At 43.8% G+C, this 52,723-nt stretch overlaps 1 protein-coding gene across 1 annotated transcript; it reads right to left on the bottom strand.

Annotated features, from left to right (window-relative positions):
* Positions 1 to 22,157: 22,157 nt before the first annotated feature.
* On the bottom strand, positions 22,158 to 50,935 carry HNRNPLL (heterogeneous nuclear ribonucleoprotein L like; the record flags this gene model as incomplete). The annotated part of the gene is made up of 13 exons (XM_080616007.1): positions 22,158 to 22,293; positions 28,340 to 28,438; positions 28,549 to 28,606; positions 29,465 to 29,666; positions 30,023 to 30,144; positions 30,301 to 30,518; positions 32,212 to 32,283; positions 36,129 to 36,201; positions 36,291 to 36,387; positions 38,602 to 38,687; positions 41,079 to 41,316; positions 42,563 to 42,681; positions 50,744 to 50,935. 13 exons carry the CDS (start codon positions 50,933 to 50,935, stop codon positions 22,238 to 22,240), a joined length of 1,632 nt encoding a protein of 543 aa, XP_080472133.1. The 3' UTR covers positions 22,158 to 22,237.
* Positions 50,936 to 52,723: the final 1,788 nt, after the last annotated feature.

Below are 52,723 nucleotides of genomic sequence, written 5' to 3'. Positions count from 1 at the left end.
AGGTGTGAATGGGAGCCTTCTCCTCCATCCTCCTCTCTGGAGGTCCCACAGGTGTGAATGGGAGCCTTCTCCTCCATCCTCCTCTGTTTTCCCTTATCAGGGAGATTGAAGTCTTCAAAGGATTGAATGGCTAAGTGGCTTTCATCTGCTCCTGGGAATGAAGCTCTGTAGCCAGCTGAAGCTTTCATTTGCAAGCATTTGTTCAAATGGACTCCTATCCTTGGGGTGTGTATAAACAGTACAATTTCCATCTCACTGCTGTGTAAGAGCACAACAAGATGCAGCTGCACTTAAAGCCTGGGCTAAATATCTACTCCAGTGGAGGCTGCAGTTCTGCTTCGAGTGCCAATACACCTGAAAGCTCTGGGGCTGCCCCACTGCAGAGATGGATCTGTTTACAGCCAACATGCTGCCTCCAGCCTCACCTGGAGGACATGTCTGTCTGTCTGCTGCCTGCTCTGTGGTGATTTTTGACCTGCCTCTCTACAAATGAGACCAGCTCTGCTGCTGGGGAGCATGCACACACATTAGATGCCAGGATAGTGAAATGCAGTTCCACACAAGATTTAAACTGCTTTTTCTCACCTGACCTGAGCATCTCTAAGCACCTCTGGGGCTTGGGTCCCATTGGTGGCATTTCCCAATGATTCCTTAGGCCATCAAGGCCACCACAGAGAAAGAACTTTTCCACACCCCCAGATCCTAGCTCCCAAATGTCTTGCCCTAGAAAAAGAGTAACTTCCATCCGTCACTGTGATGCCCATCAAATGTCTTGCAGAGATAATCACACCAACCACTGATCCTTGTATGGCCTCCCTCCAAGGCACAGAGCTGTGTCATCTCTGCTTGTACAGACAGCACTTGGTTCAAAGAAGGAGTCGTCTCCAGTGATGCCTACGTGATCAGTGATACCATGCTTCAGTCCACAGTACTAGTGCTTTCTCTGCATGGTGCAGCATGCAAAGTTCAAGTTACCAGAGACAGTTTGGGATGAGAGAAAGTACTGCACCATCACAGAAGCATCAGTGTTAATTCAGTCTCACTTGGAAAAACGCTATGTAGACAGTTTATTCTTTAACGTAATAAAATAAGACTGATTGCTTAGTGTGCTGCGGGTATTTGCTAGGAAACACTCCTGTCAGCTTTTAGAAGAGGATACTTGTCTTCACAGCTGAAGTGATCTTTTCTATCACAAACCAACCCCTCCTCTCTGGAGCAAAGCATCACTGTGTGATGCTGATTTGAGTGAGGTGGTGCACATTTACAACTGAGGAGGGTATTTTGCACTGAGCCCTTCACAGGCAGACCTGGCTCCTGGTTGCAAGTGGGGTCGAGTATGATTTCCCTGGCATTCAAAAGCTGCTAATTACACAGCAGAGCTTATTTGCATCCTTTGAACCTACCTGACTTTGGCTCTGCTGGGTGAGATTCACAAGTCCTCACAAGGAAGCAGAAGGCTTATTCCCAAGGTTTCACATGGTTTCTTCCCATGCAAGTCCAGACTAGCTGCATAGAGATGAGTTGTACTTAAAAGAAGGATCCTGCTGTGAATTCCCACAGCACCAGAGAAGATGAGCTGCAGCTCTCATTGTCCTTTCCTGGAAGGCAAATCGCCTCCAACACAGGTTCCCATATACACACTTGGATGAGGCTGCGTCAGCCCATTGCTCCATCAGGTTGGGTTTGGATGCAATTGAGCCTACCATGCCAGCTCAGGATTTCTGGTCTAGTGCAGGCTGCCTCACCAGCGACTCAGGTACCTAAAAGACATGGTAGCTATCAGCAGGAGCTGACACCAGTGACAGCCAGTGATGGCAGCATCTACAGGAAACCCCAGGTCAGGTGAGGACCTGAGCTTCTCCCACCAGCTGTGGGGACTTACAAGAGGGCACCTGGGGCAGCAGCACCTCCAGGGCCGGGATGACTGCTGTGCTCTGCTCTGAACCAGTCCTGGATCTGAGCATGATGTTTAACACACTGATGAAATTGTCTGGATCCAGCTTCTGGCATCAAATCAGAGCCTCGTGCTGAGTTTAGACATGAAGGACCGCACCAGTTCCACCATCTGTGTTTCCAGGTTCAGGCTGGAACGCTCAACACTGGAACTCTGGGCCAAGCTAAGGACACTAAGCAGAATATGCCACTTAATTTGGCTGGAATAATGTGTGAATTTAACTAGATTTAATCTACTCTCAGTAAAATCTATAACACACTGTAGGAAGACGTCATTTAATCTTTCTCCAAATCTCTTTGTACGCATCTGAGCACAGGGCCCACAGCATGGCCATGTGCAATTGCAATGAAATGAGAACCAAGTTTTAGCAGCACGCAGAGGATGGGGCTGAGATCAATGTCCTGTCACCTTTGGATTTGTGTCAGTCTGATTCAGAGATTCTCCTGCCCCAAAACCTCTCTGTGTGACGTGGGGAAGGAATCATCACAGGGGCTGGTACTCGCCAGCCCCAGCCCTGTTCCCAGGCAGCAGGGCTGGTGTTGATGGGGTCCCCCCGCTTGTCTTGGTGCCCTCAGGAACTGAAGAGAGCCATACTGCTCCACTGGCTCCAGGGAAGTTTCAGCAATGCAGGTCTCCCCTTGCTGAGCTGAGAAATGCACCCTCATGGGCCAGGCGAGCACATCAAAATAAAGGCAGCCACTCCAGTGCCACTGAAGTGAAGTGCACATGTCCTTTGGGAAAAGCACAGTGCCAGGTTGCTGCTGGCGACTGCTCATTGAGAGCATGGCTGGGTCCTCCAGGAAGACTGACCAATGGATTCAGGTGCTGTCATGTCCATGCCAGCTTGCTCTGTACACCCAGTCCACCACAAAAAGCACAGTATTGCACTGACTTTCATTGCATTTAGGTAGTTTGACAAAAAAAGGCTCCAGTGGCTCATTACAAGAAAAATGTAAAATTATTTGGAAATATTAATCAGGAGGATATAGAATCATAGAATCACAGGAAGGTTTGGGTTGGAAGGGACCTTAAGGCTCATCCAGTTCCAACCCACTGCCACAGACAGGGACACCTTCCACTAGACCAGGTTGTTCCAAGCCCTGTCCAACCTGGCCTTGAACACTGCCAGGGATGGGGCAGCCACAGCTTCTCTGGGCACCCTGTGCCAGGGCCTCACCACCCTCACAGGAAAGAGCTTCTGCCTCAGATCTCATCTCAATCTCCCCTCTGCCAAGTTAAAGCCTTTCCTCCTTGTCCTGTCCCTACAGGCCTTGTCAAAAGTGCCTCTCCAGATTTCTTGTAGGCCCCCTTCATGCACTGGGAGCTGTCCCAAGGTCTCCCCAGAGCCTGGGCTTCTCCAGAACAAGCCCAGCTCTCTCAGCCTGTCTCCATAGCAGAGATGCTCCAGCCCTTGGAGCATCTTCGTGGCCTTCTCTGGACTCACTCCAACATCTCCACATCCTTTTTATGTTGGAGGACCCAGAGCTGAATGCAGGACTGCATGTCTCACAAGTGTGGAGTGGAGGGGGAGAATCCCCTCTTCTCAACCTGCTGGATGCACTCCTTTTGATGCAGCCCAGCATGCAGTTGCCTTTCTGGGCTATCACATATTTTGTGCAACTCCAGTAATGTTAACTTGTGAGAAAGAGACAAATAGCAAGAGGAGAGGGAGAAAGCAATTTATTCCTTTCCTGATTCTGCCTGCCCTAGATAAACACAGCCTGGCTGTAGCAAAGGGCTGGAGGTTTAGCTGCCCAAACCAAAGGCAAATTCATTTGAGATCCAGGGATTAAGATACAATCATTTGATCTCTGATTAAACAGTGGATGAGCACCACAAAGGGTAGCTTAAAACATTTGGAAAGGTGTTAAGGAAAATCAAGCAGGATTAAATAACAAAATAGCTGCATTAAGCTAGAATGCCTCCCTGGATCACAGGAAGCCAGGCACCAAAGAGCCTGCCGGCAGGGACAGACAAGCATGCTCCGTGCCACAGCTCTACAGCATCTGGGGGCTGTGTGACTGACTGTATGGGAAGAGCAGGTCATCTCGCTGCCTGGCACAGGTGAGCTCACTGTGTGTTCAAGTGATGTGGCAGAGCCAGTTCCACCATAGCCCCATCGGTCCCATTCAGGGCTCTCTGGGGAAGGCGCAAGGGCAGCTCAGTATCCTCGCTGTTCCCGAGCTGCCTGAGCGATGGAGCAGAAAGGACCATGGCTTTGCAAGCTGTGTTATGGGAGGAGAGGAGCACCAGAACAGCCACATGACTGTAACTCTGGATGAGGGACATTTGGCAGGTGCCTCAGACGCTTCACATCATCCCAGGCCCCTGGTGCTCCCACACCAGCAGCTGGCCTCTGGCATGGCCCCACTGCCTGGGGTACCCTGACCCCTGTGCAGGGAGACAGAGCAAAACTGAGAAGCCTGGAACTTCTTTCCTCTATCACCACAGGGTCACACTGATGCTCTGCTGCCAGCACAGCATCTGAGGGGACAAAACACAACCGAGGGAGGACTCGAGCTTCCTCAGTGCCATCCAGTTGCCTCCCCTGTGCTTCTCTTTCCCACCCACACTCTGAGGTGAAAACAAGATGAACTCACACTGCCCCGCAGCAGTTTGTTGCTCATATTAAACTGCTCTCTCCGACTCTCTGGGAAGCATGGCCACCTGCCAAAAACCCGTATGGGGAAGAAATTTTCCTGCAAAAAGAGGCTAGTGAGCTGTAAATGTGCACTCGAGGATGGCAACACCAGGGCAGCGAGGCTGGGGCTCTAAAGCGCAGTGTGCCTGCTTCCCAGGCTTGCTTTGGAAGCTTTTGGGAGCCTTCCAAGCCAGAGTGGTTTCTTTTCCTAGATTTGGGATTTCCTGTATTTCCTAGGACAAACCACCCAGCTCCCTTGAATGACTGCTCATTTACAGCTAGCATGGATCATCACTAGCCATTCCCACAGGTTTTCTGATGTCCTCCACATACCTGTTTGGCTACTTCATCCTGCAGCACCTTCAATATGATCAATACAGTGCTGTTAAATGGTTATCAGTCCCAAATGGGCAGCACCACCCAAAATTAGTACCTGGGGACACGCTCAACTGCAGCTTAGGAAATGAGGCTGCCAGGGGACACAGAGCTGTGCTGGATAGATGTCCCCGTGACAGGCACAGGTACCTGCTTGTGCCCATTAAGCCACAGTATCCTGCAGATAAACACCAGCCTTTTCTCCCCTCCCCACTGAGAACGTTGAGCTGATGGCTTTACAAATAGGCTGTGCCCTTGCAAGGCTGGTGCCTCCATCACCAAAAAACACCTTGAAACAAGGAACCCCGATGCTGGAAAGGGTCCAAGTATGGGACTGCCCCAAAACATGTAACTGCTTTTCCTCCTTCTTGTTGTCAGAGGGACAGCAGCCCTGCAAACCACAGCCTGTTTGCCAGGCCCCACTGCCAGCTGCAGCCACCTGACAGGCGCAGTGACCCTGAGTGATTATTTAGCAGCAGATTGTATAACAGAGCAGGGCAGACATTACATTTCTGTCCCTGACCTAAGCCCTGGGGTATCTCCCACCCAGAAAACTTCCAGTCTAATCTTTCAGACCTCAGAGGAGCAGCCTGGGGCATCTGACACCATCCTTCAGAGAGGAGAGATCAGTGGGGACCAGGTAGCTCTGGGCAGGAATGCGCTGTGCAGCACATCCCATCCCATGGAGGGGGGAAGAGGAGGAACCTAATGCCCCCACAAGGGCTCAGGTGTGGAGCCCAGACCCTGCTGAAATGCCCAGATCCTGCAAAGCCCCCCTGCTCCCTGCTGCTCATCTAAATAAAGCTCTACACTCACCTCTCCATGTCAGGATTAGCTGTGCCACAAGGTGAAGATGGATAAGCTGTCCTTGGACACAGCAAACTAGCTCTAACAGCTCCCCTAGGTTCCAGCCACACTGCCTCTGGGAGCAGCTGAGCCCCTTGAACCTTCACCAGGGGTGGGCAGTGCCCAGAAGGCAGTGGGAGAGTTGCCCACATAGTCTAGGGCTCAGAGCACATCAGCCTTGTGCTGGTGATGGTCCCAAACCATGTTGCTCCTTCATGTGACCGAGGAAACAGTTCAGGGCAATGACCTATAGCCCTCAGCGGTCAGAAGGATGCTGCAATGTTGCAAAGAGACAGGCATGGGCACTGATCACTGCTGGGCACTTGCCAGCTGGTTCTGATCCATCTCATTCAGAAATCAAGCCAAACCCAGTTCTCCTGAAGCCTTGTTTATGAGCTTGACTTTAGCCTGCTCCAGGTCTAAGCATCCCCTTTCAGCAGATCTCGGTGGCTGTGAGCAGCGCCTCCAGGATTAACATGGATTTGCTGGGAAGCTGGAAAGGACCCAGCAGGGCCACCAGGCTGGTTGAGATGAGGAGACATTGCCTACAAGGAAAGGCGACAACTGGAATGGTTATTTGGAAGGAGAGCAGGTTGGGGCAGTTTAGAAGTCTACGTTGACTTGGAGGTCAGATACAGGGAGGATGGAGCCAAGGTCTTTCCAGTAGGTCAAGGGCACTAGAACATAAAGCAAGAGGCAGACATTGCATCCAGGCCAGTTCAGGTAGGGCATTAGGAAAAACTCCCTCTGTAGAAGGGTGGTGCAGCCCTGGGACATGCACCCTGAGAGGAGGGGACTCCATCCTTGGAAGCTTTTCAGCTTTTCAGCCTTAGCTCTCAGAGCCCCAGCTGCTCTGACCCAGCAGTCAAGGGCTGGCTGGATCAGAGACCTCCACAGGACCCTTCCCACCAGCACTTTTATGAGTCCATGATAAATTGGGTGGTATGCCTTCAGCCATACATGCCAACTTACATCAAACGCTGCTCTTATACAACCTACAGAGATGTACCTGCTCAGAGACGCAGCAGTCCACAGAGGATTTTGCAGCAAACTGAGCTCAGGAGCACAGACTTTACCCAACAGCCACAGGAAAAAAATAAGTTCAAAGGATAAGATCAGAAAATCCAGTATTTAAAATCTGTGATTGTTTCCATAGCTGGGCTGGAAAGCCAGCTGCTGCATTGTAATAAAGGCCAACTATTAACCAGGGGGCTAAAGAGGTGCGATCATCTCTGAAGAGCAGGGGGTACATTACTGAGCCTGAGGTCTGCATGTGCCAGCACTGAGAGATGATAAGCAGCAAGGTACAGGGATGATCCTGCAGTGCCCTGCAGGCAGGACAGAGGGATGTTGAGTCTGTGAGCTGCACCCTGCAGTAGCACCCAGCTAACAGAGCTCACCTGGAACCATGATTACCCATGTCTTTGACAGGGAAGAAAAGAATAAAAGGGTGAATGAATGTGTTTTTAATAGGTTACATAAACAACTCAAAGCTGCCTTATAAATAGGTGGCGCGAACTATCAGTGCTTTTACTGGGCCTTTAACAGAAAAACATTTTGGCTGTATCAAAATCAAACTGCCCTCCCTTCAGGCAAGTCAGATCCCAGCTGGAGGAAGCAGCTTTGGATTGCTAAGAATATTTGGATTTTGCAAGGCTAGTCTGCTTCATTTACAGGCAATGGGGAATTGCTTTGGAGTGCGTTCTTGGATCTTAAAAGCCTCACATGCGTGTCTGGTGCTTTGCAGTACAAAGTAGGCTTGGGTTGTGTCCTGCTGTGCTGCTGCTGGCAGAGGTGCTGCTCAGCCTATCTGGGGCACGAGAGCTCTGCTCCAGCCGGGCGGCAAGGTCTGGCTCAGATCAGCTCCTGAAAGAGCTGAGCTAAGTGAGGACAGAGCTTGAACGCAGTAATACTACAGGAATGCACTCGCTGTGGCTGAAGCTGCCATAGCTATACCTAGTTCCACTGCAAGGGAGCCAGTGCCACACTAGATCATGCTCCTGGGGCCTGCAGTGCTCCTGCTGGCAGGGACAGCCCCTGCCCAGCCATCATCCCTCCAGCGTGATGCAAGAGATGCCTTTACACTTTGCCTCCTTGCCTCCGTAGGGAACTAGAGCTGGCAGTAACTCACACTGAGGGTTAGGGATCGCAGCACACTCACTGTGCAGCAGGGTATTTAACAGCTCTGGGCAAAGGGTATGCCCAAGAAGTGTGCCTGGGTGCAAGTGCTCCTTTATCATCCTTTATCACTCATGTCAGCTGCTCCTGTGGCTGCCTGTGAGCAGGAGTTTCTACCCTGCTCAAAGGGCAGGAGCTCAGAGCTGATTTTGCCATCTGATCACACTGATCCAGCAGTGCTTTAACCCTCAAGGACAATCTGCCACGTTGCATGGCAGGGTGTGTGCACCGAGTCACAAGTACTGGAGGTGTCCTGGCACAGGCAAGGTTCAGACCCCAGGCCCCGTGTCTCATCCAGGCCAGGACAAATGTCACTGTGTTCGCTGCCTGGCACAACTGCCTGAGGAGTAGGGATGCCAGCAACTACCCTGCACTCCCAATCTACTCCTGTTCCCAGCAAGACAGCAGGGACAGTGCAGCAAGCAGACCCAGAGCACTGGGGCAGCTTGTGCAAGAAACACGGAGCAAGGCGGTCTCATGGCCCAGAAGCAGAGGGAAATGGCAAACTGAGGTTGATTTTTCTTTTCCCTTGCTGACAGTTACAAAATCTATGGCCAAGGTTACACACCCAAGAGACTGTACCCTCTGGTTCTGCCTGTTGAAAAACACGTGCCTGAAAGAAGAGAGCACAGATAAAAGGAAAACAAAAAAAAGAACAAATCCAGAGGGAAAGCAGCAGGAGCCAGCTCTGGCTGAGGCCAAGGAGGGAAGGCAAAGGAACAGCTTTCCAACTGGCTCAATTACTCACCGTGCTGCGCAGCTGCTATACAAGTGATGCACCGTTCCTTTTCTGAAACCCTGTTTCAGAAGACAATTTTTGTTACATACAGTAAGGATGGAAAACAAAAAGAAGGTGGAAATTTCCCCAAAATAAACAACATGCTTTATTTGGTATCAAAACAACTGTTTTCTTTTGGATATAAACGATCTGGCTCAAAGCTTGAAGCTAGCCCCATTCTTTGCCAGAAAGATAACACTGGGGAAGCCAGAGAACAGCCAGAGCTTGACAGCACCCATCTAGTGCGACCAAGCTTTGCCAAGCTCCTACTCTGGCTCAAGGCAATCTCCACCAGTGTAAATGCTTCTCCCTCACCCACATCTTCCTTCTGCAGCCTATCATTACAATACAGGTATCCTACCTCCTTGAAAAAACCTAGGCAGGTTTATTGCTCCCTGCATGGGGGTGAGCTCCAGATGGAGCCCACAGGGATGGCTCAGGAGGGGAATGATCAGCCAGCACAAGAACCAGGGAGGCAGACAAACCTCTGCCTCTGCCATGGCTCCCCATGTGCCCATGGTAAGTGGAACAGGCAGAGCCTAGAAACAGAAGGAAAGGGAATGGGACCCAGTCCCACTCTCTCCAGATAAACCTGCAGGCTCCTCATCCCATTTGTGAGCTCTTTGAGGCAGAAGTCTTGCCCCATAGTAGACCCTGGTATTTCATCAGGCTCTGCTTGTGCCACTATGACAGCCAGTTTTTGCATGCCTCTCACCACTATGACAGCCAGTTTCATCATGCCTCTCAATGGCATGAGAGAAACTCTCGGCCAGTTTTCTCATGCCTCTCTCATGCTTCAAACACTCCTCAGAGGTCCCAGGCTGAGTAGGTACTGCTCACTCCTTTGGTTGTCGGATCCTTCTCCATTCTGTCCCCAGTAGAAGCAATCACACTTACCTTGCAAGATCTGTTTTTCTTAAGCCAGGCTGCCATTTATCCGTTACTATTGACGTATCAAGAGCATTTGCACATGCCTGGAAGCACATCAGCTCCCTCAAGGAAGAGGGATGAAATATCCTCCCTTGCCTGACAGATTAAATTGCTTAAGCAAGTGGAATCAAATCCAGGTTTCTGGATTACCCAGTAGAGCTCTTTTGCAATGCTGTTCTTAGGAGAGGGGTTGCAGAGATGTCTTATCTCGCATCCCAGAGCTGGCAGGACCTCAGGAGAGATGCAAGACATCAAAGTTTTCCAACTTGGACATTTCCAGGTTAATACAGACAGGATTCCCAGAGCAAGGATTTGTTTCTGAAGAAACAACCTTTCACACTGCCCTCTCTGAAGCGCAGCTGTGTTCAGCAGCATATGTGCTTGATGCCCTTGGCATGCTCTACACAGCCTCCCTCCTCACTCACAGATGTCTCAGCAAATCACCCTGCATGAGCTGAAGTGGCCCCATAGTGAAGAGAGCCCAAACTCAGCACCTGGGAGTCCTTCTGCACTTCTAGCTTTGTGCATCCATATTCATGGTACAGTGCAGATGCTGCAGGACAGCATCTCATCATAGGATGGTTTGGGTTGGAAGGGACCTTAAGATCATTTAGTTCCACCCCTCCCTGCCACAGGCAGGGACACCTTCCACTAGACCAGGATGCTCCAAGCCCCATCGAACCTGGCCTTGAACATTGCCAGGGACGGGGCAGCCACAGCTTCCTTGTATCTAACCTGAACTTCCCCTGTTAAAGTTTGAACCCATCATCCCTTGTCCTATCTCTACAGTCCCTGATGAAGAGTCTCTTTCTGGCATTTTTGTAGGCCCTGCCTTCAGATACTGGAAGGCTGCTATGAGGTCTCCATGCAGCTTTTCTCCAGGCTGAAAAGCCCCAACTTGCTCACCCTATCTTCATACGGGAGCCCCTGATCATCCTCATGGCCCTGCTCTGGACTTGCTTCAGCAGCTCCATGACCTCAAACAGCCCATGAGCTCAACCAAAAGCAGTGTAAAAGGCAGTTAGTGCGAGATGTCACTGTCCAAGCCCAGCAGCCAGCCTTGGGCAGCAGGTTCCTGCCTCAAATGAAGTACCAGGCAGCAGCCACACAGCCGGTCCCCGGCGCTGAGCTCGGAGCAAGGGGATTTGTTGCTGCCACCTGCTGTCCCCTGCCAGCAGGGCAGGCTTTGCTCGGCTCTCTCTGCCAGCACTGCCCTGAGGACTGGGCCTGCACCCGGGAGAGCAAACAGCAGGACCCACTGTCCAGCCCGGCCCCTGCCAAGCACTAGAGGGACCCAAAGACTTGTTTGTCCACCCAGAGACACCAACGGAGAAAGGAAAGCAGTGGCTTCTGTGTCCTGATTCTCCAAAAATACTTTGGATAAAGTTGCCCCTGGTTTTCTTTTCAGCCTGCTGCAAGCCAGGGCCATCTCCTACTGGGAATGCTCAGATTGGTTTCTGCATCTTCTATCCGCAGCCCAAGACAGGCTTGGGCACAAGGCAAGAGACATCCCAGGGGAGAATCCAGGCTGCACGTGATACAGTTAAAAGCCCCAGAGGCAAGGCAGAAAGGTTGTACAAGTCCCCACACGCTGCAGCCCAAGCCAGGGTGAGACTGGCACAAAGGTAGCAGGAGCCATAAGAAGCATTTGATTTGCAATTCCTTGAGCAACAGACACTGAGAAGATGCACAGTTGAGAGGAGACAGGAAGTATAATACAGAAGGGTCCACACGGCCACAGCAGGAGCGGCTTGAGCAATGCACTGACAGTAATTTTATTAATAAGCTAAAATTGGTCTTCTGACGTGTTTCCATTGGCATTAAACCAGGAATTGCTCCTATTAGCTCTACAGCTTTTTCTAGAAGAAAATGTTGCTTTTTACAACAACAGTAAGATATTCAGGGACACTCAAGAAAGTGAACTCCATTTGGTGTTCCAAGAGTATTTGCCAATGGGCATCACACTCCACTCACACATGCTTTCTCAGAGCTTGAGTGGCCTATATTTGATTTCACTTCCTTCAGTCTGGAATTGTGCCCACAAAGGGCTTAATGCAGTTTCATCAATCCACTTTGTATCAGTGATGGTATGTAATTCAGATTAACCTAGTGCTGTCCCCTGTGCAGAAGGTCCTCTTTTATGCTGGTGTAAATGGTGTCAAGGTCAGCGTTAGTTGGTGCGGAGCAGTGGAGGATGGTGCTGCAGGCAGCCAGGAAAGGCAACACTTCCAGTTCATGTGCCAGGCCCCAGAGGACATTGGAGATAGAAGTAATTCAGAGACAGCGCCTGTGTCCACATACACACCCAAGGGATGCTTACCAAGGAATGCTCCTTGTAGGCTGAAGTCATTGGCCCATGATTTGCCTCATAATCTCCAGGTCAAATTGTCTTTATTTCTGTGAATTCCACTGTAAAACCAGTCATCACCAAAGCTCAATCCCATGTCAAGCACTTCTGAATGCTCCTTGCTCCCACTGGCCTTCAGTGCCACATGAACTCACCAGCAAGAAAACAGCATCAACCTTTCAGCAAGTGACCCTGAGCCCTGGGAAGCAGTGGCCCACCTTTGCTGCTAGTCAGGACAGGCCCACAAGGGAGCTTCCTCCCTGCTAACTCAGCCCACCAGAAGGAAAAAGCAAAGGTAAGGGATGTAGACATAGAGGAAATAATAATAAAAAAATAAATAAAATCTAAAAAACTTACTTTGAGACAGTAAGTTTCCTTCTTCAATTGACAGGACAAATAAGCTGAGGAGTAGGTGCCAGAAAGCCTTTCAGATAACCAGGGGTCTGGCCCAGAGAGGCAAATCACTTGAAATGCTACAGAAGCCCAACAACAGCAGAGCTTCTGGTGCTTGGTCCTCAATAGGACCCACTCAGGACCCTGCCCATTCTGCCATGGCAGTCATTTGTATTTCAGATAAACAGAGCAACCCGGGATTGTATCAGCTGGGCTGTGCCTGGCACAAAGGGCATTCAGGACTACATGCCACCTAAACCCATGTGTGTATTTTATTAAATATTATATATTTATAGGCAGAACCACAGACCCTGAAAGGAACCAGGAGAGGGAGGAGAGGCAGAAGTCTGTTGTGAAAGGTCCATAGGGAAGTAGTTGAAAATGCCTTTGCGGCAATAGCTGCCCTATCTATCCCTTCACTGTTCTCGCCTGCTCACTCTCACCAGATTCCTGGCAGAAACCACTATCTCCTGGCTCCATGCAGCCCAAAAGATAAAACCCATGCACAGGCAGGTTATTCACACAGCCTCTGCTCTATGCAATGCAACAACCAGTCCAGTGACATTCCCCTGCAAAGTGCAGACTTGTGTGAGGACAAGGGCAGGCACGTTTGCTACGTCTGTGAGGACCAAGGCAATCCCCAACGTCAAGCAAGCTGCGTGTGCATGCAGCAAGGGAAAGGTGCTCCATTTCACCACTTCACCAGTAAACCAGGAAGAAGTGGCAAGAAAACAATAGAGATGTCAACGATCGTGGGCCTCATGCCTGCATCGTCTGCAAGCCACGTGCACAGAGCTACCCTGTACCAAGCCAAAGCTACCTAAATAGCATGAAAAACTCAATTTTACAGCAACCAATCTACTAGACACTGGTCTGTAAAAACTCAACCAGCCTTGCTCTAAAAGCTCCTCTGCTTTACAGGCCAGCAGCCCAAGATATTTGTGGTTGTTTTGTACTGCTGGCATAACCTGGCGGTAAAGGTGTGCTCATGTTTTTCCTCCTCCTTTGGTCAACTCCTTGTTAACAGAGCAGATAAGAACAGTACTTCCCAGGCAGAACACGGCATCAGCCTCTCCATCTGCAATTTCCTTAGATCTCAGCAGTGAAACTAGGGCTGTACTTGCAAAGGACACAAAGCAAAATGCAGTCATTATCAGCTTGGTCTCTGTGTTACATATCTCTAGCTACAAAGCTCATTCAGGGCAATTGGCAGACTTCTTGCTGAGCTATAAGGACAAGTGTGGACAAGTTTCTGAGCTACTAGCTTGGGGCAATTTGGCTTTAGGGCTTTGCTGTATCAGAGCAGATGCCCACCCTCCTTGAGTCAGAAGCTAACCTCCCAGCTGGCAAAACTAAGCTCAAACTTCTACACAACTCAAAGCACACAGAAGATGACACTGTTGGGAACACTGACCTTCGTGGTCCTTAAAAACAACCAAGCCAATACAAGGTACAGGCAGTCACACAATGATAGGGAAAATGGGGAGTATCAGCACAAGAAGAGTACAACATAGAAGAAGAGTAAGTACTTGCAAAATGCCTTAAGAGCAGCTTTACATGGAAAGTGACTGCTTCTGAAACAGTTTAAAAAGTAGCCCCTCTCAAACTTGGATCACCTACGAGCAGCTTATTGGAAGTAGGTCTCCTGCCAAGGCCATTGGGATGGCAGCACGCTACAACAAGCAACTTGTCCCCTTGGAATGTAAAGCCTGACCACACACACATACTGCAGATGAACTCATGTCATCAGGGTTTCTGAACTGCTCTGTCCTCAGTATGAAAGGTTTATGCTTAGCCAGGCATTCCTCAGAAAGGTCTATAATGCAGAGTTCCTGGAAAGCTGAGCCTGTTTGCAGCAATAAGAAAATGGATGTTGTGCTGGCAGCCTCAGGACAGGAGCTACCACTTGTTCCTCCCCCCAGTCTAAAAGAATGAGATTAGCTTCTGTTGTCCCTGCATCCCAAATATCCCTGCTCTGTTTCTTAGGAAGTTTCAAGATGTGCTGAAAACAGACAGAAGAACGAGCCTTGTTTGAAAGCCTTGGAAGATAGGAAGAGCTCCGTTTCATTTTTATGCAATGACAGGGTTATCAAAGTTGCAGACACTGGAGGTAATGGTAGAGGCAGGTTGAAGCAACACTTGAATATAAATGGTGTGTTATAGCCAGTGCTGGAGAAACCAAGAAGAGCAGGGTCACACTTGAGCTGTGAACTTGAGGTCGTGAAAGACATGGTGAAGTATTATTACCTTATTTCTCTTTGTGGAGAGAAATTCGTCCTTTAGATTATTAGGGTATGGGGGTTTTTATTATTATTAGATGAAAGCTATAGATAAAAAAAGGCAAGATAAGAGCACATGTTACTCTGAAATGCTTTGAAATAAGTCAGTAGCGCAGTCCTAATCTGAAATTCTGCAGTTAGTTCTCATTGCTTCACATTAGAAGGACACAAAAAGAGTTAGGGGCACAAAAAGGATTCTTAAAAAGGTGCAGACAAGTCTTTGCCTATATAGCAACAAAAAAGACTAAGAACATCCACAGAATTATTGGGCAATGGGTTCATATTTAAGTATAACTAAAATACTGCAGTTTGAGCTCTATCCTCAGAACTCAGGAGTTTGTTTTGGATTTAAAGTGCTCCCCAAGAAGACAGGTGAGTGAGAATTAAAAGCTCAGTGAGTGGGATTCCCACCTTAAACTACTGATGTTTTATGTTACCATGCTTCAGACAGAAGCCATGCAGTAACTTCAAAAAAGACGAGCCAGGTCACTGTCTGACCAGACTATTTGCTAGACACACTTCTGAAGCCTTAGACAGGGTATGTATTTAAAATCCACCAATTTAATCTGATTTAGCAGTTCCAGTGCTGTGGCTAACAGAACAGAAAAAAGAAGTATAATCTATAGTACAAGTCTGCTGTATTAACAAGCCTAAGTAAGAAAAAATTCAGGAGAGGAGACATTTAGTAAGCAAGCATTCCACCTAATAACTTATGGGGGCTTATTGGACTACTACCCACCTAAATTTCAGTGGAGCACAAACATCTGCAATTTCTTACTAGCTTGAAGACAGATGAGAAGGAAAGGTGGTAAGAGAAAACTAACAGGTATTGGCTTATATGAAATTGAATAATTACATCCTGCATTCTGCAGCAACTGCAAACCTCAGCTATACCCCATGCTAAAAACCCATTTCAGTGTTTTGTTTTGAATGCTGCTATATTGCCCCTGCCGGGACTAATTTGTACTCCTGAATCCTAGATGCTTTGGAAAAGAGGGTTAATTATCTTGCCTTTTTAATAGCTGCTGGCTCCCTGGCACATTCCTGCAGGAGCACTCATTCCCTTGCATGAAGGCTCGTCAGTCTGCAGCTGTTCCAGGAACACCAGAGAAGGAATAAGTTAAATAAATCATGCCAGAAATTAAGACCTCACATTAGCAGCTGCAACAGTCAAGAGGAAGAGCAGAGAACCCACCTGAATTAATGCATGGCTCTAGTCCAGGGAGCTGGCTATGAAAGGCCAGAAGTGGAAGGCTTGGCACAGGACAGATACCAAAGCTTTCTTGAATACAAGAAAAGGGACTGATGTTATTTCCTTTAGAGGGACATGACCAAAGCACAGCACAAGTAATCTGGCTGCATTAGGTTCCTCCACATCCTGTGGGAATTACAATCCTTAGAGAAAGAAATCTTCTATTTTTAACAGGGAAAGTGTATTAAGCATTAGCAGACAATCATAGACCTCATAGCCTTTTATGAGGAAATAACATTGTGGATGGATGATGGCAGAGCGGTGGATGTGGTCTACCTTGACTTCAGCAAAGCATTTGACACAGTCTCCCACAGCATCCTCATAGCTAAACTGAGGAAGTGTGGTCTGAATGATCAGGTAGTGAGATGGACTGCAAACTGGCTGAAGGAGAGAAGCCAGAGAGTTGTAGTCTATGGGGCGGAGTCCAGTTGGAGGCCTGTATCTAGTGGAGTGCCTCAAGGGTCAGTATTGGGACCAGTATTGTTTAATATATTCATCAATGATTCAGATGAGGGAATTGAGTGTACTGTCAGCAAGTTTGCTGATGACACTAAGCTGGGAGGAGTGGCTGACACGCCAGAAGGCTGTGCTGCCATCCAGAGGGACCTGGACAGGCTGGAGAGTTGGGCAGGGAGAAACTTGATGAAATATAACAAGGGAAAGTGTAGAGTCCTGCATCTGGGCAGGAACAACCCCAGGTTCCAGTATAGGTTGGGGAACGACCTGTTAGAGAGCAGTGTAGGGGAGAGGGACCTGGGGGTCCTAGTGGATGGCAGGATGACCATGAGCCAACACTGTGCCCTTGTGGCCAAGAAGGCCAATGGCATCCTGGGGTGTATTAGAAGGGGGGTGGTCAGTAGGTCGAGAGAGGTCCTCCTTCCCCTCTTTCCCTACTCTGCCCTGGTGAGACCGCATCTGGAATATTGTGTCCAGTTCTGGGCCCCTCAGTTCAAGAAGGACAGGGACCTGCTGGAGAGAGTCCAGCGCAGGGCGACAAAGATGATTAAGGGAGTGGAGCATCTCCCTTATGAGGAAAGGCTGAGGGAGCTGGGCCTCTATAGTTTGGAGAAGAGGAGACTGCGGGGGGACCTTATTAGTGTATATAAATATATAAAAGGGGAGTGTCATGAGGATGGAGCCAGGCTCTTCTCAGTGGCAAACAATGATAAGACAAGGGGTAATGGGTATAAACTGGAACACAAGAGGTTCCACTTAAACTTGAGAAGAAACTTCTTCTCAGTGAGGGTGACAGAACACTGGAACAGGCTGCCCAGGGAGGTTGTGGAGTCTCCTTCTCTGGAGACATTCAAAACCCGCCTGGACACATTCCTGTGTAACCTTATCTAGGTGTTCCTGCTCTGGCAGAGGGATTGGACTAGATGATCTTTTGAGGTCCCTTCCAATCTCTAACATACTGTGATACTGTGAAATACTTTGTTCTTTTAACTTGTTGATGTAACTGTTCAGAAATGGAAGCTCTTCACCCTTTATCAAACCATACACTTCAGCAATTCAACTTGGGGGGGGTGGGGGCTCATAATCCCAAACCCCAAACAGCTCTTTGTTTCAGCTTACCTCAGACTGTGCCCTCACCAGCTTTTGTATGGACCCCAAACGGCATGGTAGAAACAGCACATTACCATGTGAGCACAACTGCTGACTCCTCTCCACAAGTGTCAGTTTTAATGGTGCAGCTGAGAAGATGCTGTCTTACTACTCACTTACAATGCATAAGATATAACAGGTAAGGGGGAAAAAGAAAAAAGGAAATCCCTTGTTTTACAGATGAAGAATGACACCAAGTATTTTTCAACTCAGACTTCTCTGCTGAATACTACTGACATTTTCCACATTCCCTTTCTACTCCCAGACCATTGCTTACAGAAGCAAAAGTAGACTGAGAAGAGCCTAAATTAAGACGTGGTCTTCACAATTAAGAACAAAAATAGCACAAGCTAGAAGAAATGAAGGAAGTGAAAAACACTTCACTTCTAAGATACGATGGCCTTAGGCGAGATCCTGCATAACAGATCACTTCATCCAGCTGCAGTCTGGGAAAGAAATTCAGGTCTAGCGAACTGTCTCATCCCTTGTTCCTTAGTGCCTTCCTTCCAGAGGTCTTGCAGCACCACATGTCCTTCACTTGGACAGGATTCTCCATTTGCTCGTGAATTTCACAACAAATAAGGTCACACAACATACTTTTTTGTTGTTCTTCAGTAAGGCGCTTTTCACTGAGCTTAGAGCAACACAACCTATGGTTCAGGACAGCACCACAGTATCAGCAGCTAACCAATACATTGGACACACTCTGTGGAGCACCAGACTGCTTTTCCCTTTACACTCTTCCCTTTCTTTGGGATTGGTGCTACCACAGGACCCAAATCAACAAGGTTTGTTTCCTTACGGATGACACATTTTTTTGAGAGGGGACCATCAGCTCTACTATGAGAACATGTCAGAACATTCCTGGGTCACAGCACCAAACACACAAACTGATATATGCAATCACTGCAAGGCAAGTTTTCAGCAGGACTCCTAAGTTACCTTTTATACATCAGATATGTGAAGGTGGGAGGCTTTCAACTGCAGCACAGCCACATCTCATTTAAGGTTAAAATCAGAACAATGGTATTTTGTGCTTTAAGAATTCTCCACGGGAGGCTGAACCCATAACTAGTGTTTTATTTTCCCATGCCTTTTTGCACATCATTTCTGGCCAAAGCAATGCAAATGCAAACAAGATTATTTTTGAGATTATTACCACCACTGTAACTGTCAGAACAGAATAAACCAATAGGCTGGGGAGACATGAAAACCTGGAATGGCTAAAAAAAAACCCAGTAGGAGCTACAGATGTGAGAATACAAGGTATTTCCAAAAGAGGACAGAAAAAGATGTTCAAACACATCCCAGAAGTGGAAAAAAGAAAACGAAATTGACCAAGTGTGTTCATGTTGCCAGACTTCAACATATTATTTAACAGAAGAGCCTGCATGTCTCCTCCTAAGCAATCACAGCATTCAAGCAAGTTCAAGTGCTGTTCACAAGAAAACACACAGCAGGAAAAGGAGCAAGTTGCATTTAATTACAACAAAAAGGGTTTCAGCCAGTTACAAGCCAGCTTACCCCAAACTTTATCCCTTACTAAAAGACAGACTTTGTGACACCACGTAAAGTTGTATCATTCCTTTCATAAAGCAAGACACTCAAACACTTCCCGAATGTTTTTCTAAATCTTTTCTTGTATCAGCTTAGCGATACACTCCGTCTTGCTGTGGCAGTATAGACAGTCAAAAAGCAACTATTCCCACTTCTTGCATATAAGGAAAAATAAATATAAACAAGGATTATGAGAGAATATGAATAGATTCCACCTCTATATATTTATGTCCAGTGGAGAGTGATCAACTATAAAAAATAAACTTAAAAACAAACAAACAAACAAAAAATCCAAAACAACAAACAGTGGAACAGACACAAAGATATTACAGTCTGAATGCCAGCTGCTTAGAAGCAGGGAATGCGCATAGCAATGTTCATTACTTTGCTTGTATGGCTTATGCAAAAGAGACAGGAAAAACTGCACTGAGAGTCCTTAATGATTTAATTCTAATCTAACAAGTACAGTAATACCACTGCCAAGTGACAGACAAACTTCACTCCCCTTGGAGCAACTAGGTCTTCACCTACACCACTGTTTTGGCTCTATTCTGAAGAGCATGAGTATAGATGAACAGATGCCTCGTGTGGAAGGAGACCACCCTCATTCCTCCCTGAGGACAAGCATCCTTCCCTTGCAGGCCCAAGAGAGGACATGATCTTTTTACAGCAAAACACCAACAAGAAATCTTTCCAGTTCTCAATCATCTTACACGCATAAGATGATTATTTTAAGGAAAAAGAAACTTGAACAAATTTTCACTCTCCTCTATTTTCTTTCCCATGTGCACAGGTTACTCATTTTGCATTTAGGACTTACAGCTGGTAACAAGTTCTCTCAGATACACCTTGAACTAGTTTGTCCTCTATTTGATCTGGACAGCCACACAAAAGATGCCTTTCGCCTGAACATCTTAGGCATTAAATGCTGTGATCTACTGAGGACACTGATACATTAAAGTGCTTTTTTTGTAAAACCTGAATGCTTTAAGGGTCACTCATCCTACATCCCAAACTGGACCAACAGATAACATACTATTTTTAATGCCCAACTACAAACAACTTGACTTCTGAAACATTAATACAAATAGCAAAGCAAGTTACAATAGAATTAACAGGTTTCCACAGAACATTCAAGTTGATGGAAAAGAAATGAATGATTAGGAGAGACACTTTACAGCTGAAACTCTAGGCAGCAGAAAACATTTCACTAGCACCCAGCATTTCTGTTGGCAAGCAACGAAATATGGCACATAGCCTTCTATGCTGGAGCTCTCTGGAAGCAATTTCTGGGGGAAAGCACTGAGGCTGGAAGAGTATTAGCAGTGCCCCTAAAATGCAAGTCAGTTTGCCACCTACCAGACAAGAGGCAAATATTATTCCAACCCTATGCAGAAAGAGCTGCCAAAGAGCAGCTGTTCTTCAATTCCCTGTTCAGACATATAGGAAACCTGATCTGAAAACCTGAAACACTCATTACCTGAAGCATGAACAAAATGGAGGCAGACACGGCAAAAATGAATCATTGTTGATGAGAAAACCTGAAGGACAGCTGACACGTGATCCCTTGTATGATAAAGTGTAACTGCCTTGAAATAAAGAATCTGGAAAATTCAGTCTGTATTTAAAGACATGTGCAATGCCCACACTGTGTAAACATACCGGAACATAATCCTTTAGGGACAAGCATACTGCACAAACAATCTTGCTTAAAGGATAGATATGGATAAAATCCATAAAGACAGAACAAAGAGCTTGTATGATAAAACATAAAATATCTGATAACTTCTCTCTGATCAGTAAGAGCAGAACTAAAAAAAGCCCTATACACTTTGCTGCAAATTCAGAAAGAGGAGCAAACACAGGGCCTACAACAGCTCGCAGACTTCCCCAGCTTCAATCCACAGCTTTTAGGGTTTAGCTAAGACACAACTCCAGTTCTAGAAGAGAGAATGGAGGTTTTAAAGTACTGGGACAACGCAAATCATCTTTCCCAAAGTGAAAGATTTTTCACCTCAATTTCACATCATGTAATTAGTTCCATTATCTGAATCACACCTAGATTGCCTTAGTTTAAATGAGAGGCTAGCCAAGTCTACTCACCTTATAAATTCTTTCATAGATGGTCAAAACAGATGTATAAAGTAAATCGGACAAAGCAAAACATCAAATTAACTGTCTGGGTATGAGAGAGTATGGTGGGGCTTGCTTTTTGTTTTAACTATTTTTACCACCTTGGTTTCTATTGTGATCAATCTTCTCACATATCCAGCTTTTACCATTTAATATGTCATAACCACTATTTAAAAAAAAAAGTCAAGAGGATTTGTTAAATACCAAAGATTTAAGTTTAGATTATGGAAAATGAGGATGAACACATTGATACAGGCTTGCAGTTTTAATTTTAAAAGGCCCCTATGGTGGGACTAGCTATAGATGGCATCATGCTAATGCTAATGGAAAATGTGTTGGGTTTAAAAGAAAAATAAGGAAACCATTTTAAATAAGTATGAATTCACACCATACACATGTACATAACTTTATCTTCTACTTTAGTTTTGTTTGACTTATAAATCAAGTCTATACCACTAAAAATTCGGTATGTGCAACATTAACCTGATTAAAGCATTTTATAAATACAAGCTTTTTAGTATTGCAACATACTTCACGACTTAACATACTGAAAAACAAGTTCTACATTTAAAATTCTCATGTAATAGCTCTATCTGCCAATTAAAACTACAAATGGAAAAATACTTGCTAATCTTTAACATTATCGAAAATGCAAATATATTTCATTTCTGGAAGAAAATGATCTTGTTTATACTACTGGTGCTTCTTTAGACATTTGAAGATACTACACTAACGAAATACAAACTTTGTAGTAAGCTTACAACATGTACTTCTCAGAGGCAGAAAGAAAAAAATCTGGTTTTTGTATTTATGAAGGAACATCCATTTATTATAAAACAAGATAAAAGATATTAGAATTAAGTTGAAACAAGGCAACATTAGAACAACCACTTAGAGCTTTGTGAACGAAGTGTAGTTTTAAACTTGCAAATCAAGGTGAATGTAGCTCTTCACATGCTGTCCTCTTCTCTATAAATGGGATGAAGTAGAAAAGCAAAGCTTCAAGGTATAAGGGTTGGAGCCATCTGTCAGGAGACAACGTATAACATACTCAGGGCGTTTTACTGAGAACAACTCTCCTGCTTATCAAGATAACCGTGTACAATCTGATAAATTGACCAATTCTGTAGATTTAATGCTCACATCTCCCTCTTTACCCCCACCAGAGGTCCACAGACACCAGATGACCTGTCAGTATGTGTTATTGATAGTCCACCAGTACTTTTTAGACATAAAACCCAAAGTGATGGATCTGGTTGCAAGGTAATGTAGATACAATTCCAAATGTTGTACTACACATAAGAAAGACGTTACCATTACCGCTGCCTCTCTTCCTAGCCAAACTATTCATAAAAATGTATTTAACAGGCAATTTCAAAGACAAAAGGCATAGGTTGCTTACGAAAGTAAAAACTTAGAATGTGGCATTTCTATCAGAGTGGCACTGGGCAGTATTTACATGTGTTTGAGAAAGGAACAGCAGGATGTCCAGCACACCCTTTAGGCCTCTCCAGAAAGCAAAGCTTAAAACAATCCCTCTCCTTTGGGAAAGGCTGCCAAAACCCATGGATGGAAGCACACATTTGCCTCTCAGTTAATGGATGATATATCCTCCTGGTTCAGCCAACCTCCAACACTCTTATTACAGCAAGTCTTAACAAACAGTCCTTGCTTTAAAATGCTATTGTTTCCTGTGACAGCTATATTTGAGTATATATTAGAATTTGCCCTTTACATGTTGCAAGAGTCCTTCTACTGTTATCACTTCTCCAAACTGAGATAAATCTTAAATTGTGAATGACATATTATCAATAATACCCTGACAAATATTGTGTCTCTGAAGCAATCTCAGTCCACTACTGAGAAGGTGGACAACAGAGAGGAGGGGGTTGGATAGGAAAGATCTAAACTGTTAATACTTGACAGGGAGATAAATCTGTAACAGTTTGGAGATGTTAGCTTAAAATAATACCAGGCAATGGGGCTGGATTCAAAATCGTGTCTCTGGATATCTGGATAAATTCCATTTAATCCAGTAAACTATATGTTAATTGCCCAGGACACATCTGTCCTCTTGCGTATACTTGTTTAGCAGGTGAACTCCTCCATTCTTGCTAGTCTGGAGCTAAACTCAGCTTGGCCTCACTCTTTCTGGTTTGAAAAGAGAACACACCACAGGATCAGTTAATTCAGAGCAGCAAGCTGTGTAATTTAAAGAATCTTCTGTCCAAAGATAGTGCAGATTTCTCTGCATTTATTGAGAGACATACAAAAAGCTTCATTAAGACATTCAGAGTGGAGAGAGCCATGGAGGGAGCCTCAAGCCCTCAGCAGGTCCAGCCCAGGAGCCGGCAGCTCCGCTGAGGGGCGGTGCCAGGAGGGACGGCGGCAGATTTAAATCGGTCATCGTCAGCCGCTAACGGTCATCTCTGAGGTTAGCAGCTCCAGAGAGAACGCTTCAACACCGAGCGAGAGGAAACAGCGTCCAGGAGCCCCAGTTCTGAGAGGCGAGAGCCACCGGGGGAGCCTCAAGCCCTCGACAGGCAGCAGCTGACTCACAGGGGACGGCGCCCGGAGGGACGGCACCAGCCCCGAGCGAGTAAAACACGCCCCAGGGAGCGCGGCGAACAGCACGAGGAAGGGCAGTTGGCGCCGGCAGCGCGAGCGGGGTGGGGAGCGCTCGCCTCAGGGCCAGGGCCCGGTCTGGGAGCTCTGCTCTGGGTGCCCCGGCGGTGGCAGCGTCGGCACCAGACAGAGCCGATGAGAGGGGAGGCTGCAGCGCAGAGCTCGGGGTGCAGAAAGCGCCTGCACTGGTCTTGTGAGGGGAGGGTGCACAATGGGCAGGGCTGCACTCGGTGCGCCCTGGTGGGGGTTCTCCTGCAGCAGGGGCTGAGCTGCGGGACACTGTCTGTAGCTAAAAGATGTCAGGGAAGCTGAGAGGAAGCAGGAATGCTTCCTCCAGGCCCAAACTGTGCAGGGGCCACAAGCATCCACCATAATGCATACAGAAAAGGAGGAGGGTGTTAATGCAGGAATCTGCATTCATTTTGTTAAAAACAAACAAGTGAAAACAACAAAAAGAAAAAAAAGGAGAAAGAGGACAATTAAAAGCAAGGGGATTCTGCCAAAATCTGATCTCCCCACCCAGAACTGCTTTGCAGTTCTGCAGGGGGCTAACGAGGAAACACACACCACACCAAATGAACAACCGGCTGGTGCACTGGTAAACAGGATCACTACTGGTGCCTCCAGAAGAAAGCAGCAGGTTATAGTCATGGGTGACTCTACTCTGAAAGGCACAGAGGCACCCATCTGTCGGCTTGACCCAGTCTCAAGGGAGGTGTGTCACCTATCAGGGCTTGGATCAGGGATGTTGCAAAGAGGCTGCCTGCTCTAGTCCCACTGACTATGACCCACTTCTAGTGATCCATGTGGGTGCTAGTGATATAGATAGCAGTAGCCTGGAGAACGTTAAGAAGGACTACCAGAGCCCTGGGAGAGGTGGTTATGGGCTCTGGAGCTCAGATACCTTTTTCATCAATCCTTCAGGTCAAAAGGAGGACCGTGGATTTGGCAGGTTAATAAATGGTTAGAACAGAGGTACCATAGTCAGGGGTTATTTAGAACATGCGACTTGATTTGGGAGGCCAGGTCTACTGGAGGCTGGTTGAGCTGGTCTGACAAGGGGAAGAGCTGCTTTGGTAGGAAACTTGCCAGGCTGGCCAAGGCAGCTTTAAACCAGATATGTTGTGGGAGAAGGGCATCATTCCATCCCAACACTCCCAGTCAGTTGCCAGCACCTGTAATAAATGCTTGGAGCGATGCAGAGCTACTTCAGCCACTCCAGCCAACAAGTCAGCTTTATTTGGTACTCGGCTCAGATGTCTCTATACAAACACCCATAGCATGGGGGAATAAACAAAAGGAATTAGAGATGTGTGCATGTCTACAGGGGTACAATATCATTGGCATCACATAAACATAGTAGGATGGCTATGATTGGAGTATTGAAATGGATGGTTATAGGCTCTTTAGGAAAGACAGGCTAGGCAGACAGGGAAGGGGAGTTGCTATTTATTTCAGTGATAGGCTGGAGAATATGAAACTCTGTCTGGGAACAGGTAATCAGTCAACAGAGTTTGTGGGTCAGGGTTAAAGGGAGAACAGCAATGGGAAACATTACTGTGGGGATCTGTTAGAGACTGCCTGATCAGGAGGACTCTATGGATGAAGCGCTCTATAGGAAGATAAGAACAGCCTCACGCTCACAGGCCCTTGTTCTTATGAGGGACTTCAACCAGCCTGATATCTGTTGGAGCGATGGTACGGCCCAGCACAAGCAATCCAGGAAGTTCCACGATTGTGTGGAAGACAACTTCCTTCTGCAAGTAACAGAAGAGCCGACAAGGAGGTGCCATGCTCGACTTCGTGCTCACCAACAGGGAAGGGCTGGTTGGAAATGTGATGCTCCAGGGCAGCCTTGGCTGTAGTGATCATGAGATGGTTGATTTTGAGATCCTCAGGACAGTGAGAAGAGCGTGCAGCAAGCTCACTGCCCTGGACTTCAAGAGGGCAGACTTTGGCCTCTTCAGGAACCTGCTTAGTAAGGTTCAATGGGACACAGCCCTAGAGGGCAGGGCAGCCCAAGACTGCTGGTTGATATTCAAGGATCACCTGCTCCAAGCTCAGGTGTGTTGTGTCCTGGCTAGAAGGAAATGCAGCAGGAGGGCCAGGAGACCTCCATGGATGGATAAGGAGCTGCTGAGGAAAATCAGAGGGGGAAAAAATAAGCTTATAAAAGGTGGATGCGAGGACAGGTGAAGCTGGGAAGAATGCAGGGATGTTGCCTGGGAAGCTAGGGACCAGGTCAGGAAAGCTAAGGACCAGTTAGAATTAAATCTGTCAAGGATGTGAAAGATAACAGGAAGGGCTTCTATGCATATGTAGCAAACAAAAGACAGACCACAAATAACATAGGCCCTCTCCAGAAGCTATCAGAACTGGCTACCCTTGATTTGGAGAAGGCTGAGGTTCTCAATGACTTCTTTGCCTCAGTCTTCACTAGCAAAGTCTCTGAGCACATCGCCCTTGGAAGGCAGATGCAGGGACTGTGAGAATGAAGACCTTAGGCCCACTGTAGGAGAGAATGTGCACAAGTGCATGGTACCTGATGAAATTCATCCACAGATCCTGAAGGAGCTGGCAAATGAAGTTGCCAAGCCACTGTCCATATTTGAAAAATCATGGCAGTCAGGTAAAGTTCCCAACAACTGGAAAAAGGGAAATATAACCCCCATTTTCAAGAAGGGAAAATGGATGACCCGGGGAATTACAGACCAGTCAGTCTCACCTCTGTGCCTGGCAAACTCTTGGAGCAGATTCTCCTGGAAGACATGCTAAGGCACGTGAAAAACAACAAGGTGCTTGGTGGCAGCCAGCATGGCTTCACTAAGGGGAAATCTTGCCTGACCAATTTGGTGGCCTTCTATGATGGGGCTACAGAACTGATGGATGGGGTAGAGCAGTTGATGTCATCTACCTGGACTTGTGCAAAGCATTTGATACTATCCCACATGATATCCTTGTGTCTAAATTGGAGAGACATCAATTTGATGGATGGACCACTCGGTGGATAAAGAACTGGCTGGATGGCCGCATGCCAAGAGTTGTGGTCAATGGCTCGATGTCCGACTGGAGACCGGTAACGAGTGGTGTCCCTCAGGGATCAGTGTTGGGACCGGTCTTATTCAACAACTCTGTCGGTGACATGGACAGTGGGATTGAGTGCGCCCTCAGCAAGTTTGTTGATGACACCAAGCTGTGTGGTTCGGTTGATACACTGGAGGGAAGGGATGCCATCCAGAGGGACCTCGACATGCTTGTGAGGTGAGCTGATGCCAACCTTGTGAAGTTTAACCATGCCAAGTGCAAGGACCTACACCTGGGTCGGAGCAATCACAGGCACAGCTACAGGTTGGGCAGAGAACAGATTCAGAGCAGCTCTGCAGAGAAGGACTTGGGGGTGTTGGTTGATGAGAAAATGAACGTGAGCCAGCCTCAGTGTGCGCTTGCAGCCCAGAAAGCCAACCGTATCCTGGGCTGCATCAAAAGGAGCATGACCAGGTCGAAGGTGATCCTGCCCCTCTACTCTGCTCTCGTTAGATCCCACTTGGAGTACTGTGTACAGTTTGGGTGTCCTCAAAAGGCACACGGAACTGTTGGAGCAAGTCCAGAGGAGGGCCACAAGGATGATCAGGGGGCTGGAGCACCTCCCTTATGAAGACAGGCTGAGAAAGTTGGGGCTGTTCAAGCCTGGAGAAAAGAAGCTGTGTGGAGACCTCATCGCAGCCTTCTAGTATCTGAAGGGGGCTTACAAGGATGCTGTAGAGTGGCCCTTCATTAGGGACTGTAGTGATAGGACAAGGGGTAATGGGTCCAAACTTAAACAGGGGAAGTTCAGGTTAGATATAAGGAAGAAGTTCTTTACTGTAAGGGTGGTGAGGCACTGGAATGGGTTGCCCAGAGAACTGGTAAATGCCCCATCCCTGGCGGTGTTCAAGGCCAGGTTGCACATGAGTCTTCAGTGACATGGTCTAGTGTGTGGTGTCCCTGCCCATGGCCGGGGAGTTGGAACTAGATGATCTTAAGGTCCTTTCTAACCCAAACCATTCTGTGATTCTATCATTATCCATTAAGTTTGATTTTGGCAAAAGTGGAATTCAATGTTCTTCCTGCCTTCCTTCTTTTTATCCCAAACCAATTGGGTTTTTTCACTTTCTTTCCAGAACTTTAAAATTGTGGAGCATGTTTTGAGTTCTACAGGTTGACTCAAACCCTAAGAAAAATAATGCCATTTAGACATAAAGTAACAGAACCTAAACTGGAGATTAAATACTGTATTAATATACTACATTATGTGTGTGTGTATATATATGTAATAGCATATATAAATACTAGAAGAACACCGTTTCTAGCTGCAGGCTGAGGTGCTGAAGGCTCACCTTTTGTAAAGGTAGTAATCAACATGAAAGAAAAAAAATCATAGCAGTAAAATCACTAAAATTGACTTACTTGGGACTCTTATCTGGTAGTGATTAAGTACAGTGAGAGCTTCCACTGCATCTGTCTTGCATTCCCATTCCAACAGACCAGACAGTGTTTTGGCAGAGGCTGTCAAAATGAGAAAAAGAAAAAGGGAAGGAGGGGATGAGTGAAGTCTCCTTTGCTCTTACCAAAACTGGAATTCAAATAACTCCCCAAACAGGTCAAAGTTTACTTACGTTTTGGATCAAACACTTTGTATTTAATAAAGCTGAGAACTTCATGATCCTCACATAACTGTCACAAAAACAAAACAAGAGGTAAAACTCCACTAAAAATGCACATAAACACATTAGCAAAAATTCGAAGTTCCAAAAATGAAAACACTGACTCTTAATGAGAATTTATGGCAAATTACTGTTTTCAAAATATGTTTGCACACACCATTCTGTAGTGTGCAAAACAAGGTTCCTGTATCTGTGCTGTCCCATGAGAAATGATCTTTTGGCACAAAAATTGTTAGAATACTGCTACCTCTACTACCTCAAGCAACATTTTTAAATAAAAACAAGCTCTTCTTTTTGACATGCTCACTTCAGCACAGCAGCTCAGAAGCTGTACATACAAGCACGTCACTCATGAGCCAGAGTTAACCTTCAGACAGAGCTTGAGAAAACTATATTGAACTGAAAAAGAACTTACTGAATCATCATCAGTTTTAGCACTGCCTCCACTTAAGCAGGCCAGTATTGCATGTTTTAAGCATACAGAGTTCATTTAAGACTGAACTGTGCAAACTGTTTCAGGTGCATGCACCTCTCCATTCTGAACCATCCTATCAGTCATTTAAGTAACCATCTCAAGGAGTCAGTAAATCTTTCGTGAATTGTAGTCCTAACTTTCCCTATAGCTGGATTTTATGCGAGTCTTTTCCCCTTCCTCCACAAAAAAAAAATCACAAACGTGTTAAGCTCCTCAACTTTAGTTCCAAGAGAGAATGCCAGAATTGTGAAAATATAGCAGCTTCTATATAGAGAGGCTACAAACCTATTTTAAAAAACAGTTCTCTCAGTTATTTCTCTTCAAAAGTAGCACAGTGTAAAGCTAGGATAGAGCCCCAAAGCACTGTATGTCACAGTCATTTCAACTGCCTACCTTTACAAATGTTTCTTCAGTTACACACAGAGGAACATTATAATAATGCAGCACACAAGAGGGTGGTTGGATAATGTTCTTAGATGCTTGGCCAGCACTGGTGAAGCGATTATTCTTACTCATTGCAAAATCCTTGTAACTACTTGTGCCATCCTCCAGTTCAAATATCTGGCTTGGAACTACTGAATGCTGCTTGGAAACACTGGGATTTAAGGATATATATAGTTAAAGCTTCTTAAATTATTAAGACTTGCATGCAGACTATTGCTCTGACCAGAACAGAGATGACATTTCTTTACAATTTGAAATAGAAGAACAGATGGGTTGGATTTGATACCTTTCCTTAAAAAGAAAGGATGTACAAGACACATTAGGGGATACAGTTATTAACAGCCAATACATGTAATTCCCATATGCTTTATTAGTAGAAATAAAATAATAAATAGCAATAAATAAATAATGGTTGCAAATTGACAACAGAGCAATGAGATATTGTCTGGTTGCAACCTCATTCCATCTGCCCTCTGGTAGACTATTAATCTGATAAAACATATTTACCAGACGTTAAGTCTCTTTCCAAATAACTTGACATTGTTGAGATGTGTGACAGCTCTTTCCACAGCATACTCATCACCCATTTCAACCAGTGCCGTGCCTGGAATAGTCTTCATAAATTTCACCTAAGATAGATAAGAGAAAAAAATGACATTGCAACAGCAATTGCAAGAGTTTTATAAATCATCAGGTAATAGTTTTAGACCATCTCAGCCAGGATTTTTCCAAAACAATTGAAATTACTATAGTAGTTTCCAAGTTTCTAATAGATTATGCCTTACCTTCTCAATGTTTCCATACAAGCAGAACAGGTTGAAGACCCTTGAACAGTTCATCTTTAGCTGATGCAACCCACTAACCATGACAACTGAACCAGAAGGATTTCCACCATGCATGTAAGAGGAGGATGCCTGGGGCAACGGATAAGCAACAAGTTCTGGAGTGTCCCGAGACCCCATTCGGTACCGGCTTGGCAAGGGCAACAAAGGACCATGTGACCCTAAGGAAATGAAAGACCATGCTTTCATATTGTATGAAAAAGTTTCACTACTTAATCTTGCATTAAAGCCCACATAGGTATTTAAAGGAGGCAGGGGAAAATGTTACAGCAGTTTACATTAGTTCTTTTTCCAATTAAGAAAAAAACAAAACCACACCACCAAAAACCTAAACCAACCACAAAAGCAAACAAACAAAAAACCCTCTTCTAGTTCCCTTAATGTTGCAAGTCTGTTCTTACATTAGCAGACAAGGAGGAAGGAGCTGTTTCATGGTATTGCTTTTACACAAGTGCAAAAACGTATTTCAGTAATTATAAAAATAGTATCTTTCCTGCACCACACAAAAGTTTTGAACATAAACGTATCAGAAGAAATATTTGAAATAAACCTTCAGCAGTATTGCCATATCCACTTGTAGAGCTACATGACAACAAGAAAGAATACTACATAGTAGGGAAAACCAGAAGGAATGAACTCTTAGCCAGAGGTCAGCAGAGGAGATGACACAGCTCTTTTTCCAGAGACAAGAGATGAAGCCAGAAAACTGCCTTTCTACAAACAGCTCAATTGGAAGAAACAGGAACACTTAAACCCCTGCATTAATGCAAAATGAAGCCATCCTATGTTCTGCTAGAGATAAAGCGACCAGTTTCACAGAAATAAGCAATCTTTCTCTCTCTTTTTTTTTCCCTCCCATGAAGAGAAATAACTAGTATGCAATACCTTTCTATAAGAAATATCAGTTACAGACAAGGAGATGATCCCTGCTGTTCTGAGACAAATACAATGTGAAATTCACATAAACCAAGTATTAAAGGAACCTTTTGTCCTTTTTTTTCCTCAGAAAAAGTAGTAATGAGAGTTAAACAGCAGTATAGGAGGAGACAGCCACATTTCTTAAGAGAGAAGGATGTATCAGAAAAATGAAAAAAGAATATCAGTGAATACAAAGTAGAACTCAGAAACTCTGGAGATTTGAAGGACCTTTCAAAAGAGTAGGTAGATCAACCTACACTGTAAAATATCATGAATATATTTGTAAATAAAAAGGCAAGACAAATCACACTGCATCTGACAGTTGAGTGATTAACTAGAAAAGTCAAATCTAACTGGAACCAAGAACTCAGGGTTGAGAAACCGAAGTCCCAACACATGAAAGTGACAGCAGATCTTCATTTAAAGATAGCATTGGTAACAACTGCAGCACTTCACAGCACTAATTCCAAAACATCATTCTTATACAATCACACAGCTATAACTTTTCTGAATTAACTAAATTAGAAAAAACACAAAGCTCACGATTCTTGCATGCAAGAACATCAAAGAGCTCTGTGCTGCATGAAACCATTGATCAAGCTGCGTTGCCATTTTCTAGAAGCAAACTGCTTTCCCAGTATAGATGTAATTTTCCATCCATTGCTAGGGCAATAGCAATTGAAAGGAAATACTCTTCCAAAGGATAAATTTGTAGAGCTGGATTCTCTCCGCAAAAGGAAGAGGTGCGGCAACAATGCACACAGATTTCAGTCCATCACTAGCATTTTCAGAACATGGACTGACAGCACCGCATGTACAGCACAATAGTGAACTACTCATGCTGTAATGGGTCCATAGTTCAACATTGATTGACTATTTAGAATTCCACATTACATACAAAGAAATCATAACCACCTGCCATCCTATGTTACTTACCATAACCATCATGTCTAAATGATGATGGATGCTCTCCCAAAATAGCTTGCCTCTGCCGTCCCTTCCCTCTGTCTAACATGTGGGAAGGGAAAGAAAACAGTTTAGTATGCACAACTATGCGCCCAGTTTCTCCAGTTAAGTCAAAAAGCTTTTAGTTAAAACGCAAAAAGTAATTTGAGTCCTTGTTAATTTTATGACCAATTTCTCATTCATAATATATCTAAAACCACAAGCTGTAGCCCTGGGACACCAGAATTAAAAAGACTGCCATCTGTGTAACAAATTGCACTTAATTGATTTGGGGCAGTGGCCAATGAGGAGATGCAGACATTTAAAGTTTACGGAAATACCCAATAGTTTTCCTAAACAGACACCACACATTAGTATAGATAACACCATACAGCAGGATTTACCTATGTGTCTCTTAAAACAAATTTGAAATGCAGTACTTTTGAAAGACAGTACCTGAATCATAATATTAGCTTCAACAGCAACACATTTTCAAAGTAGGCTTCTTTCAAGAAGTTTCAGCATAAGCCAACAACAACCTGTATTACATGGTTTCATAATCAGTAAACAGAGAGCATTACATATGTGTACATATATATTTACAGAACACCTACTGATTTATGGGCGTGCTGAAAGGATTGTACATTATTGCATTATCAGCAGCACATAACAGTTCAACTGAAGAAAAACATCACTGAATAATGCATTTAAAACAACGCTCAATCCTTTAAGAAAACCCAGTTCTCTAGGATATAAAGTTAAGCAAGGGGTCTACATTACTGGAGGAAAGCAATGAATCACAGCCAAAGCTATCTTTTTAAATCAGACCCGTTCTGCATGATAAAAACTAAACTTACAGATTTCTTTGTGGTAAGCAACAAATGGTTTCTCATAACTAAAAAAGCCACATTGAAAAGATGGGGCAAGACGTATATCAGTTTACAACAATTCCCAGGAAATTTAAGTATGATTCTATGACTGCCGAAAACGGCAGCTCCAGCCCAATGCAGCTGGAGGTATTTCCTGTGAAAAAACAGAAACTATTTGCATTACACAACACAACAATGGGAAATGAAAACACATGTGCCCTTTCTGCTCAGGGTTTTGAGGACAGGTTCCAAGTCAGATATTTACTTTGGCAATAAAGCCTGCAGAGAGAACAGTGCCGAATGCTTTCAAATATATAGAAGACTACTTTTGTCAAGTTTTGTTCTTCCATTCCCTCTTCAGGGTAACAGCTCTGGTTCTTGCCTCTAAAAAGCAAATGGGCAGTCATATAAAGTATTTTAGGCATTTAAACTATATGCAGTGATCTTTCAGGAAAATCAAGTTTATAATTCTAGTCTATGGAGCTAAATCCTTTGAAACTGCACACAGTAATAAAGGACCATATTTTTCAAATAAAGAAATCAGGGAGAACACAGTTTGACAAATATTTCCTCCTTGTGATGGTGTAGTCCAAAATCCCATACTTGTTCCTTCCTTGAAGTCCCTCACTTGTGTCAGTACAAATACTTGTAAAAGCAGGCATTGAAACACAAGACCTGATATGTGTTAAAAATAATTCTGAAAGATTCTTTATAATATTGTTTAAGTTTGGGGTTTTGTCGTTCTTTGCTTTTGTTTTCAAATCACATCCTTGAGTCACTGCTTCTGCTGGTATTACCCCCAAAAGAAATGTTCCAAGCTATAGCTTGAACTTTCTGGCTAAAAGCAAGTAGAATACTAAAGGTCAGTGGGGTGTTGTTTTTTTTTTTTGTTCAATCTAATGCAATATGTGTTCACAGCAGCAGGTACTTGTTAGGAAGCTTACTTAAGTGGACAAATATTACAGACTTGCATATTGTATGTTACCATAGGAACTATTAGCAAAATGCATTTCCTTCCTAAGATTTGAGGGGGAGTTTGCGAAATTCTGAAAGGCTGTATTAGCATGCCTGTCCTCAGAATGAAATTGCTTCGGGCTAAGACTTTGTTTGCTGTAGTCAGAGCCCTACAGTTTGGGTCACATTAAGTTCAAAAGCCAAACACTACTGCAAGACTAAGCTGAAGCACAAATATGAAAACCCTCTCAAAAAAGCAGCAAAAACACCAAAGCACTCTTCATTACTTTATAGGCAAAATTGTTTTAGATGCCTGCCTTCTCAAAGACATTTCAGTGTTCACTCAAAAATTATATTCCCATTTTCTAGATAAATGGGTCACAATAAGTGAAAAATTTTGACATATACAATATATATTATATATGTATCAAATCCAAGTCTAATTCTTTTCCTCTTACATGTAGTAGAGTCACGTACAGAAAACAGAGACAGGCCATCAAAGTAACAAAGTAACCTATGAAAGAACAAGACATATGTATCCTGAGTTTTTCATTTCCCACTGTTTTCTCTAGCTTGGGGAACCTTTAGTTCATACAGCCATAGCTATTTGAAGGCCAATTACATAACATAATTAGATGCACAGCATTACAAGTCAGCCTCTGAACGCTGCAATAATCAAAAGACACGAGGGTCAAATTAATCCTTCAGATTTTTCAAATTCAAACCCTCACATCTTTTTCCTGCCCCTGAGTTTCTTCAAACTCCCTTTTTTAGCTCAGGAATTTGAGAAAAAAAATAACTGAATCCTGGTACAAATAGTCATAATCAACCAATACTGTAGCTCCCTTGTTAACTTTTTACAAGAACTTAATTCAAGCCCTAAGTTTTTAGTTGTACAACAGTTTTACAAGCCCAGTATCTCTGCAGAATTACTCTGAAGTGCATATCGCTTGAGATGGCCAAAGCCCTGGTTCTCATATAGCCTTTCATAAGTAGATAATCTATCTTGGACACATTGTCTTCACTTTTCTAACTTTACATTGCACACATTATTGTACAGAAGTTACTGAACACTGCACTCAATAGATACAGATTATTATTCTTTAATAAACACTTTACAGGAGTTAGGCTACACAGCAGTTTGTCTTTACATATATAGTTATAGTTCCCACTGACATGAGTTAAGCTCTGGTAATTTTTACAGCTGAGTATTTAAGAGACAGTATGACTGTACCAATTATGAATCTCCCTATTTTAATACTTAAATAAAACTGAGGGGACCTATCTGATATTGTACTGCTCATTTCCAGCTGTCTACAGATAAGGATTAAACGTCCCTGCTAGACAGTATTTACACTAAGACTGAATGCAACTCTCACATACAGCAAGTAATAAAAATATTACATCATCAATGATATCAACAAGACAGGTTCTTAATTTTGGAAGTTCTCAAATTTTCAGTTGTAATTTTAAGGGAAATAAGCCAGCATACATAGAAACATGAACAGAATGGGTACAGTCTTATGTTATTCATCCCATACAAATCTGAAGTACTGAAAGTGTCCTCCTTTAAAAACTTGTGGTGGTGGTGCATGCAGTATGCAGACAAGGTGAATTGCAAGTCTGAGTTTTTTCAGAGGGTTTGTTTGTTTGTTTGGGGGTTTTTTGCTGATGCCGATGTGGTGCATGATGAAGTGTAGAGTCAGCCTGCTGAAGTCCTCTATCCTTCTTAATGCCTTGTCCAACATAGGGGAAAAGAGTCCTTTCGAAGGAGAAGCAGTGTGCAAGTTTGTAGTTTGTAAGGAATAGTCTGTACCAGGTTTCCTCTCCTCCAAAGGGAGAGAGCTGCTTGGAGAAATGCAAGTCCTTGAGAACTGCGAAGGTGCTTGGAGGTGTGGGCTCCTTGTTGAACTAAATGGCTCAAGCACACAGCAGTAGGGGGGCACTAGGGCTCAGGGTTAATTTCCTGGCTTGTGAATACAGCCTTCAGCAGCACTTTGAAATGACTACTGCGATACAGCCTGACCGCATATAAAGGAATGTCATTAGTACAAACATCTACAGCAATAACATACGAAAACCTACCTCGTCGGCCCAGATACGGTTTAGTGTAGTCCCAACTATCGTTGTCGTTTCTAATGACATTGAGTCGAGTGGGCTGTTCAAATAAAGTAAAAGCAAAAAAAGGTTAAGTCTCGATTATATATATTTTTCTAGTAAAATTAAGAGAAAAGGTCCAAGCATTACCCTTGCATATTCAATTTTTAGTGTGCAGCATCCTGCATAGATATCTGCTCCATTGAGTGCAGCCTTCGCCTTCTGAGCGCAAAACACTGATTCAAACATAGACATCATGTTAAGGAATTTTTTCCCCCAGGTGTCTCATTCGTGCCCCTTTCTTCTCATATGGTTTCATGTTTGTAGCCTGCAGATATTTCATTATCATATACAAGATCTCTATAAAAATTTCAATATATAAATTACCAACAAGTATATATGGGTTCAACTTACGTTAACCATCTCATTTTGAGATGTAAGCAGCACATACTGAATCTGTTTATAAATCAGTAAATTCTTCAGTATGGATAACATACATGTAAGCTTTCTTTTTGCTCTGATCTTATGCCAGTTGGAAGGGGATATTCTGGTGGATTTAGTTATTTTCATCAGAAGACACAGAAAGTTACCAGCAAGCCTAGAGAATATTTGAAGGGAAACTTCAAGCTGCAGCATTTGGGAAGGGATCGGAGCTCAGGGGCGAGAAGGTGTGACTTAAGACAATGCATCCCTTTTCACCACTAGCATTAGCTAGAGACCTGTGGGTAGGGAGAACATGAACTCAGTAATCACTTTACAGCAAAAAACTAAGAAAAAGTACAGCCTTTTTAGTTTATTAGACAAATAAAACCACAGAACTGAGAGACTTTGAGTGATCAAATAATCATCTTGCATCAAAAAATACAAGCAGCACACTGCTTTACATTTCCTGCTCAAGGCAGCTGCATTTATCAGGCTCCAAATGTAGGTTATTTCATATCCTCTACATAGAGTATGTTCTATGACTAGCAGAAAAATGTACCTGAGCCTTGGCACATGGTAATCCATGATCTCATACATACTCAATAATCATACATACTCAATAACGTATGGTGTCAGAGAACTTGAACCTTACAGCAGACCATCCTGCAATGTAATTTAATGACATTTTGGAAGTAGTCCGTATCAACAGCATATCTCTTGTGTTTTACCACATTCCTGCAAACCAGCTTCTAGGGTGATACAGGTTCACTATGGAATGTAAGAGTGAAAAGAGTTAAGCTTCACAGGCCTCTAAGAAATTACTAGACACTGGCTAGAACCGTGGGAGCACATCTGCAAAAGTAATGGGTACTGCAGTTAGCATTGAAATTTGTGTCAATTTTTGAACTTTTGAGACAACACTTGTTTTGAAGCTGACCATTTTTCCCCCACAAAGCTGTTCACCTACACTGCTGCATTACTTTGCTCACATTTTGAGTTTTCTTTCAATTGCTGGTTGGTTTGGTTTTCAAAAGGCATGTTGCAGAATTTAAATCAAACGACAGAAGTACAGTAGTCTCAGATTATGTTCAAGATCCTCTCTATAACTTCCCTAATCTTTCATAAGATGCAGTATAACCCCCAACTGTACAAGTCATCTGGTCCAGAAAACACTGCTTACCACAAACTCAATACACAGTAAGTCAAACTACTGCCTGTTAGGACATACAGTTTAAGTCTTCTACATAGACAAACAGCAGTTAGCTTGCTTTTATGGAAGTCAGAGTAATTCTTTTGGCCTGGCAAACCATTAATACAACTACTGGTTAAGTCACACATTACCGAAGAGACCCACTAACAAAGTCTGCCACATCAGTATCATCTGAAATTACAAAAGGATTTCTGAAATTTTGGTATAATTTTGTCCAGATAACAGCTCTGAAGTGGAGGGCAATCAGTTTCTTGGAAGAAGGCTATCAGAGTTTTATAAACTAAGGCATAATCATATCAGACTTTGGACTTTGCAAACCGCAGTAACACATTAACAACTCTGAACAGTCACCCTATGTACAACTTAACACTACAGATAAACAGTAGGATAACAGAGCAGGGGGTATTTCCCCAACATATGATAAACAGGTCAAGGAGGCCCAAGTCGGTCTCAAGCAGTATATATTAGGACTATTTTAGAGGAGTATGAAGAAGTCAAACTGCACCTCTGCAATCCCTCACCCATTTCTTGAGTATCAATACCAGCAGAGGCCATGAAGCTTTGTGTATAATGTATTATCAAACCAACAACATATTTCATGCCTGCCTTAGGGCCACCTATAAACATGGTTATCAAGACTATTGTTGACAACATCATTTTCCTATAAAGATTAAATCTTTGAGTGCTTGCAGACATACAGAAATTATCGTGTCTTACACAGAAACTAAAAAATTATTTGGTCTCAAAATTACACCGTATTTATCCCATCTGCAGTCAAGAGCCTACAGCAAAAAAAAAATATTAAAAAATCACCCTCAGAAAGGATATTCAACCATCGCTTGTATTCCATTTCTCTTGAATATAACAATGCGCTGAACTTTTCCAACAGGGTTGCACACAGTATACAAGACATCCTAAGGAAGAAGAAGAAAATATTTTAGTCAGATGTGACATTTCAAACACGAGGTTCACAGAACATTTTCTTGCATTGACATTTAAATGCCAGAGAGCACAGAAAAGGCTTGTTCACTTTTAATTTATAATTTTCCCTATACAATCTATACATTCGTTATTGGCATTTTTATGGATTAATACAGTACAGGCAGTCAAATCTAAAAAACAGTGAAAAAATTCTCTAAGTAGAATCATAGAATAGTTAGGGTTGGAAAGGACCTTAAGATCATCTAGTTCCAACCCCCGTCATGGGCAGGGACACCCCACACTAAACCATGTCACCCAAGGCTCTGTCCAACCTGGCCTTGAACACTGCCAGGGATGGAGCATTCAAAACTTCCTTGGGCAACCCATTCCAGTGCTCACCACCCTCACAGTAAAGAATTTCTTCCTTATATTTAACCTGAACTTCCCCTGTTTAAGTTGGAACCCATTACCCCTTGTCCTGTCACTACAAGTACTAATGCAAATATTAAACAAGTACCATCAACTGTGTTAAAACGCAGTAATTCCATCCATGTCTCAATCTATGCTCCCTTTAAAGCATGCACTGCAGTAGTTTCACCAAAGCAAAGAGAGACAAAGTGATGCTGTAGTTATAGAATATTTCAATTCATAAGGCTGAAAGGGGTTTTTTAATTGTTCATGTTCACTTTCAGAAGAGTAGCTGGGGGTAGTCCATGATGTAAGCTTTGGTGGCTTATCAAAAAGAAAAATTCACTTTTATTCACCTGAATCAAAGACACTGCAAAGTGGTTGTTGTGCTTCTTCACTTAAGGCAGAGAAAACTTCTGACAAGAAACACTAGATTAATGCAAACTCGTTGTTAAGACTGCTTTCACCAGCATTTGTCTATACTACAAGGAACCAATAAAATTCAAGACCATCTTCAGTGCTGCGGGGGAGCCAAACAGTAAGGAGAAAAGCTCGCCTTCCTGCACCTCAGGCCAGGCTTATGATGTGATGCCAGGATGCTCCTAGTGATCATTGGTATACTCTAGACAAACAGCTGGGGGCAGCAGAAAAGAAGAGGTTGAGGGGAGGAGTGTTTGTTTTTGAAAAGCAACTGCAGTGCTACAGGCTTCATCCTCAGCATTTCCATGAAGCTCTCCCAGCCCATAAGGATGCTTCTGCTAACAGTTTCCTCAAGCATCTACATTCAACTCAGCTGCTTCTGCAAGCCAGATTTCAAATGCATGAATGAAACTCAGTTTCCAAAATTTGTATTATAGTCACACGGAAAGAATAGTTCAACTTCCAGTGGATGTGTTCACATAGCTCACCAGCGTTCACTGATGAAAAAAGACCTTGTTCTTGCCATGCTTTTCTATAAAGAAAACTGTCAGGAGAAAAAAATACAGCATCCACTAAGGAATCAACAAGCAAAAACCGATTAATATATCAATATCAATGCAATACAGTGAAGCGAAAAGCATGATGTGGGACTGACTCTTTGGAGCAATTTTAGGAATATTAAGTTTCAACCAATTTGCTGCCATAACATATGTCACATTAAACAAAAGTTAATGCTTGCTTTAAGTTACATGGTTCCACACAACCTGAACACTTTGACTGATCCATACTATCCAATGTATTTCCTTAAGAACAAGTAACTTATGCTTGTATCATAGAATAACAACTCTGCCTACAGCAATTTTTTCCTGACATATTTCTGTACCTTTCAATGTGTACTATAAAATCTCTATGAAAAATATAAGCATTCAGTGCATGAATCATCATCTGTATCACAAAAAAAAAAAAAGCATGTGTGCCATAAACAGATGGCAATAAATTAGGATACAACTACATATATGGTATTACTTGAAATACTGAGAATGTAGCAACCCAAATAAAAGTGAGGAAGATTCCATCAAACTCAAGTTGATAATCAACAAATAAAGGTTTCAACTTCCCACAAAGGAAATACTTCAGAATGAAGGACTGCATAAAATAACTCCTCCCACTGGAAAAATTACTTGCTAGTTAAACGTATACCACTCAGAGCCTAAAAACTAAATGACATTCTCAATATTATGACAACATGTTTGGCAATATTTCCAAAGCACATAGCAACGTAAACATTTCAAGATCCTGACCACTGAAGCCTTCAAATGTATTGCAAAACACGTGTACAATATGACCGAATCACCCCAAAAAACCTTTTTTCTAGAACATGCATGTTACTTTTGTGAAGATGGTGAAAACCTTTGGTACATGAATTTTATTTCTGACTCAAACTAACCGTATATAATTTTAACAAGTGGTAAACAATGGTAATAATGTAATAGAGATTGCTGCTCCCTGCCTTTAATTATTTTATAAAGAAAAAGAAAGAAAAAGAAGAAACATACCACTGTAATTGGGTAGAGAGGATTCTGAATTGACAACAGAAGAACTTTATTTCCACCAGATGGATCGTCAGTGTTCCCTGGCCGAGTAATCCTCTTACTAGTTGAGTAGTTGAAAAAAGCTTGCTGTCCAGCAATGTATACAGGCTCATCCGCTGCAAATGTTACGCATTTCTTTGCGCTTTCTACATTCTCAAACTCCACAAGAGCCTGGCGCTTAAATGGCATCATCATGACATAACTGGTGAGAGAAACATTACTGTAAGTTTTCCTATCCGCTTACTCAAAACAAATCCAAAGTTCCATAAGTCTCATATGTTTCTTTCTAAACAATACCTAACAAGGACTAAAAGGAAGGTGGGTCTCCCTGCTCACACTTCCCAAACCTGGTCAACACATTTCTAAAGCATTTGCACAAAACAAAGAAATGAAGCTATAAGATAAATAAGTAATTAGCTGTTGTTTTCACGAAAAAGTTTAACTCATAAAAACATTCAAAAAATAAAATAAACATTTAAATATTTACTAAATTATAAAAACTACAATATTAAAAAAACAAATCTTGCTAAAGCCATTTGAAGTAAAGGATCAAAGTAAATGCCAATTACAAAACACATTCAAAGATGATAAATTAAACTTCTTTGCTGCTGCTAAGGAATTTAAAATACTATTTTTGACACAAAACTACCGTAGAGGAAATAAGCAGAAGTATTGTAGTTAACCAAATCCAGACACAGACAAACTCAAGAAGCTTTGTCAGTTAATTATGTTTCTGAAAAGTAAAACTTTCAGGCTAAATGTATTTATTTGTATTCCTGAACAAGCTGGTCCTTGCTTAATTTTATTTATTTTAAGACACTGGTACAAGTATAATTCAATTATTTGAATATTAAGACCACAGAAGAATACTGTTGCCCTATTTACAATACTCTATTTCACTTCAATACACAAGTTCACTTGAAAAGAAATTCATGATTCCAAAAAGGAGCACTCGGAACTCTACCTATTCACCTTTACTATTTTGTTCATACACGAGGAATCTTCAGGCTATAAGACCTTCAAATGGGCTTTCTCTGAATAATCATCTCATTCTGAAGGTTCTACCATATCACAAACACTCTTCCATACAAAACCATAGGAAAAAGAATCATCTGCTCTGTAGCCCATCCTTATTTTTGGTCTATTCACCTACACCAAGACAATCACCCCTGTACTGTTCTGCAATTCAGTTTACCTAGAGCTCACATTAAAGGCAGGACTAGACTGTACTACTGCAATCTCAGAGCACACACATAGCCAGGTGTTAACTCTCCTTGATCAGACTTGGCATATGCAGAAACACAGAATCTTCACAAAGCTAGAAAATCTTTATGCTTTATTATTAACCAAGTTCTGGATTTCAAATAGTTATCATAAGGAGGTTCAAGTGACCTTTAAATAATGCTCATAACTTGTCCAGAGGTACGACATTACACTGCTTGACATACCATATGGTTCCAAACTTTTCAAGAGCTTCCACAAGATCTGCTTCCACAACTGATTCACACAGCCCTCGGACATGAACAACAGGAGAAACGGAGACTTTGTGATGACTTCCCCCGGCATCCTAGCAACAAAAAGATTTTAAAATTCAACACAGAACAAGGAATACTGCCGTCATTAACTAAAATTAACTAAAATCAATTAAAATTAACTAAAACTTGGCAGACTCTACTGGGTCCAGAAACAGTCATCTAAATAATGTACAATTCAAGCGTATTTTAAATAATTTAACATCTCTTTCCAAACAGATTGCCAAATTTAGTTGCTGCAGTCTACTTAAAATAAAACACTCTGCAGATTTAGTTAATGTGCTTGCACAGGCAAGATTTTCCTAATTAAAAAAAGGCTATTTAACACTTGGTTGGATGGCAGGAGATCTATGCTATTTGTTAAAAGCATTAAAAAAATACACAACAGCTAAAATATTTCTGACACACTTCCTGTTTGTTTGTTTGAGACAGGCTGGGGGATAAAAGCAAGAACAAACAAGGGCCATGAGTAAACTAAATGAAAATGGATTATTTTTCTAATGTACAAGGTGCTGTGCCCCACAGTACAGAAAGAAATGCCTGTTCCATGCTACACTTGAAATAAACCCAAGCTCCCTTCTAATTCTGAACACTCTTAATACATGTTTATAAAACCTCACCCTTTCTGTACCCATGGGCATGCCCTCTCTTTTCACCCCAAGGTTGCCTACCATTAACAGATTCAGCTGCCACACATTACCACACAGAATTCCCACTATAAACATTTTTCAGAGCTACTGCTGTGACTTCAGTCTAGGTTCTGTGTGAATGAAGAATTTGGGTTGGAATCAGCTCACCTTTCCATGCAAAGCCTGAACTAGGGCTGAAAGTTACACTATATATTCTGAGACATGGGGGTAAAAAAAAGAATGAAAGAGTGTTAAGTAAATAATGGAAAAATCAAGGAAAGATTAGAGAAAACCAAGGGCACGCTGAAATATACTGTAAGCACCAGCACCCAAATTTCATAATGGCAGTTAACATCATGCATTCAAATTTAGCAACTATGCCTGTTAGATGTGTTTGATCTAACAGATCAAGTCTTGTTGATTTTTCACTTTTTCATAAGAAGTAGGGTAGAATCTTCTGGAACTAGAGAGAGATTCTCATTTGTAGCACAAAGGAGCGTTCAGCTCCAGTAATTAAGTAACCACAATGATTGCTATTCTGCTACAGACATTCCTCTCTTCCCTTTCTGTTTGAGCTACAGATTCAAGGAAAAAACCACATTCCAGATAACTACAAATTGAGTCCTGTGTGTTTAATTCCTGTGTTCCATTCACAGCTCTCCCAGAACAATTACATTTTTTCTTCTTTAAATAAAGGATTTGACCATTCTGCTTGAACCAAAAGCCAGCACTTCAGACTTCATCAGACGTCAAACAATCTGCTGTGTAAGTTTTTTAACTTAGCTTACATTTGATTCATCTGCAGTATGAAAGCATGAAGTGGCAACACTTTTCTTTGAATAAGAGCTGTGACAATTGTGGGAGAACACCACTAGTGATATTTGCATAAGATAACATATATCCTGAATTAATTAATCATCTGAGGTCTACAGCGGTAGCAGTGATCTAAGTAGTCATAAAAGATTAATACTTTGAACTGCAAATATTTTGGCAATTGTGGAAGGAACGGAACCACACAGAGGTTTTTATTTTCAGCTTATATGTTCTTCACCCACATACACACTTTTTAAAGCTTAAAGAAGTACCTAAGGAAGGAAATTTCCAAAGGAAAACTAACAATAATTACCAGTTTTTCCTGCAAAGCCTACTACTCTAAGACATTATGATAGCAAGCATCTTTACTTTATTTACAGTCTACAGAACAATCAGAAGCTCTTAAATCAATTATTCATTGCCCTGCAGACTTGTTACTATATTAGGATCCCTGTTAACATTAGGGCTATGTGTTTTCTTTTCTTTTGTTTTCTTCTCTTTAATGCATTCAAGAATCTCACCTAAAAATACTTCTGTCTCATCAGATGGCAAATATGCACAACGATTTTCTCACTGAAGCAAAGACACACTACAAAGAGCCACCTTACTTCACTGGCACCCCATACATCAAGTCAAGGGTTTTTAGAGAGCGGATCATAACACAACAGTATTTCTCTTCCTCCCTTTCCAGTTCAATCTTCTCTTACAGTTTCAGTTCATGTTTCTTTGTCATGCACATCCCTTTGTATTTTTATTTATTAGCAGTCCATTTAAGCTTGCCTACTGAAAATATAACTCCCTCTAACAGTACAAACGCTCTCGAAAATTAAGACTTTTGTACTTGCATCTTCAAATCTATTACACACAAATGATACACATACATAGAGGTGTCTGCAATTTTGTAACTGGAATTATTCTCTGAGCCATCAGCAGGTACAAATTTTGCTTTCTTTTGCAGTTAAAGCAACACTTGGCTTTCCAAGTCAAATTTCCTTCTCCCACAACACCACACAGAAAACATCCATTAGTAGGGTGTTGTATGATAGGAGATTTAGCAAGAATTGAAAGTCACAACACTGGTGCTATGGTAAGTAACTCACACAGAAGCTCAAGAGCAAGGAATAAAATAATAACAATAATTATAAACCAACACACACCAGTGATATCTTGGTCACTTGCCATGAAATTAAGGACTTATCTACGTAGCATTTCAGAAACTAATTTACACAGATAAAACCACTGATGTTATAAATGGCCAAATCAGAAAGCACTGCTTTACTCAAAATAGTTTCTAACCAGCAGCAGTAAACAGCAGCACAAGAACCAAGCATAAGCCAGTCCTGAACCAGGAAGCCACAAACTAACATTCACAAAGCATGCTAGTGAAAAACATGAACATGGGCCACAGGCACATGTTTGAGTGGAAAAAGTCTTCACAAACGGCAGACATACACATTATCGTCAAACAAGTTTTGCAGCTACCAAGCTGCAGCAGCAAGCAAATCTAGAATGATCCTTGATTTTCTCTAAAAGGAGAAATTAAACCACTAGACCACATGAAAAATCAAACCTGTCTGTAAGTCTAAAGCACCTCCAAAGCTAAGGTCAGAATGTATACAACTCATCCAACCGCTGCCATAATTTCTTCCCAGAAATGAAAAATACAGGATTTTGGCCAAAATCTCATGGTCACTGTAGCCTGAAAACTCCATGTGCTACAGTTGGCACACAGACAAAGGTTACATCAAAGCATCTGCTCACATACAGATTAACAACTAGCAGTATTTCTCTGCTTACAAAGGAGTCTTTCACTAATGCCAACTCCCACAACGGCACAAAAGCCCCATACAAAACTCCAACACTTGCGCTCCACCAAAGCCAGAAGAGTTTAGCTAACGTTACTGCTGCATCCATTAATATGTATGGCTTAAGGGCTTCTGAAAGCTCGGTAACGATTTCTTGAAGAATCATTAGCTGGACAGAAAATGCAATTATTTAATAGATAACGGAAACAGACTTCCTTCCTAAATGCTCAAGACCGGTAACCAGGACAGAAAAAAATTCCACCACAAAAAGAAGCTAGAACATAAAAACGTTTAACATTGAAACAGAGCTTCTGTAGAGAGCTGAGGCACGAAGCACTGATGTAACCAAGCAGTTGAAGCACAAACAAGTTACTTCACATACGTACGACTATATGACTAAAGAGCAGCTATAGCATTTTAACATCCATTCTTTAGTGACCTACATAGTTCTAGACAAAACTGTAAATATATCACTGGTTTCTTGCTAACAAATAGCGATTTGCCATTCCAAAAAGAAAGTCATCTCATCATAGGTTCCAGGATGATATCTCTCCTGCTCACCAATTCCAGACTAGAGATTTTTTCATCAGCTGTTTGCACATCAATGCATCCTTTATCCTTCCTCCAGACACTTTCCAGTCAGTATATTCACCTTAGTTCTATTAGTCACTACTACCTTTTTTGGACCATCTGCTCCTTTATCCTTTCTCTGCTTGCCTGCTCCTCTTTTTCTCCTTACCACAAAAGGACAGCACTCCATCTTTCTTCCCCTCAAGTACCTAAATATACTATTATTTTACTTCTCAACATTCAGATTATCTTATTCACTCTCAACTTTTTCCTTTCACTGCACCCCTCTTAAATGCTCTGAAATTGCTTTTAGAAATATGACAGAACTGGTGGGGAGCCCCACAAGGTTTCTTATTAGTTATGCAAGTTCTCCAAACTTCATCAATACGTAACTATGGACTGATCATTCAACTGCCTTGCAGAATGTCAAGGGTAGCTAAAATTACCTCACTATAAAGGCAAGGTGAAAGTATACAACACATTACCCAGTAATCTCAGCTCTGCCCACTGGAGATGGTCCGATTAAGAAGCTTTCATAAGCAAACACACAGCATCTCGTGCACACTCTTCAACTGCCAGTTGCACTACATGATGATGGCGGCATTTTTTGAAACTGTTTACCCTGTCATACATCATCTCTCCTGATCACATACATCTGCCTCACTTTAGCAGTTCTGTCTCTTCCCTACAGAGTACATGAGACTCCTCTCCCTGCGCCACCTGAAATTCCTGTAGCTTTGCACTATTTCCAGTACACATTGAAGCAAGACAGTGTTTCAGAAGAACCAAGCAAAAAAGACAAAGTTCAGGTTCTATGGCAGTAGAAAAATATACCAGTTTTGTATATCCTGCATATAGTTGTTATTGCTGATTTGTTTTGGGAGCTGGGGGTTACAGTTAATCACACCTGATATTCTGGAAGGCTACCTGGCAATTTAGTTTTGCTTTGGATGTGATTTTGGGGTACTGTTTCTCTTGTTTAATGCATAATTGTGTCCTTTCAATGATCACAACTGCTACAGAATGAAATAATTGTACTCTGTCCCCTCCTGCTAATCTTGAATCTGCCTCAAAGTGGTCAAGCAGTTGGACTAGATGATCGTTGTAGGTCCCTGCCAACCAAAATACTCTATTTTCTTCTCTACTCAGCACAATCTGGATATCCCTTTGGTAAAAAATGAACAAACAAAACCCCACACAATCCACGGCATCACCAGGAGATTCAACCTGAGCTAGCTTGAAGGTAATGGCAACTTTTTTGATGGAGGACAAAGGAGAACGGATGATTTACACTTACTCCATAACCAATTTCTAGAATGTACTTCATTTAAGAAATAGATATATGAACATGTCACTGCAAAATAGCTCAAGATCTGAACTCACTGCCTTCTAGCTACTGTTACAACTGCCTGCCATAGTCATGAAGCAACTGAGTTGCAAAGTGAGTTGCTTTCTTTCCATTTACTGCAAAGCAAGAACACCCCATACGGGAAGTTACAGCAGAGTAGCTGAGAAGCGTCAAGCACATTCCTACGAGCTACCACAAGGTAAGATAGTTATGTTTGTGTATGTAGACACCACATCTCACTTCCTCAACAGTAAAAATGGGATAATAGATCTTCCCTGCTTCATAAACATATTTAAGAGCAGGTACATCAGAGACAGTGAGGCAGGTGGATGCTAAAAAAAATACGGGTTGTGTAAATACATTAATCATCAAAACTGAAATTTAAGGGAGGAAGAGTGGATGGAGTTCAAAGACCCTCCAAACACAGCTCTTGACCCACATTCTCCCAGTGTCCTGATGCTATGCTACACCACAATTCCAACTCCTTTGCTGAAGCTTCACCAAGACTCAACATAGGCTCTGTAAAAGTCCATTCTTCCAAATCATACTCTCTTGCACAGAATACTTCTGTAAGACCACCTCCTGCTTGTACCCGAGTCAACATTCTGGTCTGTTCCTGGATCTCCATGCTCCTCAGCCTTGACAGGAGCCATGGGGAAGACGGTACAGCTCTGGGCTATGAGGAGTGTCCACAGGACTGGGAACAGAGGAAGAAAGAGCAAAATAAATGTTGGTTTTCCCACCTGAATCTTGCATGAAGATTCCTAGGCACCCACTTATGAAACCCTACAACATTCAGAGACACAAAGGGCTTATTCAACCAATGAAACAATCCCAGAGGAATGGGAAAATGCCACAATAATAATAAATAATAAACACAGCCCAGCAGGGAGACCCCACTGACCTGCTGGCAGGTCCTACCACAGAACAGGCTTTATACGAAGAAAGCATATAATCTGTATGAGTGTACACTTCACCACTATTCTAGGACACATGCTGGCAGTGGGGAGGGGACAGGACATGGACAACAGTGAGGCCACCAGATTCCTACCACTCTTTTTACCCTGATCATCCATTTCCCCATTTTCCTAATTCCCCACCCCCTATAGTTCCTCCTACTCCACTTGCTGTTTTTTCTGCTCCCTTCTGAGCAACCCAGGATACTTATACTTCTTCCCTCCTCTCAACCTACCTTCATCTTATATATCTTTACCCTGAACCACATACAACTTTTCTAAGATAAGAACATTTCTCTGGAGATAAATTATTAAGATACGTCAAAGAATAAAAAAGTTTCCTGCACTTTTTAATCTATTTAGTGAAAAAAACCAGTAATTCACATTAACTAACTCTAATTGAAGATGTTAGCAGTTTGCTGTTAAAAGCCCCACATAAAATTAATAACAAAAGCACTCAGCTGTTCATTTCTCATATATTCACCTGATGTTATAGCTTATTCTTAAGGAAGTAGTTTAATCTCTATCATCAAGACTTCTGCCTCTCTGCACGTTAACTGGGATAAAGTGAGATACTGTGGTCAACATGAAGACAACACGAGCCAGAACCCAGAATGAGGGGAGGGGGAAAAGAAGTTAAGAACTAGCTGATTTCATAAAATACCACAGGAAAGAGGAAAGGCAAGAGCAGTATCTTGTTCCTATTTGAAACACTGTGTGATGTCCAGCTCCCCTACATGACAAAACTTCAATGTAACTTAAGCAAGCATATAGATGTCATTGAGAACTGACCTTTAAGACAGAGCCCACTGATAAACCTTGACTGAAACAGAGACAATGCTTTGTCACAAGAAATCACAGAATTAAAGTAGATATATTGTAATTCAATAACACAGATATATATCTTTGTTGCAGTTTATCAGGAACCTTTTGTACTAATTTAGCAGGTACCTTCTCCATCAAGAGGTTTAACTGAAAGATGCTACTTTATCCCAGTGCCCAAGCAAGTTCATTTTTATAAAATCATGAAACGAGCTATTCTAAATTACAAACAATGCCATTAAATCAATGTTCTCTTGATCTTGCTTTTTCAACTAAGAAACAGAAAGAGCCATCAAGAAGAAAAATGGTTAAAAACAGCTGGACAATTAGTTAGGTAAGAAAATCAAACAGCAGCCACAAAAGTATTGTTAGCCCAAATTTACAGGTCAGTGACTATCCCGATACTTAGATTCATGAAGAATGGAAGGTACGTGGCAAAAAAAATAACCGAACCAGCTTATTAACACTGCTCGGGGGAGTAGGAATACAAATGATTTTTAAAAGGAGGTAATCGCTTATGATCAACCTTGTCGCCATATGCCGCCAGACACAACGGCAAAACAGAAGGATGAAAGAAATCCTCTGCCTCGCTTTCTTCCCCCGCTCTACGTTTCTATAGTTACACTCAGCAACAGGGCAAACACAAAACTTGCAATGGCAATATCCCAGGAGGCAACAAGCTGCCCACGGAACAGAGGCAATCTCAGACCTGTGAAACCCAAACCACGCAGCCCCAGCACACTGCGGAGCTCAGTCCCTCTCCCCCAGGCAACTACGGGCAGGAACAATCAGCCACATACCCCGAGCACGCCGGCAGCGGGGAGAAGGGAGAGGAGTGCAGGACCCAGCCCGGCTCCCTCACCGCCTTCCCCCAGCTACGGGAAAGGCGCGGGAGGAGCACACCCCACCGGAAGCGCCTCCATGCCCGGGGGACAGGGACAGCGGGCTCCAGCCCCAGGGGCACGGCGTGGCCGGCGATGAAGCCCGCCGCTCGCAGCGGGTGAATAAGGCGGGGAGCGAAGCGAGCCTGGTCTCACGGGAGGGGAGGGAGTGTGGGGTGGGGCGGGCGGCTCGCAAGCCCCCTCTCCCCGGCGGCATCCTGACGGAAGGTCCCCCCCCAACCCCTCCCCGGCGGCCGCCGCCGCGTCCCTTACCGCGCCCGAGAAGCCCGCCCCGCGCGGCGCAGGGGGCTTGTCCCGCCGGCTCTCGCTGTCCTCCGCGCCGCTGTACTCGATCTCGCCCTCCTCGGCAGCGGCGCTGGGCTTCAGCCGCTTGGCCTGGCTCTCGTAGGCGCCGTCCTCCTCTTCCTCCTCCTCGTACCGCTCCCCAGACGATGGAGACGACATGGCCGCGACAGAGAGGGGAGGAACGGCCCAGCTACGCTGAGGGGGGGGGACAAGCAGCAAGAAAGCGGGTCTGGAGCCTGGCGGCGGCGAGCCCAAAGATGCTCTGCGCCCCGGCCCCCACCGCACACACCCCTCCCTCCGCCGGGAGCGGGACACGCCTCCCCGGCGGCCACCGCTGCCACCATTGGCTCCGAGTCAGGGCGGGGGCGAAGGCGCGGAGCCGATAGGCCAGTAGGCATGCCCATCGGACGCTGCCTGTACAATGATTGGTCAGCGGGCGCGCCCGTCTCCGCCCCCAGAGGCTGTCCCGGCACCGCCTCTCTCTTCCCTCCGTCCGTCGGTCTTTGATGTCTGAGGGCTTGGGAGGCCGCGCGGAGGGCCCGTGAGGGCCGGGCCCAGCGTTCTGACCGCGGGGTCCTTTTCTCACCGACCGCCTTCCTCGCAGCACTCACCGCTTTTGTCTGCATCCCGGCGCCACGGCTGGTACAGGCCCGGGCCCGGGCACTGCGGGCTGTGAGGAGCAGCCGGACCGGTGTGTCCCAGCGGGGAGCGCCCCGGGCCGCCGCGCTGCGGCCGCCAGTTGCCAAGGTCACAACGCACCTAGAGAGCCGTGAGGCGGCTCCCCAGGCACAGCCGTTAGCTGCACACCTAGCTCATAGCCCCTGGCCACGAACAGGAAGCTCGTGTGCTTTTTCGGGTGGGCCGGTGCTCATCGCAAGAGGAACAGTACCGCACTAAATACGCTTCCCACAAGCTCGATGAACTTGGGGAGCTGCATAGACAGTTGTCTGTGTGCCCCTAGGGCTCTGTTACTGGCACTACTGTTTGTAACGGTGCCAACGTACTCATAGGACTGGAGTGCATTACATACATGTCTACGCTGGCAATGCAAACCTTAGGTTGATCAGCTCAGGGCTCCTTCAGGGAGATGTTGCTGAATGCGGCTCTTGGAGCCCATGCTTGTCTGTACACAGCCATTGAACATTCCAGGCTGGAAGGGAGCTGGAAAGATCCAGCTCTTTGTGGGAGGGAGCCTAGGTGAGGTATCTATCCCGCCAGGGGGACTCTGCCATGTCCCTGGGTTCCAGGGGTTGGTTATTCCGATTATGAAAAACAATGCATTTTGCCCCTTGTTTTCTCCACTTGACTCCGTGAAGAGAGATCCTCCATTCTCTTTGTAGTCACTCTTTAAGTGCTAGAAGACTATATGAGCCTCCTGCCCCCCCCGCCTTCTCTCTTCCAGGAAGATACAACCTAACTCCTTCAGTCTTTCCTCACAGAGCAAGTTGACTTGCCCTTTGATCATCTTTGTGGCCCTCTTTTAGACCCTACCCAGTCTGTCAGTGTTTTTCTTGAAATGTGGAGACCAGAACATGATGCAGCGCTCCAGGTGCGGTCTGACAAGCTCTGAATACAGTGGGATGATCACGTCTCTATTCCTGTTAGTAATACCCCTGTAGACGCAGCCCAGAATCTGCTTTGTCTTCAATGCTGCAGCGCTACACTGCTGATTCTTGTTCAGGACCTTTCAGCAAGGCAGCTCCCCAGCCACACAGGTCCCAGCCTGTACTGGGCTCTTTTTTTATGTTGTCCAATGTGCAGGACTTTGCACTTGTCTTTGTTAAACTTTACACTGTTCTTCCTAGTCCATTCTTCCAGCCTGTCCAGGTCTCTCCATATGATAGCTCTCCCTTCTCATGTGTCCACTTCACCATCCAGTTTATTGTCATCAGAGAACTTGGCAAAGGTGGTTTCAATCCCATCATCCAGGTCACTGTGAAGATGAAC

Source organism: Psittacula echo, assembly GCF_963264785.1.
Source record: "Psittacula echo genome assembly, chromosome: 4".
In the NCBI taxonomy this organism is placed as follows: domain Eukaryota; kingdom Metazoa; phylum Chordata; class Aves; order Psittaciformes; family Psittacidae; genus Psittacula; species Psittacula echo.
The sequence above is the reverse complement of the archived record's forward strand: the minus strand, read 5'-3'. Positions and strand labels throughout refer to the sequence as shown.